General features: G+C 42.8%; 2 protein-coding genes across 2 annotated transcripts in view; both read right to left on the reverse strand.

Moving 5' to 3' along the window:
- Positions 1-6,377, reverse strand: part of tmed6 (transmembrane p24 trafficking protein 6) — an 8,695-nt gene extending 2,318 nt beyond the window's left edge. The window contains exons 1-3 of the mRNA XM_055648968.1: positions 6,140-6,377; positions 3,873-3,999; positions 3,307-3,452 (exon numbers count right to left, since the gene is read on the reverse strand). Of these exons, the coding sequence (XP_055504943.1) occupies positions 3,307-3,452; positions 3,873-3,999; positions 6,140-6,343 (477 nt within the window). The 5' untranslated portion in view covers positions 6,344-6,377. The remainder of the gene's footprint in view (positions 1-3,306; positions 3,453-3,872; positions 4,000-6,139) is intronic.
- A 15,977-nt stretch (positions 6,378-22,354) lies between these two features.
- On the reverse strand, positions 22,355-51,841 carry terfa (telomeric repeat binding factor a). The gene is made up of 10 exons (XM_055648969.1): positions 51,561-51,841; positions 47,902-47,979; positions 44,245-44,357; positions 43,471-43,557; positions 35,071-35,208; positions 31,878-32,026; positions 29,777-30,184; positions 26,401-26,495; positions 23,636-23,691; positions 22,355-22,894 (listed from the first exon to the last, which is right to left on the reverse strand). The coding sequence occupies exons 1-10, from the start codon at positions 51,796-51,798 to the stop codon at positions 22,736-22,738; spliced, it is 1,521 nt and encodes a 506-aa protein (XP_055504944.1). The 5' UTR covers positions 51,799-51,841; the 3' UTR covers positions 22,355-22,735.
- Positions 51,842-60,948: the final 9,107 nt, after the last annotated feature.

Genomic DNA, 60,948 nt, shown 5'->3' on the forward strand with positions numbered 1-60,948 from the left:
GAAAGAGGATGGGGTCAGATATGGAAAGTCTGCTTCCATTGAAGTTGTTTTCAGTGAAATATTGATGGTTATAATTTTACACATAGTGAAAAAGAATTAGATTCACTTTTTATGTTACTCATGGGCGTATGATGTCATTGAAGATTTCCTCCAATCCAGTGGCAGCACAGTGGCGCAGCATTAGAATTGCTGCTTTACAGCGCCAGAGAGCCGGGTTCAATCCTGACTACGGGTACTGTCTGTTCGGAGTTTGTTTCTCCCCGTGACCTGCATGGGTTTTCTCCGAGATCTTCGGTTACCTCCCATATTCCAAAGATTAACAGATTTTTAGGTTAATTGGCTTGGTATAAAACATGTAATTTGTCCCTAGTGTGTGTAGGATAGTATTAATGTGTGGGAATCGCTGGTCGGTGCAGACTCGGTGGACCGAAGGGCCTGTTTCCGCGTTGTATCTCTAAACTAAACTAAACAGTAGGTCGCTGATTTATTACAAACGTAAGGGATAAAACAACTGAAAGACTCTGCAATCAGTTGAAAAAACTTGATCTTGAAATGTAGAGTCCAAATCAGGATGTATGAAACAGGAAGTATAAAATAGATTAAAATGGTTTTGAATGAGCAAAATAAAGATCGGAAATACAGATGTTGTGAAGAGAGCATGATCAAAGAAGCAGATAGAAAAACTAAATAAATTGCTTTAATGTATTTAGTTTGTGGGGGAAGTAAAATCGCTGGCGAAATGGGAAAAATGTCGGCGTTTTTGGAGGAGAGCCGGGCGGCAGCAGCCGTTATGGTCGCCGGCCAGCAGGAGGCGAAAAAATGAGGGGGGGGGAGAATTTTATAAAAAATGTGTACTGAAAAAATACTAAAATTTAATGAGGAATGGATGAGCGAATGTAAAAGTGAAATGGCTAGCGAAATAGTAAAAAATCTCTGTGTTTTTGCGTGTGGTATTGGCGGAGTAACGAATCAAAGGGCACGAATATGACATACACCCCCACACACACACACACACACACACACACACACAGTTTTAACACACACACACACACACAGTTTTAATAGTATATAGATAGATAGATATGAAAAAAAAAATGTATGATTCTATTAAAAAATGTCGATTCCCCTACCCTCTCATCAGGGAATTATCCTGCATTCTTTAACTTTACTTTATTGATACAGCATGGAAACAGGCCCTTCGGCCCATGGTCCGCACCGATCAGCGATCACCCCATACACTAATACTATCCTGTACACTTGGGACAATTTACAATTCTTACCAAACCCAATTAACCTACAAATCTGTACGTCTTTGGAGTGTGGGAGGAAACTGGAGCACTCGGAGAAAACCCACACTGTCATAGGGAGAACGTACAAACTCTGTACAGACCGCACCCGTAGTCAGGATCAAACACAGGTCTCTGCTGCTGTACTGCAGCAACTCTACCGCTGCACCACTATGCCACTCCAATTCATTGACTTGCATATGTTTTTTTCCCAATCCAAGTTGTGCATAGAGTCAAAAAGTTCAAGTTCTAAGTGTTTTCGCATGAGAATCATTCTTCAGCAGCAAATTTCATCCCAACGTATGCAAGTTTTACAATTGATGTGTATAACTAAAGATATTGGAGGTTAAGTGTGCATTTTTAACTAACAGTTTGCCTAAAGAGACTCAATGCAACCAATACATTTACATTTTACATTTTTGCTCAAATATCAATATTAAATGATGAATATTCCAAAGCTCTTTTTTGCCATAAATTTGCTGAGGTGTCCATTCATAATGAATATCCTTTTGCCGTTGTTTGTAAATGTTAACCTGCTATATTTTTACTAGTGAGCACTACTTTGCAGCACGAGTCAATTGCACAACTCAAGAATTATACATTCTCAACTGAACAGGGTAGGAAAATATGCTGGCCAAACCACCGACATGAGACACAAAGTGTTAGAGTAACTCAGCAGTTCAGGGAGCATCTTTGGAGAACATGGATAGATGATGTTATGATGTTTCAGGTTGGGAACCCTCTTCAGACTGACTGTTGTGAGATAGGGGGGGACTGGAAGAGAAGTGTGGGCAGGATAAAAACTTGGTGAGTGATGGGTGGATACAAGGCCGCGGGGAGGGGGGGGGGGGGGGGGGGGGGGGGGGGGGGGGGGGGGGGGCAGATAGGCAAATGGTTGGACAAAGGCCTGGGATGAAAAAGACAAAATATATGAGAGAAGAAGAGGTGCTAATTGTGACGCTAGAGGAAGGAATATGTGGAAGGGAACAGAGGAGGGATGGGAGATTGCAACCTTCACATGGTCCACCTGTTTTGACGAATGCAATCAACAATCAAATTGCATGCACAATCAAGTAAGATCAAACAGAACAAGTTGTCCTACAACTTTAGGCTGTGCACGCCATACGCAAGAAGAAGAAGAAACAGAGGAGGGGGAAGGAGTGCAAATCTAGGTGGGGCACAGGGAAGAGAGGGTGAAAAAAAGTCGGGGGGGGGGTGGTTGGGAGGGGGGGGGGGGGGGGGGGGGGGGGGGGGGGTTGGTTGTTTGTAGGTAGGTTACCTAAAATTGGAGCAATCAATGATCATACTGTTAGATTGTAAGCTCCCTAAGCAGAATACGAGGGTGCTGTTCCTCCAGTTTGCATGCAGCCTCTCACTGCAATGGTGAAGGCCAGGACAGAAAGGTGATTATCAGGTTACAATGAGGGTTTTATCTTGAGAACTGCATAACCTCAACTGTTCAATTTTAGAAATGAACACAACAGTGTTTGTGTGTGTATGTGTAAGAAGATGACAGAAACAGCTGTGACGGGAGAGTCAGCAGTGGTGCAATCTGGCCTCTGTGAGCAGAAGCAGCAAATCCAAACGCATCTCCCCCCCCCCCCCCCCCCCAGTCTCCCAAACAACCCAACATATGTACAGGGTGTCCTGTAACTCAAGAATGATCTCTATCCTAGTGCAGGATTCACAAAGGACTAGCAGAAGCAAGTGATTTGTAAACTATACAAGATACTGTTCCTCCAATTTGCTTGAGGCCTCTCTCTGGCACACATCAGAAAGGTGATTATGGGAAAGGGAGTTCCCAGCATAATCAGTCTGAAGAATACCCCGACACAAAACAACACCTATCCATTTTCTCCAGAGATGCTGTCTGACTCACTGAGTTACTCCAACACTTTTTTTGGAAACCAGCATCTGCAGTCTTTATGCTTCCACAGAAAAGACATATTGCTTTGAAGAGGAGTAAATTAACACAAGAACTCGTCAATAACTTAATGATATCTTGATCAATGTCTCTTACCTGAATAGTTGAAATGGTATCATTCTGTTGAACATTTACTGTTTCCTCCTTCTCAGCAAAATCATCAAAGTAAATTCCAAAACTGATAAAGATCTGTTTTGATCCAAAATGTGACAAGAAGTTGCTCAAGCAAAGTTGATAAAAACCTTAAAAAAAAAAATCAAATTATGATGGTTCGTGTAAATGAAATAGTATGATATGCATTATTAACAACTTGCATTTAGATTTATGCAGTATATTTAACATGTTTTAAAAGAGAAGAAAGGAGAAGGAATTTGTGGGAGTAACCAGATTTTTAGATAAAACTTTATGATTTAAGAATGATCTATGAGGCAGTAAAGATAAGTTTAAAGGGAGTGCGAGAAACAGGTCCTTGTCACTTTGAAGAGAGCATTGGAAATAGGGGCCCCAGTAAATTGAATAGGAGGTCAGCCACTGGATCCCCACAAGCCAGAAGAAAGTACAGGAGCCAGGGGCACAGCAAGCTGGAACAGATTGCGGGAGACAGATTAAAATCATAATTTTCTCACTGGTACCATTGTTTGAATTAAAATGATGCCCCATACCTGATTCAGTTGTTTTGAAGTTAATTTGGCCACTTGTTCCACTGGATGTTTCTATCAAATATCCATTGGGTGCATTAATTGTGGCAGTGATAGCTCTGTCGTTCTGTAATCCCATTACCCATTGAACCTAGGAATAATATTTTAAAAGTGCTGTTTCAAGGTTATGAAATGTTTTATTATATATTGTATTATGCAGCTGATGAACTCAGTAATCATTCAAAAGTGCATGTCAAGTCAAGTCACATTTATTTATATAGCACATTTAAAAAACAACTCTTGTTGGCAAAGTGCTTTACATTTGTTATAAGAATAGTATAAACAAACAAACTACATACATATATACATATAGCCCTCGTTCAGTGGACGTCAGCAAAGGCTGGGGGGTATCGATACGTTTTTAGTCTAGACTTAAAGGAGTTGATGGAGGGGGCAGTTCTGATGGGAAGAGGGATGCTGTTCCACAATCTATGAGCTGCAACCGCAAAGACGCGGTCGCCCCTGAGTTTATGCCTAGACCGCGGGATATTCAGCAACCCCAAGTCGGCCGACCTGTGAGAAGACTTTTAATGTAGGTGGGGGCAGGCCCACCCCATTGAGGGTTTTGTAGACATAGAGGAGGATCTTGAAATTTATTCAGAACCGCACAGGGAGCCAGTGGAGAGATTCCAGGATTGGGGTGATGTGGTCCCTTTTTCGGGTGCCCGTCAGGAGTCTCGCTGCGGCGTTTTGGACCAGTTGCAGGGGGGACAGGGAAGATTGGGTGATGCCAGTGTAAAGGGAGTTGCAGTAATCGAGGCGGGAGGAGATAAATGTGTGGATGATCTTTTCGAGGTCATCAAACTGGAGGAAATGTTTTATTTTAGCTATAGTCCGAAGCAGGAAGAAGCTAGCTTTTACCACGGCATTGACTTGTTTGTCAAATTTCAGTGTTGAGTCAAATATCACGCCAAGGTTTTTGACGTGAGGTTTGAGTAATGGGGTAAGGCTTCCAAGGCTGCCTGCTATCATTTTGATCGAGTCCGAGGGGCCGAGAAGGATGACCTCAGACTTACTCTTGTTTAATTGGAGGAAGTTCTGGGCCATCCAACACTTTATATCCTCGAGGCAGCGGGTAAGGTTAAGCAGATTTGACTGGTTTTTGGGCTTCAGGGGGAGATAGAGTTGTGTATCGTCTGCGTAGCAATGGAAGGAAATGCTGTTGTTAATAAATTTCAGACATAGATGTATCTGTTATTCCTCATTTAACTGACTTGCAGGTATGATATGCTTTGTTGCATTACTAATAATCTTAGATAATTATTTTTAACAATATAATGGAGACTGAATAACTGCAGATGCTGGAATCTTGACCAAAGCAACTAAGTTCTGGAGGAACTCAGCGAGTCAGGCAGCATCTGTGGAGGGAATGGACAGACAACATCTCAGGTCGGGATCCTTCTTCAGGCTATTTGGTGTCTTGAGAAAGCTGGAAAAGAGATGTGGAGGCAGGGCAGAGACTGGCAAGTGATAGGTGGAATACATGGTTGAAGAGCAGTAGTGCAGCGGAAATCGGGGGGTGAGGGGGGGGGAGGTTGCTGGAAACTAAATGGCAAAGTACCTTTACCGAATACAGATTCATACAACATGGAAACAGGCCCTGCAGCCCAACTCGTTCATGCCTGTCCCATATCCCCCTGAACTTTTCCTATTCAGCAACCTGCCCAAATATCTTATAAATGTTAAAATTGCAACTTCCTCCACCACTTCCGCTGGTAGCTCATTTCACATATCATCATCTTCTGTGTGAAAAACAAGTCCCCTTTAAAAATTTCCCCTCATACCTTAAACTGATGCCCTCTAGACTCCGCTATGAGAAAAAGAGCATGACCTTATCTATGCCCTTCTTGATTTTATAAACTTCCATAAGGTCAGCCCTCAACTGCCTTCATACCAGGGAAACAGTCTATCCAGTCTCTCCTCATAAGTTAGACCAAACAGCGAGGGCAACATCCTTTTGAATCTTTTCTGTACGCGCTCTAACTTAACACATTCTTCCTACAGTATGGCGATCAGAACTTGGAATAATATTCCAAAGGCGATCTCACCAATGTCCTATCCTGCTGATAAGTGACAAACCGATAATTCACTAAACATCCCAATAATTGTAGCATGCTGAAATATTTAATTACAGAATTTTAAACAGTTGAACGAAAGCGTTTTATAATTTCTCAACAATTCTTTTTAAATACACATACCGACATGGTAAACAATTAATTGCAAGATCCTACCTCATGGTTGAAGTAAAAATTGCCTTTTTGATCAGCGTACTGCCAGAAGCATTCCTGTTTACCTCCTTCAACAATGATAGAGAAATCATATTGATTAGCACCATGAAATGTGTCGGATTCACCCATAGATTCAGGTGGTTGACATCTTCCACTTATAAGCAAAACAACACATAGGTACATAAATGTACATCCTTGTATAGACATTTTACTGCAATGACATTTGAAGAAGGCCAACCAGCAGAAAACTTACAATTCAGGAAATGATTAACTTTTTTTATCTAATCTACATTACTATTAATCGTACTCAATGTCTTCCACACCTGTACATTTTTAAACAAATGACTTTCACCAAATTACAACTCCACAATCTACGAAGGTGCATGCATTATTTCTTCAAAATATTGTTCATTGTTTCTTTTGAATGTGAAAATAAATCAACATTTTATGTGTCACTACCAGGCTACATCGACCATGACTAGTGGAAAATAACATCTTCTGAACTCCAAGAGAATACTTTTATAATGATACTTTTAAAAGATATTCTATTTTGTATAGTTAATATATAACATTTATTTGTTTGGGAAGAGAAGTGCAACTTCATATATTTGGCTACCAGTGCTTTCAGTTAATTTGTAGTTAGATTTTAAAATATTAAATAATGGTGGAGAAAGTTTGCAGTGGTGAGGGTAAACTAACAACTATTGTATGAAATTACTGGTGTTGGTTTTTTATTGTCACGTGTACCAAGATACAATGAAAAGCTTTATTAGTATATAGTATAATCTACTATACACACATGATCAGACGGGATAGCATGCAAACCATACAAGTACAATAGGTTCATGCAAAGATAAAAATTCCAGATTGCAAAATATGGTATTACATAAATAAGTAGGTTATTTCTGACACTTTAAAATTACCTGAAATGTTCGGTCTTGTTTTGCTTTACACATTGAGATCAATCATACACTTAAGAGAGAAATATGACATTTGAAAATGAAATAATCTTAAACTCTGCTAAAAAACAAAGTGCTGGAAGAACTCAGCAGGTCAGGCAGCATCTATGAAAGGAAATGGACAGACAACGTTTCATTCACCCTTCCTCAGACTGAAGTTGGGGGGAGAAAGTCACTAAAAAAGACTTTGAGGTGGACCAAAGCCTGGAACAGCGAGGGAGGGTCTCACAGAACACCCGGAGAGAGAAGAACGTCATGCTTAAAGTGAGTGTTGTTCCTACAAAAAGCGAGTCTGGGGAAATTAGTTATCAAAAGTAAAGATATGACAGACAAAGTTAATGGATATTTTTCATTAGACTTCACCAGAGAATAGAAATGCCATTCCAGAAGTAGTCGTAGATGGGTTATTGGAAGGGAAGAAGGAACACAGGTAATTGATACAAACAAATTTTTGGAGACGTGGGCAGGAGATGAATGGACTACATTTCAGTATCTTAAAAAGTTGCTGGTGAGAAATAATGCATTGGATTATTTTTCAAAATGGTCTAGTTTAGAGGAACATTAGATTAGAAAATGGCATTGTGACTATTATTCTACCAAGTAGGTAAAAAGGACACCAGGTCAGTTAGCTTCACATTTGTTATTGAGATAACTTTAACAATTGTAATTGAAAATACTCTACCCAGAGACCTGAGAAAATATCAAGATAATCAAGAAAGGTCAAATTGTTCCAGCGAAAGGAAAATACTGAGTCACCAAATTATTGGTTCAATTATGCATTTATTGTCACATGTGCGACCTGCAAACACACAATTAAATGCTTAACTTACAAATAGCCAAGTTGAGTATTGCCATACCCAAGCACATTCCTAATTAGCAAATTGTCTACTGCTCCCACAGAAATAGTCTACTGATCCCACATAAAAGAAGTCCCATGTTTTGGCACCATTTTCAAAGTCCAGTCCACGCTCCAGGTATTATGAGTGGTGCCTGTTCCAGGCGAGCCCCAGGCTGCTGCGGGCCTCCGGCTGTCGCCTTCCCTTGCACGTGCGGGTTGACCTGCGAACTGACGTCCCTCTCCTTGCCCGTCCACCTTTATTCCCCAAGGGTGTCTCTCGCAGCTGACCTTGAGTGCACGATCAACCAGACCCCGGTTCCGTCTCCTCTTCGACTGACCTCAATCCTCACCGGTTACGTACATCGTCATTGCCGCCTCCATCCTCCCAGACGGGAACAAATTAAGTTCCAACAAAGGTGCAGTAAAACACTATTACTGAAAGGTATCTAGTCAGAAACTGACCGTGGCGAAGATAACCTCCTTAAATCAATGTTAAAATTGTTGATAGTCAAGAGCAGAAACCATTTGAGGTGGGAGATGAAAGATTTCATGTTCAAGAAGCAGAATGAGGCCATTCAGCCCTTCAAGTCTACTACACCACTCAATCATGGCTGATCTATCTTTCTCTCTCAACCCCATTCTCCTACCTTCTCCCCATAACTCCGACCCCGTACTAATTAAGAATCTGGCAATCACCACGTTAAAAATATCCATTGTCTCCACAGCCATCTGTGGCAATGAATTGGCAATGAATCCATCTAACTAAAGAAATTCCTCCTCTCCTTTCTCAAGGTGTGTCCTTTTATTCAGAGGCTATGGCCTCTTGTCCTAAACTCTCCCAATAGTGGAAACATCCTTCTCACATTCACTCTATACAGGCCTTTCACTATTCGGTAAGTTTCAATGAGGTCCCCCCCTCGTATTTATGCACTCCTGTATAGGCCCAGTGCACCCCTGCAGAACACCCCTAGTCACTGGCAGCCAACCAGAAATAGCCCCCTTTATTGCTACTCTTTTACCTGCTGCCATTCAGAAAACCTGCTATCCATGTGCGGCACCTTATCAAAGGCCTTCTAAAAATCTAGGTAAACCACATATACTGACTATCCTTTGTCTATCCTGCTATTTGCTTCCTCAAAGAATTCCAACGGGTTCAACAGGCAAGATCTCCCTTTCACAAAACCATGCTGACTTTGGCCAATTTTATCATTGCTTCTACAGTAAGTACTCATCCTTTGTAACGGACTCTAAAATCTTACCAACCACTGAAGTCAGGCTGAACGGCCTATAGTTTATACTCTTCTGCCTTGCTCCCTTCTTGAAAAGCGGAATAATATTTGCAATTTTCCAAAAGTCTAGAACCACCCTGACTCTAGTGCTCAGTTCAGTCTAGTTTATTGTCACATGCACTGTGGTACAGTGAAAAGATTTTGTTGCATCCTAACCAGTCAGCAGAAAGACAATACATGATTACAATCGATCCATTTATGGTGTATAGAGATACATGATAAGGGAATAACGTTTAGTGCATGGTAAAGCCAACAAAGTCCGATGAAAAATAGTCTGGGGATCATCAAAGAGGTAGATAGTAGTTCAGCACCAATCTCCAGAATTTGTGGTAGGATGATTCAGTTGCCTGATAACAGATGGGGAAAAACTCTCCGAATCTGGTGGTGTGCGTTTTCACAATTCTATATCTTTTGCCTGATGGGAGATGGGGGAAGAGGGAGTGGCCAGGGTGCGACTAGTCCTTGATGGTGATTCTTGAAAGATCACAACTAATGGCTCCACAATCTCTGAAGCCACCTCTTCCAGAATTCTAGGGTGCAGTCCATCCACTCCAGATTACATCCACCTTCAGATCTTTCATCTTTCATCTTCCCAAGCACCTTCTCAATAGTCCTAGCCACTCCACTAACTTCCATCCCTTGACTGTCTTGAATTTCCAGCATCGAATTACGAATTACGAATTATGTAAATTACCAGCATCTTCAGTGATTTATTTCAGCTCCCACCCCTAGTAGGAATAAGCAACATTGTGAGTTCCAAGCGAATGTAGTGGCTGCATTTAACATTTAGATTACAATGGAAAGGTTTAAAAATGTGCTTTTGGTGTTAAAATTGGCTTTGAGATGTTTTCTCCAAGGAATGCTGAAGAATTAATGTAAATTCATTGTTCACTTAAATATTCTTTTTGACACTGAACTCCAAATAAAAACATGAAATACACTCTTTAAAATGACATTTACTGCCATCATAACTTTGACTAACACCTATTCAAGCAATATATCACCATAAAAAAGACATTTTTTAAATATTTCCATTTATAACCTATTTTTATAAAACAGAAAAGGCTAAGATTTTAATATTTGAAGACAACTATATGGTCAAGTATACAAATTGTGGCGTTTTCTCTATGTTTAAATCTTTGTTAATTTATTTAAAAGTTGTCACAATTATTCACTGCAATCGATTACGAAATGAAAAGCATTTACATTCTCCAAGTGCAGTGGTCACCGCTGTGCTAGGCCAAGCACCAAGCTGTCAGCATTCTCACCAGATCAGAAGATTCAGTCATATTCCAATTACCTTTTTTGGAAACATGGACTCATTCTGATCTAATAAAATGGTACAGTTGGGAAGATTTCCATCTTTCTTTGAAATAACCTTTGAAATTACTGGGAAAGACAATATTTACCAGATGTGCCATCTTTCACTTTTAGATACACATAAAAACGACTGTCAGAGTGCATCTTAAAACACAGACGGAGAATGAAAAACAGGAAAACTGAAGTTTAGTTCATTTATACTGTAGCTTGATTGTTATCCAATACAAGAACATGGAAAAGTACACAGCTTGCACGGTGGAAAATTTATTTTTGCAATATAAAAATAAGCCGATGAAAAGTCACTAGTCCTATATTGTGGGATTATAATATCTGAAAGTACATTAGCTTACACTTCACCAAATGTAGCAGTCCATTCACATTCACAGAAGATCTAGACAACATTCAAAATAGATATGTTAAATGCCAAGTAATATTCCAGTTGCAAATGTTCATCTAATGTAATGGCCGCCTCTAATGTGTCTAACCACCTCCCCATGATATTTAATGGCATTATAATTGCTGAGTTCACCACCGTTAACATTCCAAAAGTTACCATTAACCAGAAACTCAACTGGACTTGTCATAGATTCATAGAGCTGTGCAACACAGAAATAGGCCCTTCGTCCCACTCTATCCATGCTGACCAAGTTGCATTACACGTCCCATAATGCCCCTTTCCCACTTAGGAAACCTGAACGGAAACCTCTGGAGACTTTGCGCCCCACCCAAAGTTTCCGTGCAGTTCCCGGAGGTTTTTGTCAGTCTCCCTACCTGCTTCCACTACCTGCAACCTCCGGCAACCACCTGCAACCTCCGGGAAACCGCACGGAAACCTTGAGTGGGGCACAAAGTCTCCAGAGGTTTCCGTTCAGGTTTCCTAAGTGGGACAGGGGCATTACTTTGCATCATCTCCAAGACGAAGGTGTGATGGAATGATTTCAATTTACTTGGGTAAATATAACTTCAACAACGTAAGCAGCTCAACAGCACTAAGGACAAAACAACTTGTTTGACAGGCAACCAGCCCATCACTCATGTAATTTGTTCATTCCTCCAAACCCTGCACAATGTGGCTACAGTGCACATCATTTGCAGACTCACCTAGGCTACAGCAACAGTCCACTACACCCACAACTTCTACCAGCAAGAAGGACAGGAGATGGAGATGTGTGAGTCCATCAGCCGCAGCTTCCCCTCAAATCACCCAGCATTCCGAATTGGAAATTCTGGAACTCCTGATTCAGATTCAGATTCAGATTCAATTTAATTGTCATTGTCAGTGTACAGTACAGAGACAACGAAATGCATTAAACCTGTATATCTACACGCCTGCGCGTCCTTGGAGTTCGGGAGGAAACCGAAGATGTCGGAGAAAATCCTCGTGGTCTGGGGGAGAACATGCACACTCCACACAGACAGCACCCTTAGTCGGGATTGAACCCGCGTCTCTGGCGCTATCAGGCAGCAACTCTACCGCTGTGCCACAGGTCCTGACTGACCTGTTCCTTGAAAGCTCCTTCATCAGATGGACTGTAGCTGTTTAAAGCAGTAGCCAACCACCAACCTTCAAGGGCAGATGTTGTCCTTGCCAGCATTGCAATGTTATTCCTACGACTGATGCACAGATCCCAAAGCCCTCCAATTTCCTATTCCTATAACAAATGAAATACAAAATCCCTCCAAAATCTGGAGCAAAACTATTGCCGAGTTACATTGGTGGATTCTCTTAAATTTCCCGGGGAACAAGATTCAAACCTTTTCCATAAAGCTGCAGAAGATATTGGTTTATCATCATTATCACGTGTACTGATGTACAGTGAAAAGTTTTGTTTTGCATGTTATCCAAACATATCAGATATACCATACGTAAATACATTCAAGTCAAACTCACTAGTTAGAGCAAAGGGGAAGACACAGAATGCAGAATATAGATCTCAGCTTTGTGGCGCATCAGTTCCATAGACAAAGTCCAATGTCCTCCATGGAGTTAAGGTGAATTGGATTGTACCATAGCTTATAGAAGAACTGTTCAGAGGCCTGATGCCAGAGGGAAAGATGTTATGAGTCTGGTGGTAAATGTTTTCAAGCTTCTGTACCTTCTCCTGGACAGGAGCAGGGAGAGGAAGGAATGACCTGGGTGAACAAGTCTTTGATTGTATCGCCCACTTTTCTGAGGGAGTGTGGTGTAGATGGACTCAATGGTAGGAAGTCTGGTCTGTGCGATGGACTGGGCTACATCTATAACTCTCTTCAGTTTCTTGCTTACTTGGGTAGAGCTGTTCCCAAACCATGCTGTGATGCAGCCCGATAGTATGCTTTCTATCCTCCGCAACTACCTGGTCAACTCGTCCGTTCCCACCCAAACCACCCCCTCCCCAGGTACTTTCCCCTGCAACCGCAGGAGATGCAACACCTGTCTCTTTACCTACTCCCTCAACTCCATCCAAGGACCCCGACGGTTTTTCCAGGTGAGGCAGAGGTTCACTTGCACCTGCTCCAACCTCATCTACTGCATCCGGTGTTCCAGGTGTCAACTTCTCTACATCGGCGAAACCAAGGGTAGGCTCGGCTATTGTTTTGCTAAACACCTCCGCTCAGTCTGCCTTAACCTACCTGATCTCCCGGTTGCTCAGCACTTTAACTCCCCCTCCTATTCCCAATCTGACCTTTCTTACCTGGGCCTCCTCCATTTTCAGAGTGAGACCCAGCGCAAATTGGAGGAACAGCATCTCATACCAGCGGTATGAACATTGACTTCCCTATCTTCAAATAGCCCTTGCTTTCCCTCTACACTACACTACAAGATGTAAACCACTGATCAGCTGCAGAAAATAGGATGGCCAGGTTACAATTTGTCAAGAAGTACTTAAAAGGGCAACCACAGTCCTGGAGAAAGGCCTTGTGGACAGATGGGATGAAGATTAATTTATGTCAGAGTGATGGCTAGAGCAAAGTATGGATGAGAGAAAGAACTGCCCAAGATCCAAAGCATATCACCTCATCTGTGAAACAAGGTGTTATGGCCTGGGCATATATGGCTGCTGAAGGTACTGGCTCACTTATCTTCATTGATGATAAAACTTATCTTCATTGATGATACAACTGATCTACACATGGATCCCACCCCCATCCCACCCTGGATGGCAGGCATCAAATCACATGTTCACCAGAAGGTCGACAAAGATGCTGGAGAAACCCAGCGGGTGAGGCAGCCTCATGCGATCCTTGCACGTCTCACCCGCTTAGTTTCTCCAGCGTCTGTCTACCTTCGATTTTTCCAGCATCTGCACTTCTTTCTTAAACGTGTTCACAGAAGGTGCGCGGCCGTGCCGGTGGCTTTGCGCAGGATGCGGTACAGCCAGAGCTTGGCCACGCGCGGGGGCACTCGGCGGGCCGGATGATTACGGGGAAAAAACCCACCTGCGGGCCGGATGATTTTGGGTTACGGGCCGCATTCGGCCCGTGGGCCGTAGTTTGCCGACCCCTGTGCTAAAGCTAAAAAGGGTCAATTCTTGTGCGGCCAAGTCAATTACCCAATCTGAACCCAATTGAACATGCCTTTTATATGCGGAAGAGAAAACTGAAGGGGACTAGCCCCCAAAACTAGAATAAGCTAGATGGCTGCAATACAGGCCCAGCAGAGCATCACAATGAAGACACCCAGCAACTGGTGATGTCCATGAATCGCAGACTTCCTCCATGTGGCCGAGATTTTTCATCAAGTTGCAACAACCTCTCAGAAATATTGCATTATTACTCAATGCCTCCCCATCTTCTAGCTTGATATCTTTCCAAGCATGGGCCTTCTCCATGTATGCGCTAGCAATCCTTTGTTCACTACCATTACATATTTTAAGTAACCTTCTAGCCTCTTAATAGCCTTGGCTGTCAAGCTCATTTTGACAACTTTCCACAAGTACCTTCACACTTCCACGTATACTTCACCAGAAATCATAAACGCTCCTTTTCATTCGTAATTCTCATTTCTAATACTTTTAATGCCCTTACAAAAGCTTCATACCGCAAATAATCTCCATCATATGTAGGAATTTCTGCTGGTGGTAGAGTGAGGGTGGTATTTTGTCGAGCTAAGATCTGGTTGAATTCAGCTTGCCTTTTCGCCAATGCAAATAGTCCATTCTGATAATCTTGGGTCGGCTCCAATGGGCGATAAAGACAGGCCGTGGCTGAAACTGACTTGCTCGAGCCTGTGCGCAAGGCCTCAGAAAAGTGTGGTCCGCTATTGGTTTGTCCCGAGCATCTACAGACGCTCCATAAATAGTTTGTTTTGATCTAGCACTTATTTGCTGAAATGAAGTTTTACCCATCTTACTCTGTTCCAATGGGTATTCAAAGCCATGAAATCCTGTGGACCTCGATTGTGGAATTGATCCAACTGCTGACTCGCTTGCAGCAGTTTTTCCTCTTGGTCCAGAGATCATCGTCTTCGATGCTCCAGAGCTGCATCTTGAACCCTTACTTTCCAATATCTCCCTCTTTGATTTAAGCACCGCCATCTTTGTGTCTAGTTCCACTCGTTCTTTAATCTGTTCTTCTTGTCGCTTCTTGTCATGTTTCTTCTTCAAGGCATCCACTTCTATTGAGAGAGAGCAGCTAGATCAGCTTCTACTCCCAATCGAACAGAAACCCTTGATACCGAACTGGCTATAGAACCAGATTTATGTCCTGATCTTCGTGTATAGTCGAAATATTATCTCATGGTGTATCTCATCTTCCATTCCAGCATCTTGTTGTATCGAACCTTCAGCTGTTAAGCGCGTAAGTTGTGGTATAATTTCAGATAACCACTCCTCTGCCTTATCCATGAAATCATTGAATATCTTCACCCTGTCTTCCCACCACTGGACGTGTCTTGTGCGTTCTTCCCGAGGCGGCTGTGAACACAGCAGCACATTTTGTTTCTTTCCAACCTCTTGGCAGAGATACCATAGTTGGCCTAGATTAGATTCTACTTTGATCGCATTCTGCACTGATTCCATTTGTTTCTTCTGTTTTTACAATTGATTTGATAACCTGTTGCCTAACTTGTTTCTCTCCTTCTCGGCTTCTTTCAGGTAGGCAACTTGAGTATTATCTGTTTCTTCTCAATATAATAGCTTTCAATTGACTCGTTATCTTGTTCCCATATCGAGTTTTGCTCCTTCTTAGTTTCTTTCAGGTAGGCAGCTTGTCTTGACTTCGCCACCTTGTGGTTCCTCTGGCGTGGCTTCATCTTCATCTTCTTGCTCCATGATTTTAAACAGGTCTTGGCAGATTTAAATTGAACGAACAAATTCTTCTTCCAGTTGCTTTCATTTTGTTGAAGAAAAACAATAAGATATATCCGACCTTCTTCTCCGACTCGTACACTTTAACCTTCGTCAAACTCCAGCATATCGCTTAAAACGTTAGAAAACTCCTTGTGTCTCGGTTACACTTCACATGATCGAAGAGTTAACCTTCCCCTTGTGAGTGCAAAACTAAACTCAACACTAAGCTTCTGTGCAAGAAACCTAGCACCAAACACACCTTTGAATACGTAATAAATTCCACCCACATAATTAGGGGTAGTCTAACAGTTAAAGGCAAATGCCATAATTAATGACACACAAAACAAGCCAAATGGCCACTACAATGACTATTTTCATTTACATGACATTGCTGTGCCCAAACATTATGGTGCCCTGAAATGGCAGGACTATGTATAATCACTGCTGTAATTTCTACATGGTGAAACCAAAATGTATAAAAATGGCCTTTATTAAAATCTGACAATGTGCACTTAAACCACACATGATTTTTTTCTATTACAAATCTCAAATTGTGTAGTACAGAGGCAAATAAATAAATGATGGGTCTTTGTCCCAAACATTATGGAGGGTACTGTACCTTTGATTTAAACCAGCATCTGCAATTCTTTCCTACACAGAATGCTTTCTGTGGTGCACCTGTAGAGTTAATGAGTCACTGGAGACATGTTGAATTTCCTCAGTCTCCTTAGGAAGTAGAAGCGTTGGTGTGCCTTCTTGGCTGTCACGTCAATGTGGTTGGCCCATGACACATAATATTAACACCAAGGAACCTGAAGTTCTCAAGTATTTCTAATTTCACATCATTGATACCGATTGGATCATGTACACCATTGTGCTTCCTGAAATCAATAACTAGCTTATGTATCTTGCTGACATTGATGGAGAGGTTATTGTCTTGACATCATGTCACTAGGTTCTCTATCTCCTTCTGTACTCAATCCCGTCATGTTTGTGATTCGGCCTACCAGTGGTGTCATCTCAAATTTTGGACCTGTTACGACAGTAAAACATCTGCAGTGGATCAAGGCTGGCTGGGAGGAGGGAGTAATTTGGCACCATCACCAGTCTCTCGAAGAACTTCAATATTACTACCATCCAAAGATTGCCATGGAGTCGTTGGGTGTTTTCACATTTTTATTATCTGATGATTAAGCTTCAAATGTCTGTATGCACTGCACATTTACATTAAGTATTACAAGTCAAAATGGATATAGTTCACAAAATTAAAAATCTTCTGCAGGGTCACTATAGGAATATAACACTTGGAAGGAAAAAAACCTAAATTATTTGATTTCTTCAGAGGTTTTGCAGAGGTTTTCTAGATTACAATATTTGTATCAGTGCACATATTAAGCACACAAAATAGCGTCAACAAATTATTCTCACATGAAACATCGCAACAGTAGATACAAAAGAATAGTCTTCTTCTATAATACAAAATTAACATGTTTTACTTTTTATATCTGGAAAATAGTTAAAATTCTATAAAGAGCAAATTCTTTAAGTCACGCTTTGCTTTTGCATTGTCCTCCATCGATCTTTAATCGTGACACTAGTACGATCACAAAATGGGTAATGCTTCAGGATCTTCAGCCAATTTCCCACTCCAAATTTTTGTACACCCTGTTTAATCCATTCACTTTCTTCAATTGTCCATTTCTGGAAAATAATTTTTATAATATAAATTAGAAACATTCAGATGTTATATGATAATCTCGAGATAACACCAGATGATTTACTCCTCTTTGGGGTCGTAATAGAAACAGGTTTTTTGGACCATGCCGCCCATTGATCACACACTGACTATTTCCATGTTATCCCACTTTCACATCCTACACATTAGGGGCAATTTACAGCAGCCAAATTAACCTACAAACCTGCACGTCTCTTTGGAATGTGGGAGAAACCCGCAGCACCCAGAGAAAATCCACGCGGTCACCGGGAGAACATACAAACTCCCCACACACAGACATACTGTCGAACCCCACGTGCCGAGGGGTTCGACAGTATGATGGCATGACCCTTGGGAGCCGCCACAGGACCCCCCCCCCCCCCCCCCCCAGAACCAGAGGCACGAAACGCACCGGCGGGCGCACGACCCGGCCGGCCCACGGGCGGAAGTCAGCCGATCGTGGGGCTGGCGGAGGCATAGGTGGAGGGACAGGTCGAGGGACCGGCGGGAGGACAGGTGGAGTGACAGGCAGAGGGAGCCGTGAAGGGGGGCGCCCTCGAGGCCAAGGTTGAGCAACCAGCACCGGCTGGTCAATGTCCAGGTGCGCCGGCTTTAAACGGTCAATCGACACGGCCTCCGGCCGGCCCCCCATGTCCAGGACAAAAGTCGACTGCCCGTGTTCCAGCACCCGGAACGGGCCCTCGTACGGCCTCTGGAGTGGCGTCCGGTGGGCATCACGGCGTAGGAAGACGTATGGGCAGTCCCTGAGGGCTGATGGCACGTGTGGGCGAAATGTCCCATGGCGGGACGTCGGGACGGGTGCGAGCCTGCCAACTCGCTTGCGAAGGCGCTTTAAGGTGGATGAGGGCGTTCCCTGCTGCCCTGGCGCCGACGGCATGAACTCCCCGGGCACCGTGAGTGGCGACCCGTACACGAGCTCCGCCGATGATGAGGCCAAGTCCTCTTTGGGAGCGGTCCGGATGCCCAGCATGACCCACGGCAACTCGTCCATCCAGTCCGGGCCGGAGAGTCGTGCCTTCAGTGCTGCCTTTAGCTGCCGGTGGAACCTCTCCACCAGACCGTTAGCTTGCGGGTGGTAAGCCGTGGTGTGGTGTAGCTGCACCCCCAGCAAGCGAGCCATGGCTGACCACAGCTCGGAGGTGAACTGTGGCCCCCGGTCTGAGGAGATGTGCGCCGGCACCCCGAAGCGAGCAATCCAGTGCGCGGACAACGCACGAGCACACTTAGCCGTTGAAGTATCGGCCAGCGGAATGGCCTCCGGCCACCGCGTGAAGCGGTCCACCATTGTAAGAAGGTGGGTGATGCCCCGGGACGGCGGGAGAGGCCCCACAATGTCCACGTGGAGATGGTCGAATCGCCGGTGAGGTAGACCAAACTCCTGGAGAGGCGCACGGACATGGCGCTGGATTTTTGCAGTCTGGCACGGAATGCAAGTGCGAGCCCAATGGGCAACCTGCTTGCGCAGACCGTGCCACATGAAACGAGCGGCCACTAGTGCCGTTGTCGCCTGGATTGATGGGTGAGCCAGTCCGTGGATCACCTCGAACACCCTCCGGCGCCAGGTGGCAGGGACGATGGGGCGCGGCTGACCGGATGACAATCGCACAGGATTGTCACTCCCCCAGGACTGGGAGGGACATCCTCAAGGCGGAGACCCGAGATGGCAGTCCGGTAGGCGGGCACCTCATCGTCCGTGAGCTGTGCCTCTGCCAGAGCAGTCAATTCCGGGCGCCACCTCGAACACGGCGTTGATAGCGGGACGGGAGAAATGCGTCGGCCACCCGGTTCTCTTTCCCCTCGATGTAGCGGATAGATGTCGTATACTCCGATATGTAGGCCAATTGCCGCTGCTGTCGTGCGGACCAGGGGTCGGAAACCTTCGCCAGGGCGAAAGTGAGCGGCTTGTGGTCCGTGTAGGCGGTGAACGGGCGGCCCTCCAGGAAGTAGCGAAAATGGCGCACTGCCAGGTACAGACCCAGGAGCTCGCGATCGAATGCGCTGTATTTTGTCTGCGCACGGTTGAGGTGCCGGCTGAAGACCAGGGGCCGCCAACTTCCGCCCGTCAGTTGCTCCAGCACAGCACCAACGGCCGACTCCGAGACGTCCAGTGTGAGAGCAGTCGGGGCATCTTCCCGCGGGTGCACCAGCAGTACGGCCCGAGCAAGGGCCTCCTCAGCGCCGTCAAAAGCTGCCCCTGCCTTATGGGTCCATTCAACGTTCTTGTTCTGCCCACCCGCCAGAAGTTGATACAGAGGCCACATGATGTGGGCCGCGGATGGCACAAAACAATGGTAAAACGCCACCATGCCGCCAAACTCCTGCAGGCCACGCACCGTGCGTGGGCGGGGAAACCGACGGATGGCGTCGACCCTGTCAGGCAGGGGAACAGCGCCTTGCGCAGTCACGCGGTGGCCGAGGAAGTCAATTTCGGTTACAAAACGGCACTTGTCGAGGTTGATGGCCAAACCATGCTCGCTGAGCCGCTGACAGAGCTGCCAAAGGTGGGCGCAGTGCTCCTGCTGCAAGCGGCTGGCCACCAGGATGTCGGCCAGGTACACAAACACGAAATCGAGGTCGCGACAAACCCCGTCCATTAGGCGTTGATAGGCCAGCGCAGCACTCTTGAGGCTGAACGGCATCCGCGTGAACTCGTAAAGTCCGAATGGCGTGATGATCGCCGTCTTGGATACGTCATCCGGGTGAACCAGGATCTGATTATAACCCCGTACCAGATCCACTTTGGAAAATATTGTGGCCCCAGCCAAATGGGCGGTGAAGTCCTGTATGTGGGGCACGGGGTATCGATCCGCTGTTGTTGCAGCGTTCAGCCGTTGGTAATCCCCGCAAGGTCGCCAGCCCCCGCTCGACTTAGGGACCATGTGGAGTGGGGACGCCCAAGGGCTGCTCAAAGGGCGGCCGATCCCCAAGGTCTCCATTGTGCGGAATTCCCGCCGTGCCAGACGCAGTTTATCCGGCGGCAGTCGGCGTGCTCGTGCATGGAGAGGTGGGCCGGTAGTCTGAATAAAATGTACCACTCCATGGCTGGGGGTCGATGATCGAAACTGTGGGGTCAGAATGTCTGGGAACGCGGCCAAGATCCGTGCGAAGCGGGAGTCCACGGACGCCAGGGGCCGTCCCACCGGTTGATACAAGCGCAACGTGATCGGCTCCATCGTAGCGGCGTTGACCAAATGCTGACGCCTGACGTCCACCATGAGGGAATGCGCCCGGAGGAAATCGGCCCCGAGCAATGGCTGGGAGACGTCGGCAATGGTGAACCGCCACGAGAAATGGCAGGAGCCGAACACGATCGGAACCATGCGCACTCCATATGTGCGGATGGGGCTGCCATTCGCCGCGGTGAGGACGGGCCCCCGCTTACCCCTTACCGGAACGAATGTCGGCCAGCGAAGGGGGCAGGACGCTGAGCTACGCTCCAGTATCCACGAGGAAGCGGGTCCCGGAGTGCCAATCCCAGGCGAAAAGGCGGTGAATTTGGCCGGCCGCCGCGGGGGCTATTGGCAGCCGGCCCAGGTGTTTCCCGGGAACGTGCACGGCTGGCGGCATTGTCGTGCTGCAGCACCCCAGTGCTGATGGAAATAGCACCAGCGCCTCATGTTGGTGTTACTTGGAGCTTGCCTGAAGAGGCTGGTAGTGCCTGCAGCTTGCTGGTGCTGGACTGCAGGTGCAGTACCCTCACTTCCGCTGGGGGGCGATCGTACGGGCCATCGGGCTAGAGCTGTCACTCCTTCCACAGGAAATCGGGAGCTGCCGGGGTGACGTCATCGGCGCGCCTGCCGACGGCCAGCGCGTTGACGTCATCAGGGCTCGCCATCCACAGCGCGTCGGCGCGCCTCCCGAGGGCCCTGAGGTCGGCAAACAAGGCGCTGTGAGCTGCAGACGGATGTAGGCCGGCAGCAGATGCAGGTATGTATATTCGAACAACAGGCACGGCGTGTGCCCATTCAGTAGAGCCACCGTCTCCTTTAGGAGGCTAGATGGCCGTCGGTCGCCTAGGCCCTCCATATGCAGGATCCTAGCAGCACGCTCCATCCTGCTTAGGCCATAAATCTGGAGTAGGAGCTCCATAAGGCCGAGATACTTATCACTGTCCGGGGGGGGCTGCGAGGAAGTCCGTGACCTCTTCAACCGTGTCCTGGTCGAGGGCCCCCACCGGGTAATAGAAGCGGGTGGCATCGACCCTGATGCCCCGCAGGTTGAACTGGGCCTCTGCCTGCTGGAACCAGATGAGCGGCCGAGTGGTCCAGAAGTTGGGCAGTTTCACCGAGACCGTGTCCAGAGACAGGGCCGGGCCGGCCTGTGAGGAGGTAGGGCTTTCTCTTCTCTCCATCATGACGCCAATGGAGCGTCGGGGGTCACCAATGTAGTGCGTGGGTCTCAAAAGGAAGCACGAAGTCCAGTGTTTTGAGAGGCACCTTTAATTATGTTCCTCCCGGTTGTAGGGAAGACCAAACTAGAGAAAGATGGCACCCAAACCCCTGCCTTTAAACACTCTGGCTAAGGGCCGCCTCCGGACTGAACCACTCCCATGCCGAGGGGTTCGATAGTATGATGGCACGACCCTTGGGAGCCGCCACAAGTGCAACATCTGAGTCCTCGTTGTGCAGGTGTTCCAGAGATGAGTTAAGGGCCAGGGAGATGGCACGTGCTGTGGACCTGTTACGACAATAAAAAATCTGCAGTGGATCAAGGCTGGCTGGGAGGAGGGAGTAATTTGGCACCATCACCAGTCTCTCGAAGAACTTCAATATTACTACCATCCAAAGATTGCCATGGAGTCGTTGGGTAGTTTCACATTTTTATTATCTGATGATTAAGCTTCAAATGTCTGTATGCACTGCACATTTACATTAAGTATTACAAGTCAAAATGGATATAGTTCACAAAATTAAAAATCTTCTGCAGGGACACTATAGGAATATAACACTTGGAAGGAAAAAAAGCTTAAATTCTTTGATTTCTTCAGAGGTTTTGCAGAGGTTTTCTAGATTAAAATATTTTGTATCAGTGCACATATTAAGCACACAAAATAGCGTCAACAAATTATTCTCACATGAAACATTGCAACAGTAGATACAAAAGAATAGTCTTCTTCTATAATACAAAATTAACATGTTTTACTTTTTATATCTGGAAAATAGTTAAAATTCTATAAAGAGCAAATTCTTTAAGCCATGTTTAGCTTTTGCATTGTCCTCCATCGATCTTTAATCGTGACACTAGTACGATCACAAAATGGGTAATGCTTCAGGATCTTCAGCCAATTTCCCACTCCAAATTTTTGTACACCCTGTTTAATCCATTCACTTTCTTCAATTGTCCATTTCTGGAAAATAATTTTTATAATATAAATTAGAAACATTCAGATGTCTGAACAAAATACAAGGCCAAGATTGTCAGTGACTTTTGTAAACATCTGATAGTTAACCGCATCTATTATTTATAATTCAATTAATTTAAATCATGCTCAAATGATCATTTTTTCAACGCTCTTGCTGATGTAATATGATAAACAGGTGTATGGAAGCTTCATGCTGTCTTCAGAAGGAATCGGCAGTTTTACAAGTTTTGGGTTATATGATAATCTTGAGATAACACCAGATGATTTACTCCTCCTTGGGGTCGTAATAGAAACAGGTTTTTCAGACCATGCCGACCATTGATCACACACTGACTATTTCCATGTTATCCCACTTTCACATCCTACACATTAGGGGCAAATTACAGCAGCCAAATTAACCTACAAACCTGCACGTCTTTGGAATGTGGGAAAAACCCGCAGCACCCAGAGAAAATCCACGCGGTCACAGGGAGAACATACAAACTCCCCACAGACAGCACCCGTAGTCAGGATTGAACCCGAGTCTCTGATGCTGTGAGGCAGCAGCATACCATGCAAATATTAAATCACATTAATGAATGTAATGTTGTTTATTTCTTGTCATTTCCCAAAGAATCTTTAAAAAACACTTACAACTTTCAGTTTTGTGGGTAAACTGCACACAATACTAACTTCATTTTTTGGGTGTTATTGTAAATTATTAATGTTTCAAGGCATGCAATTTACCTGACGTTTGCTTGAGCATGAAAAAGTACTCTCTGTTGGAGAAGTTCTTCCATTCTCTGTAAGCAATCAAAGGAGTAAATCAATCACCATAGCCAGCGTAGGAATTCACACATTTGGCTGCGGGAATATGTCAACTAGAATTTTCTGTTAGACATAACGTTGCATATTTAGGTTACATTTCTTTGTGTCTGACAGACAAAACGCAAGCCAATAATCGCCCAGAATAAGGAGTATGGGTCAGAGACCAGAGTAAATAAGACAAGTAGCTGTGTCACAGATTGAAGTGCAATGAACATTGCTGGTACCAAGGAGGAGATAAAAAGTAAATTAATTTACAGATACAGAAAATCTGTTCAATGAGTGAAGAGGAAGGAAAGACAAATAATTTAATGCATCTTCAAAATCTTTACCAGGTTAAAACCTGAAGGATTGAGACTGTACAGATAGTAAACTTTCAGTGTTCCAGTCCTTTTTGGCAATGGCAGGGCTAATTTGGACCCGACATGGTCAAGGCTCAAATTTTAGTAAAAAATTGGTTTGTATCCTCCACACAAATCAGAAACATGCTGTTCAAGATTTTTTAACCGGAAGCTAACAGACAAAAGGCCAAGATTTTTCAGCCCATCCTACAAGGAAATTGCAATGCTTAGACAATCGTAGACAAGATTGTTTTAAATAGGGAGACGGCTAGACTTTGCCGGAAGATATTAAATTGGAGTGCTGGCAAATTACTTTATTAGATAGGAGCTTGGTTGGGAACAATGAGAGCAATTGTTATAGGGCGTCTACATCTGACACGTGGGAGGCATTTAAGGTCTAACTGATCAAAATTCAGAATCAGCATGTTCCAGTAAGGAGGAGGGATAAGGACAGCAAAGTAAGGGAACCTTGGATGACCAAAAATGGTGTCAATTTGGTCAAAAAGAAAAAGGAAGTGCATGCAATGTTTAAGTGGATGGAATCAGAACGGGCCTTCGAGAATGTAAAGGAGAAAATAACTCAAGCGGACAATTAGAAGGGCCCAAAGGAGCCACAAAATTGTTTTGGCATGACTGATCAAAGAAAATCCCAAAGATTTTTATACTTACTGTGATAGCTACCTACTGGATACATGGGTTCCTACTGCAGGCTTTGTAAAAGGTGAAAGGGAGCCTTACCAGAATTATGCCTGGATTAGAGGTTATTAGCTACAGGCAGAGGTTGGACAGACTTGGATTGTTTTCTCGGGAACACCCGAGGTTGTGGGGAGACTTTATAAAAGCATCTAACATTATGAGAGGCATGAACAGGGTAGACAGTCAGAACACATTTCCTCAGGATGGAAAATATCAAATACTAGATGGCATAGCTTACAGATAAGAGGGGCAAAATTTAAATGATGTGTCTTTTAGACAGAGGAGGTGATGGAATGCACTGCCGAGTATGGTGGGGAAGGTAAATACGAAAGTGGCAATTTCAAGACTTTTGCATAGGCGTATGGATATGCAAGGAACAGAGATATGGTTGTGTCAGAAAGAACTGCAGATGCTGGTTTAAATCAAAGGTGGACACAAAATGCTGGAGTAACTCAGCTGGTCAGGCAGCATCTCTGGAGAGAAGGAATGGGTGACATTTCGTGTCAAGACCCTTCTTCTGTGACAAACAGATTAATTTTCTCTTTAAAATGTTAATAACCATCTGCCAATTTTTTTTTTTAAATTTTGACAGTCCTTCTGCAATCTCTGATCCCAATGTACTGTAATGCTATATATATCCTGGAGAAAACCCTGTGCAGAAAAGTTGGGCTTGGTGACACGTTAAATACCACTATAGATATCATGATAGATATTGTTACATCTATGACCTTCCTTTCTGGAATCCATGCTGGATCTATTCAATTGAACTGGACAATTTCCTCTCTGCCGTTTTCCAGTCTTAAAAACAATTTTGAAAATCACGATCAAGCATTTTTTTGCCCTTCTGCTCCATGAGAGGCTTATGTTCTCCCTGAGCTCACCTTAGGACAGTGTGACAAGTGTACCGCCACATACTGACTGTCTCCAGGGCGAGTCCACAGCTTTGTGGATATTTGTACGGCAGAGATAGATTCTTGATTAGTACAGGTGTCGGAGGTTATGGGGAGAAGGAAGGATAATTAGGTTAGATATAGATCAACCATGATTGAATGGCGGAGTAGTCTTGATGGGCCGAATGGCCTAATTCTGCTCCTATCACTTATGGCGTTCGGCCAAGTCATCATCTTCCTCCAAATTCCCATTTTAAACATTTTTTGCATTTCAATAATTATTGTTCTAGTAAACATTGAAAATCCCTCTTCCAATCCCATTACCCCGTTGAATCTTTACTCTGGATTCCTATAGAAATACTCAACAATTGAGTAACTGATTTTAATTCCAAGAAACTTGCCATTATTGAAAACAAAACTGATTTGCTTGAATAGATCTGCACCTAATATGACAAAACATTCCTTCTATCTCAGGTTACCTATAAAATGCGCTCCAGAAACACACATATATTTCCAACCTAACAACCAGCCACAGATAACTTACCTCAAGAAAGGCTCTACTAATCAGACCTCTTTGACTTGGAGGTATAATTTAAGTTCCCTTACCATCACATGGTTGAATTTCCTGAATTTCCCTGTATTCCCACAAGGTTTTTAACAGTTCAAAGACCAACTATTCTTACGAGACACGTCAGGTTCTGCATTGAAACTCACTGTTCATAATGAGGCATCAAAATTAACAAATTACTATTTTACTCACGGATTGAATTATTTCGAGGTTCGCCAAAAAGTAATTCTTCATCACTCCAGTCTTCCTTCTTCTCAACTATACCTGGATGATTGAAGAACTTTTGCCTAATTGGCAGTTTGAGAGAAAAGAAAGTACACCAACTGTTACCAATGGCATTGCTGCCTAAACTAAAATCAACTCCCTTTGTAGTAAATATTGTTACCACATTTCTCACTTAACCTGAGATCTGTTATGTCAAATGCCCAAAGGAAAATGTTACAAATATCTTAGTGTGTGGATAAAGCAGACAGAAACACTACCCAATGGTTGGGGTTAGTGACACAAGTGAAATACCACCATAGACAGAGTTGTACAGCCCTTCAGCCCAATTCATCCATGTCAACCAAGTTGCCTAAATGAGTGAGGCCCACTTGCCTGTGCCTGGACTATATTCCTCAAGACCTTTCCTATCCCTGTACTTGACCAAGTGACTATTAAATGCTGTTATTGTACCTGCTTCAACCACTTCCTCTAGCACTATTTGTAGATTCCTCTACCCCGAGGAAAATACTGACCATTTACCTTATCTATGCCCTTCTCGATGTTACACACCTCTATAAGATCACCCTATGCTCCAGGGAAAACCTAGCCTATCCATCCTCCTCTTAGAAATGAAACACGCCAGACCCAGTAACATCCTCATAAATCTTTTTCTGAACTTTTTCCACCTTTAATAACATCCTTCTTGTAGCAGGGCGAACAGAACTGTGCACAGTACTCCAAATGTGGCCTTACCAATGTCTTGTTCAACTCCTAACATGACACCCCAATTTCTGTACTCAATGCACTAACTAATGAAGGCAAACGTGCTAAATGCCTTCTTCACCATCCTGTCTACCTGTATCACCCCTTCCATGAAACTATGTAATTGCAACTCTTATGTGTCTCTGTTCTACAATACTCTCCAGCGCCCTACCTTTACCATGCAACGCTTGCCCTAGATTGTCAATAAAATGCAACACTTTGCATTTATCGGAATTAAACTATCTGCCATTTCCTTGGCCCATTGGCCCAGTTGATCAAGATCCTGTTGTAATCTTAGATGACCTTCTACATATCATCTATACCATATCATCAATTTTGGTGTCACCTGCAAGCTAGCTCACCTTGCCATCTCCATTATCTTCCAAATCGTTAATATGAATAACAAGCAACAGTGGGCCTGGCACTGATCCCTGTGGAACACCATCATTACAGGGCTCTAGTCTGAAAAACAACTGTTTACCACCATCCTCAGGCTTATACCAATTTTGTATCCAATTCGCTAGATTGCCCTAGAATCCATGTGATCTAATCTTCCAGATCAGCCAACAAACCATATCTCATCAAAGACCCTGCTTTTCTCAAACCCCTCCCCATAAATCTTCTTGGGCACCCCTTCAAAACAAAACTCAAATCGAATTTGTGACACAATTTCCCAAGCATAAAGCCATGCAGCCTATCCCTAATCAGTCCTTACCTTTCCAAATGCATGTACATCAACTCTCTCAGAATCTCCTCCAATCACTTACCCACCACTGATGTTAAACTATCGTTCCCAGGCTTTTACTTACAGATTCTCTTAAATAAAGGCACTAAATTAGCCACCCTACAGTCTTCAGGCACCTCATTCATGTCTATCAAATATCTTTGTCAGGAGCCCACAATTTTTTTCCATAATATCCTAGGATACACTTGATCGAGTCCGGGGTATTTACCTGACGCATGTTAAGATCACCAGCACCTCCTCTTCTGAAATGGGAACTCTCTTCAAGACATCATGTTACCTCCCCTACATTATCTAGCAGCCATATTCTTTCCACATGGTAATGCTGACCAGAGATATTCATTTAACACCTCACCAATCTCCTGTGGCGCGACAATAAGATGACTATAGGCTATAGTCTTTTGACTAATACTTAGAATACAAATCTGATATCCCTGACAGTAGGTGAGCTAAGACTATTAAACAAATTCTCATAAAAAACAAGTGACCACCTAAATCTACTGTTCCAAGTTATAACACTCAACAGGACATTTTCACATTCTCAGGAAAAATAGAAGAACTGAGAAGAGGTGACAAACTGGCCTTTAAGTGTCTGTGGTTCCTTTTTCTCGATGTTAGCTTGTGATCTCAAATTATAAACTCCACATGTCGGTACTAAGAGGGAGGCCAGAAAAGAAGAGAAACAAATCTCTGGTATTCCCCATGTCAAATAACCTTAAAAGTAATTTAGTTTGAGTTGTAAATTTGATCCAAGGTATGAGAGGATATTATACATGTGATATTGCAGTGGAAGTCATTGACAGGAAAAGCAATAGAAAATAGATAATATACAATTCAGAATTCAATTTGTCGAGATCTCTTGTAGACATTACATACAGGCATATAGATAAACCTCATTATAATGGAGCATGATGGGGAGGGGGAATGAGAAATAGTTTCCATTATTGCCGATTGTCCGCTATAACTTTCCCTATTGACATCACTGCCCACTCGGCACTGGGTCGAATTCCTGGAACCCCATCACTGAGAGCCCAGTCGGACCTCCCTCACCATGTGGAGCACAGCAGCTCGAGAAGGCTACCTGGCTCCACCTTATCCAGCGCAGCCGGGGAACGGCAAGAACAGCTGCCCTTGCATCCCATTCCCGCATTCAGAGGTTGAGAGCAAAATGGGAGATCCGGGGACACTGAGGTGCTGGTGTGAGGAATCCCTGTCCCCCTGTAAGTAACATTCCCATGACTAGCTGCCTGTACGGAGTTCAGGGTGAAAGGAAGGACATCAATCTTATACGTAACACAGGTTTTGTTTCCAAAGACGCTACCTAACCTGCTGAATGTATAAAGATTTTAACAGCTAAAAATGTATTTTTGTTACAGCCAGTTAACAATACTAAGGCTGAAGATGGACACAAAATGCTAGAGTAGCTCAGCGGGACAGGCAGCATCTCTGGAGAATGAATGGGTGACGTTTCGGGTTGAGACCCTTTTTCTACTTATCCTTGGACCATGATCCCACAGATGAGCACCAGGCCATAATCTCACAGACTATTTTATCACTGCCGGCTGTCTGCTATCCACAGTAAAACCAGCATCTACAGTTCCTCCCTACATAATACTAAAGGAGGTTTGTTACATTGTTTAATAGAATATCATTGCACAACTATTGATCAAAGCAATTGCTTGTCAATTTCAATAGCCTCTCACTGTGTTCAATAACCTCTCACTAGCAGCCCGTGTTCTTAAAGAGACAGTGGTGTCTGATTAATGTATGGTCTCTGTCCGGTATGGTTTATAACTGAAATCTATTGTAAAGACGTCTGTAATAATGGCAGTAGGCTGTTTTTTTTTTAACAATTCTTACCTCTTGACATTCAGGCTGGTTTCTTGATTCATAATTTCTTTAAAAGCACCATTTCCATTGTGCGACTTAGTGGGACTCTCTCTATCATTGTGAATCGTTTTTCTGCCATCAGATACGGTATCAGGACATTCTACCTCATCCTGACTGTCTGGATCTATAACAAACCGAGACACAGCCTGTATGCAATTTGCACTAGGTTTTTTGAATCGTTGAATCTCCTTTGCCTTGGTTTTCTGCTTCTTACTTCGTGCCCTACATTGCATTTCTCTGCTTTCACACACGTTAAAATCGGACACGTCCATCTTTTCAAACAATGCCAATGGATCCAGTGTTGATTTATTCAGGGCACAGAATGCAGTTTGCAGGGCTGTGAAACTGCAAGGGAAGCCAGGCTGTGTTTCCTCCACCCTAGAAATAAAGTAAATTTGACATTATAGCATAAATGTTTCTCTGGATCTTGATATTTTAACATGCACTTCAAGACACCAAAATATGTTGCCCATGTTTACCGTTACCATGCAAATACAACAAATAACAAGTGGTTAACAGAAAAGTTATATATATTTTTTAAACTGAACCAATGCCGACTATTAAATTACATGAAAATACCAAATATTTGACAAACCAACTACCAGAACAGAAAAAAAGGTATTAGTATGTTTAAAAGGAACGTGGCTCACCTGATAAGTTCAAACAAGCCTTTGGTTTAAATTGTCAAAGAATGCAAAGAAGAAATCCATCAGGCCAAGTAGTTTAATAGTAATGACATTTTCAGAATATTCTATTAGTCCAGGTAATTTACTAGGCAGAGGCACAAATGGAAACTTCAGATGTATTGAATTCCATATGGGAACTCCAGGATGCTTTTGTGCAAGTGCAAATTGAGAGACAATTAGCTGACAGAAAACAAAGAATAGGGATAAATGGGACCTTCTCAGGTTGACAGGCCGTTACTTTGTACCCACCGGAATCAACATTTGGGCTCCAACAATTCACAATCTAGGTTAATAATTTGGTTGAGGGGCAAAATGAAACACCTGCTAATTTGCTGCCGAGACAAAAGTAGGAATAAGAGTTGAGATCAGAATGCAAAGAGGCCTCAACATGATTAATAAAATTGGAGTTAATGTGCACAGCGACTACTATGGGAAAAAATGTGAGATTAGCCACAATGGATTAAAAAAAACTGATTTTTAAATGTGGGAGAAGACATGTTGATGTTCAAAGGGATTTGGGTGACTGTGAGCAAGTCACCTGGTGTTATGACGCAAGAACACCTGTAATGATGATAGCAAATGGTAACCTCAGATGTCTCATCACAAATGCAGAAGACTTTATTGGTGTCACGGCTGGAACATTGCTTACAATTTTAATTTCATTACTTTAAAACATGTATCTGCTTGAGGCAGTGCAATGCCCATTATCACACTGATTGTTAGAATGGCAAGTCTGAGACGTGGAGAAATTGCATAGGCAAGGTCTCTTCTTTAGTTGAGGAGAATGGATGGTATCCTCATTGAAACTTGTAAAATTTGTACAATGCTCATCACAATGGAGGCAGGATATTTCCCTGGGCCGAGGCATCCAGAACTAGGAGTCAGTCTCAAAATAAGTTGTAGGTTATTGAGGGGTTACTTGAGAAGAGATTTCTTCAAATTTGTGCAATTTTGTAGCTCAGGGGACTGTAGTGATTTAAAACTGAAATTGATATATTTATGAATATTAAGGATCTCAAGGGATGGAGCGATCGAAAAGGAAAATGGCAGAGGCAGGGAAGCAGCTGTGATCTTGCCGAATGCAGCTTACAGGATTGAACCATCTGTTCATCCAATCCTAGCCTCAAGCTCTCTCCACATAACCATCAACTTCATTTTGATTTAAATGTCTGTCACTTTATCTCGGATGTACTTAAGAGCAGCCCTGCCTTGGATCCAAGGAACTATTCATTGCCTCCAAGTGTCAAGAAAAGAGAATGAGATTGACTCAAGACTCCTGCACTATCTGTTCACTACTCCCAGTCTATAGGATGGTCACCCTTACCTCAGCTTAATTACGTTAAGGTGCAGTGCGATAGTCAAAGTGGTAAAAAGATAAAAATGACCTGCTTGAACAGACGCAACATTCATCCCCTGGACTTGATGGGCATTTATTTCCATCGGAAGTCAGCATGTTCTGATTCTCTACTTGAACACAAGTCAATATTACATCTTTTTGTATCTCTGGAATGGTTGAAGTGGATTTCTCTGCACTCTGAAAATAAAACACAAAAACGTATAAACACAATGATTATTCCTTAGTTTTTTTGTGAAACTAGTTATGGAATTTACTCAACTTATGAGTAGAAATGCACGACATGATTAATAACTATGTAGATGTCACAAAACTAGATATAGTAGACAATGAAAATGGTTATCAAAAATTATGGTAAGGTCTTGATCAGCTGAGCAGTGGGGTGAGGAATGGCAAATTGAGTTTAACTCAGATTAGTGAGAGGTGTTGCATTTTTGGAAGTCAAACCAAGAAGGGCTTCACAATGAGGAGTTAGTGCCTGGGGGAGTATATATTAATGTGCCTGGGACAATATACATCAATAATTTAGATAAAGGGATTCAAATTAAGATTAGCAAATTTGCAGATGACACAAAGCTGGGTGGCAGTGTGAACTGTGAGGAGGATGCTATGAGAATGCAGGGTGACTTGGGACAGTTTGGGTGAGTGGGCAGATACATGGCAGATGCAGTTTAATGTGGATAAATGTGAGGTTATCCACTTTGGTAGCAAAAATAGGAAGGCAGATTATTATCTAAATTGTGTCAAGTTGGGAAAAAGGGAAGTACAACAGGATCTGGGGGTCCTTGGTCATCAGAATGAAAGTAAGCATGTAGGTACAGCAGGCAGTGAAGAAAGCGAATGGCATGTTGGCCTTCATAAGAAGAGGAGTTGAGTATAGGAGCAAAGAGGTCCTTCTGCAGTTGTATAGGGCTCTAGTGAGACCACAACTGGAGTATTGTGTGCAGTTTTGGTCCCCTCATTTGAGGAAGGATATTCTTGCTATTGAGGGAGTACAGCGTAGGTTTACAAGGTTAATTCCCGGGATGGCGGGACTGTCATATGCTGAGAGAATGGAGCGGCTGAGCTTGCATACTCTGGAGTTTAGAAGGATGAGAGGGTTCTTATTGAAACATATGAGATTATTAAGGGCTTGGACACACTAGAGGCAGGAAACATGTTCTTGATGTTGGGGTAGTCCTAAACCAGGGGCCACTGTTCAAGAATAAGGGGTAAGCCATTTAGAACAGAAATGAGAAAACACTTTTTCACACAGAGAGTTGTGAGTCTGTGGAATCCTATGCCTCAGAGGGCGATGGAGGCCGGTTCTCTGGATACTTTCAAGAGCTCTCTAGATAGGGCTCTTAAAGATAGTGGAGTCAGGGGATATGGGGAGAAGGCAGGAACGGGGTACTGATTGGGGTTTGATCAGCCATGATCACATTGAATGGCGGCGCTGGCTCGAAGGGCCGAATGGCCTACTCCTGCACCTGTCTATTGAGTGTTGTAGAACAGAGGGATCCAGGAGTACAAATACATAGGCCCCTGAAAGTGACATTCCAGGTAACTAGGGTGGTGAAGGCAACTTTTGGCACATTGGCCTTCACCAGTCAGAAATTGGGAGATATAGAAGACATTGGTCAGACCACATTTGGACTGTTGTGTTCACTTATGGTCACCCTACTTTAGAACAGATGCCATTAAACATTTACGAGGATGTTTCCAGGACTCAATGATCTGTGCTATCTGAAGATGTTGGGCCAGCAAGAACTATATTCATTGGAGCACAGGAGGCTGAAAAGTAATGTATGGAGATGTATAAAACCATGAGGGGGACAAATTCTGTTCTACAATAATTGTGTTTACTGCCTTGTTAAAATGCCATGTTTTTCTCCATCAAAAAAAAGCTGATGACAGGACTAAGATTGTTTTTTTGCATTTTACTGCAATACCATTCGCCACAACAAATATTTTCACTGTATTCCTTGCAAAATGAAAATTGATTTGCATTGCAAATTCTGAGAACTTGGAGCATATTGATCTTTAATATGTATAGCATTGAGATGTATAGCTTTGATCTTTAAATATTAATCCAGCCTGATCCTTAGCTGAGCCTGGTTTCTACCACTTCAGCAATGCCCAGTGGTGTAGATGGGTTGTCACAGTGCTGAGCTGTTTGCTGGACTATCAAGATATTTTTACAGTGGAGATTGACAGATTCTTATTAGTAACAGTGTTGGGGGTTATGGCGAGAAGGCAGGAGAATGGGTTTGAGATGGAAAAATAGATCAGCCATGATTGAAAGATGGAGTAGACTTGATGATCCGGATGGCCTAATTCTACTCCATACTCAATGACCATTCTGGCATACACAAACATTTAATAACAGTTGGAATAAATATACAAATACATTAACAAATATTTAAAGTATTTTTAAAACTTGATCATTTAGAGAAATACATTCAACATTGATAAAATACATTATAACTCATTGTCTCTTTTTAATTGTTCATTAGCAACTTGGCCCATTGACCTGGGAAAGGATTATGGTGCTTGTGCAAAGTTTATCCCTGTGCAGGCTCAATGAGCAGGCTTCCTAAATGGAGACCTGGCAAAATTAGCACCCAGTTAGATTTGATGAGAAGTTTACTGTAGCAGCAGGGGCAGCCACAATCAGCGTCAGAAGCAGGGCAAAATATGCTGCCCTCAGCTTAAGCCTGCATCAGCAATGGAAACTCACTTATTTTGTAAAGTCGTACTCCACCCCCCTTCCTTACTCAGTAATACTGAGAAAGCATTTCTGCAAAAAAGTATATAAAATTATAAAATGCTAGAAACACTCAGCACCCAAGAGAAATAAATTTAATCTTTGATCTGAAATGTTCTTTATCAGTGTCTTTTGTAAATATATTTTATATTTCACACCGGTTTTACTGGATTATACTTAGTTTTTTGAAATGTTATAAATTTAAATGCAATTTGAAAGCCAACCCAATAGAGAGGTGATTTCCACTATTATTTTGTTTGTTAATTTAAAACCTTAAAAAAACCCAATGAGAAACCTCTTCAATTAAAAGATGAATGGCACAAAGAGACATCAAACTAGATGTGAAGGTAAGATGTTTAACTGAAACAAACTATAAGATTGAACAGATACATTTCTAGAACATGTAGACTTGATTGATTTTGTCAATTTCTAAAGTATATTACACCACAAAAATAAAGAGATAAATCACAACACGTACGAGAAGAAGAAATGGCACGGCATTGCCTATTAGGCTTTCTGCAAAACACAACATCATCTTTTTCAAGTTGCTGTATGGAAAGAGGTCCAGATCTGGATGAGATGAATTCTTCTCCTTAATAATTGCTGAAAGCAATTTCTGAAACAACCAAATACAAAACAAATCTGAAATCAAATAACAGCAAATGTCCAATCTACAGTTTAGACTTTGTCCCAATCATAATGAACTCAATCACAGCGAGTACTTTCCTACTAGTTTATCATGTACTTAAACCCTGCAATTACATGATCGGTCAGGGTGTTTCACATGGTTTCTATTTCAGTCCCTCTTGTTTACTGGGATGCATCTTGTGTTTGTTGCAAGTTTTCAAATCAAATATCTATAAATAGGGAGGTCTCTTTTAAAACTGCATCAATGTGGCAGTTTCTAATTTAATTAGAAAGTAATTTGTGGCGGAATTGGTAGAACTGCTGGCTCACAGCCCCAGTGACCCGGGTTAGGTCCTGACCTCGGGTGATGTCAGTGTGGAATGCACACATTCTCCTTGTGACCGCATGGTGCTCCAGATTCCTCCCACAACCCAAAGATGTGCAGGTTTGTAGGTTAATTGACCTTTGTAAATTGCCCCAACTGTGCAAGGAAAGTATGTGAAAGTGGAGTAATGTAGAACTACATTACAGAACTACACCTGTCAGCACGGTGGCAGTGGCAGAGATGTTGTTTTATAATGCCAGAGACCGGGTCTGATCCTGACTTCGGGGGCTGTCTGTATGAAGTCTGTACAGGCTCTCCTTCACCATGTGGGTTTCCCCCAAGTGCTCTTGTTTCCTCCGACACTCCAAAGGCGTACAAGTTTGTTGGTTAATTGGCTTCGGTAAAAAAAGTAAAATTATCCCCAATGTGTAGGATAGTACTAGCTTACAGGGATCGCTAGTCGGAGCAGACTCGGTGGGCCGAAGAGCCTGTTTCCATGCTGTATCTCTAATTCAGTGGGAATGGTTGATCAATGGGTCGGCATGGATTCAGTGGGCTGAAGGGCCTGTTTCCACGTACCTTTCAATTCAATACAATACACAGTGCATATATGTCACAATTGTTCCCTATATCAACCCAAGTCACTGACTATCACTTCAACGATGACTAGCTTTATCTCAGTTATTATGCTCCGTAAAATTTAATGATATCTGTACTTCCAGGCTTATTCGTTTTCCAAAGGCTGGTGAGATGCTTATATGAAGCAGAGACCTTAAAACAAGCATTGAACAGACTAAGATTTGGTGGAGGGAAAGCAATGGAGCAGCTTTACTTGGTGAAATCCTAGGTACATAGCCGCAGATTTACAGACAAGCAGCAAACCAGAACACCCTGTCTGGTCTCCTTTTACCTTGGAAAATAAAATCTTAACTTGTTAAATTTCAATAGTTATTCTGTTGATCAGGAAATCTTTCTTTCATGATCAGTTTTGAGTCACTAAGTCACTAAGGCCGTTCAACTCAAGTCACCCATGCTTTCTAAGATGTCCATCAAATCTAGCCCCATTTGCCTATGTTTCTCTAAATCTTTCCTATCCATGTACCTATCCAAATGTATTTTAAACATTGTTATTGTACCTGCCTCAACTACTTCCTCTGGTAGCTTATTTCAATATACCCACCACTCTCGCTGTGAAAGAAATTGCCCCTCAGGTTCCTAATTAATGTTTGGCCTCTCACCTAAAACTTTTGCTCCCTATTTCTCTATTGTGGAAGCCTGAGAAAAGACCTTGCCATTTTTAGTTTAGTTTAATGAATGTACAAACTCCGGACATACAGCACCCGTAGTCGGGATTGAACCCGGGTCTCTGGTGCTGAACGCGCTGCAAGGCATCAACGCTACTGCTACGCCACCGTGCTGCCCATATTCCCCAAATGGGGATTTCACCCTCATAAAACCATATTCCCCTCATGATTTTATCCACCTAAACAAGATTATCCCACAGTTTCCTACATTCCACACCAAAAAATTGACCTTGCCTGGTCCAACCTCAGTCCATCAAGTCCTGATAATATCCTCGTAAACAGTTTGGCCTATGTGCCAAAAGCTTTCTTCACTACCCTGTATACACGTGACATCAGGAAACAATGTACTTGTACTCTTAAATTCCTCAGCTCTACAGTAGTGGATGGCTTTATGTTTATAGTGTGGTTGTGATTTATCAATCAAATGGGCAGGTTATTGAAGTTGCACTCGTCCAGCCAAGTGGATACTTTTCCATAACACTGCTGACATTTCTTCTGGAAAGACATTAGGTGGCAAGGATGCAAGCGACTTGCCACAGGATACAGAGTTTCTTGAAGTCACAGTTTTAATATGGTTGGCTGAGTGGAGCTTCTGGTCAGTGGTGACAATCACCATGCCATTTACGATGAAATGATATTAACACTACTGATGTCAAATCATTAACATCATGTTGCTGATGATTGACTGTGGACTAAACAAGCAATATAAATGGATTGTATTTTTTCCTCGTTTTAGTGAGCAGCTTAACTTCTCGGACCGTCATGGAGATGCCAGTGTTTTATTTGTACTGGAACGGTTTACTGGAGGCACAAGTCTTCACCATTACAGCTGGGCTGATTTGGCCCTTTATCCTTTGCTGCAACCAATGCTCCCAGCTATGTATTGATATTACATACAGGAATCAAATTGGTCAAAAACCACCTCTGCGAGTTCAGAAATATCATGAGGAAGCACTTCAGGCAGAAGCTAATGATGAATGTTGGAGTTCGACTTTAAAGTTCATCTACAGGGCCCTGCCATTTTTGAGTATAAAATATTCTTTGGTATCACCTCTGCCCATACTTTTTTGTTTAAATTGTCAACCATTCAAAATTAGGTTTTACAGGATTCCAATGTTTTGTTCTGAACCTGCTCAGTTGTATACTGCATTCTGTTTTCACTGTACACCTGTACAACCATGCACACCATGCTGCAGCTTTCTTAACTGGAACCTCAGCACATTTAGGTGAGCCTGGGGCTGTGCTCAGTATTAAAATGAGCGATTTGCTGGGCTATGAAATTACAGATCGTGGTGTACATTTCTGCCACTGCCAGTGATAGTCTACAGTTTCACGGATGCCTGGTTGACCTACCAGATCAGTTCTGCATCTATGTATTTAATACAAATAGAATGTCACACAACAAGGTGGAGGGTATTCTTAGTGCAAGAATAGGACGTTTATGCAATGGTCACTTCTACACTCATGGGCAGATGAGTCTGCCAGTCAGACTGATGATGGCAAATTCAGGGATGTTTAACCTCTTGTGGATATATAAAGTGTTACAGCTGGAAACAGGCCCTTGGGCCCCACAAATGCTGACTATCAATCACCCGCCAACCCGTTTCTTCTCCCTTCATTCCCTCCAATTCAGCTCCCCACAAAATAATTTTATTGTTTATATACATACAGCGATTAATTAATCCACCAACTCACAAACGTCTTTAGGATGTGGGAGGAAACCAGAACACCTGGTAAAACCCCCCACACGGTCTCACAAGGCGAGTGTGCAAACTCTGCACAGCACCAGATATGTTACGGATGAATTGGTTGCAGGGACTGTGAAGCAGCAATTCTACCAGCTGAGCCATTGAGCCACAGATCCATCTGGATATTAATTCCTTCAGGACATAGCTTTCCTGAAGTAGTGTGACATATGAATTAAATTGATGGTGGGGGTGGGGAAGTAAAGAGGTGTGTGTAACTGCATTCATAATTGGCTGCAATTTTGTGTGGTCTTCAGCAGAGCTGCTGCATTATCCTCTGATATGCAAAAAAAAATACGCAGCTGGGTGGAGGGGAGGGGAAAGTATAGACGGAAGCCAAAATTTAAGTGGAAGCAGATAAGGGTGATGTAGAAATAGAATACAGGTGCAGGAGTAGGCCATACGGCCTATCGAGCCCACACCACCATTCAATGTGATCATCCACAATCAGTACCCAGTTCCTGCCATCTCCCTATATCCCTCGATTCCTCTGGCCCCAAGAGCTCTATCTGATGGCCCTGTCTCACGGTGCAAGTCCACCCACGAGTGATCCCAAGTGAAAGAAACAAATCAAACTCGTGGTTGTCTACGAGATTCCAAGTTTATGTCCACGAGTTTAAACGAGTTCCCACGTGTATGTCTAAGTTTGCCGTTTACTTCTCATTTCTGCGATGTACCAAGTTCCTCTCCCGAGTTACTCTTGAGCCAACAACGACTACCGATGTGTGGAAACATCATCACATGGATAAAAATGTCATGAAGGTTTTTTTTACTATAAAAAGCCTCCCATGACCAGAACTGCCCCGATGATCAGCTTCTCTGTGTCTCTTATGTGGCATGCTTCCATCAAACATCCATCACAGTGGACCCACTGTGATGGAAGGCAAAGTCTTTTCTCTCTCCCGTTCTCCACGTCTCTCCCGATGTCCAAGCCCCAGGCGGGCGATGATAAGTCCCACGGCCATTTTAGGCCGCGCGGGGCGATGTACGACCCTGCTCCCGGTCTAAAAGTCTCGAAGTTGGAGCCCCCGGCGGGCGCTGGAATGTCCCACAGCCATGAAGCCGCGCCGGGCGATGTACGACCCCGCTCCGGGTCGTTCCAACCCCGCGACACGGGCTGGAGAAGTCGCGTTGCGGGAGCTCCGGGAAGCGGTCTCTCCCCCCGGACCCGCGAGCTCCCGATGTCCCAGTCCACCGGACCTGCGGCTGCGTTGCTGGAGCCTCCGAGCCCCAGGAGTCGAGTCGCAGCAGCGAGTCACCACCGCTCCCCACGCTCCGAGGCCGGCCAGCCCCACGATGGTGAGTAGTCCGCAGCTCCGCAGTCTCCCGAGCCCCCGGGTCGTTCAGGTTGGAGGCCGCTCCACGGTGCCAGGCCCCAACGACAACGGAGACCCGACAGGGAAAAGGTCGGGTCTCCCGGACAGGGAAGAGATTTTAAATGGTTCCCCCCTCCACCTCCCCCCCGCCCCCCACGTATACACATTTAAAACCAGTATTAAAAAACACCAACACTACATTTAACAAGACAAAAAAATTTAAAAAAAGACAGACTGGCTGTAGGGGCCGCTGCAACTGGTGAGTCGCGCCGCCAAAAGTTCACCAGCGATCACCGCACACTAACACCATCCTACACCCACTATGGACATTTTTACATTCACCAAGCCAATTAACCTACAAACCTGTACGTCTTTGGAGTGGGGGGGATCTCGGAGAAAACCCACGCAGGCCACGGGAAGAACTTACAAACTCAGTACAGACAGCACCCGCAGTCGGGATCGAACCTGGGTCTCCAACGCTGCATTCGCTGTCAGGCAGCTGCACCACCGTGAATGTTTTAAGTATCAAATGGAAGAGCAAGACGGTGATCAAGGCGGAGAAAGTGTAGAGGCCAATGCCCAGGTAGTCCAAGTCGCAGGAGTGCATGTCCACCATGACGACGCCGTGGCCGCCCGCGGTGGGCTTTGGGGGAGGTGCAGGTGACTTCGGTGACCAGGCGAGGGATGTAGACCGTGGTCTGATTGATCCACCACACGAACCACCTGGCGTCGCAGGTGCAGAGAAAGTGGTTGCCACTTAGCCGCAGCTCCCGAAGGCGTTTGATGGCGCTGTCCGGGAAACTGGAGGCCTGGATGGTCTTCAGGTTGTTGTAGCTGAGATCCAGGTACTGCAGGGAGGTCACGTCCCGCAGGAAGTCCTTGGTCAGCTTGGAGATCTGGTTGCGGGTGAGGTTGAAGACGCGCAGGGTCTGGGTGCAGTTGGACAACATGCGAGGCTCCGTGGTCAACAGGTTGCTACCGAGGTCCAGCAGCTCCAACCAGCCTAGCAGGTAAAGCCGGCCCCAGTTGAATCTCCGCAGCTGGTTACCGCTCAGCACAAGCTCCTTGAGTAGCGGGGGCAGGTGGTCAAACACGTCGTGTGGCATGAACGCGATTTTCTTACCCTAATAACCCACTGCTATCTATGTTCGAGAGTGAAAACATGCAAAGGGCGGGCACGGTTCCTCGCCAGCGAAGATGGACACAGATTGCTGGAGTAACCCAGCGGGACAGGCAGCATCTCTGGAGAGAAGAAATGGGTGACACATTACTTCTCTCCAGAGATACGGCAACAGCACAGCACAAAACCAGTCTGAAGAAGGATCTCGACCCGAAATGTCACCAATTCCTTTTCTCCAGAGATGCTGTCTGCCCCGCTGAGTTACTCCAGCATTTTGTGTCTATCTCCCATGTCTTATAATGTCACCTCACATTGTAAAATCATTATCTGAAGAAATGTCTATTTGTTGGCTCAAACGTACTCTATGTAGAACTCGCGTTTCTCTCTGCTTCATATATGTGGGAATTCCCTCAGCATGATGACTTTTCACGCGTCCCGCCCGGTGTTAACCCTTCCCATCAATGCTTGAGCCCCCATCTTCGCTCAGTACCTTCAGCTTCATCGGCAGCTCACTCCCATCAAAAGTATCCAAGTTAATTTCAGACTCCTATATCCATCCATCCATTCATTCATTTTCCATTAAGATCTGACTAATCTTAAACATTTCACTTCTGGCACTCAGGCCAAACATACGAGTTACTCACGAGCCACTACGGTAAACTCACGGGCTACTAGGATATTACAACAAGTTTAAAAGTTTCAAATTTTTCCTTCAAGAGTAAATTTGACTTGTGGAAATCTTTCAACATGAAACATTTTCACGAGTTAACAAGTTTCCCTGAGTATCTGCCGTTAGCGTTACGAGTCGCTAAGTTCAGTCCACGAGTTCTGACGTTCCCGCTACGTTAATTCTACGTGATTACCATGAGTTTGATTTGTTTTTAACTCGGGTTCACTCGTGGGTGGACTCGCACCGTGAGACAGGGGTTTAACTCTCTTTTGAATGCATCGTGTGAATTGGCCTACATTGCCTTCGGAGGCAGAGAATTTCACAAATTCACAACTCTCTGGGTGAAAAAGTTTTTATCATCTCAGTTCTAAACGGCCTACCCCTTATTCTTAAACTGTGGCCCCTGGTTCTGGACTCCACCAACATCTGGAACATGTTTTCTGCATCTAGCTTGTCCAATCTCTTAATAATTTTATATGTTTTATATTTTCTATGTGGTGGGCAGATGGGGAAAAGATTGGGAGGTAGGCCAGGGAAGCAGAAACCCAATTGGACAGGTGTCTGGGTGATGGGCAGTTGGAAATGGGAAAGGTGAATAAAGGGAGAGATCTTAGGTGGGTTACTTAAAACTAAAAAAAAAAAGTGTTCATACCATTGGGCTGTCGGCTTCCCGAGTGAGAAGGCAGTGGAGACGTCCAAGGACATGAAGAGGATAGGGGCATTGAAGTGAAATGCAACAAGCTCAAGGTAAGAGAGCCATTGCCAACATGCTTTGCAAAATGGTTGTCTGGACATGGCAATATAGAGGAGGCCATATCAGGACCAGATACAATAGACACAGAGCCTACAACCCAAAGGCATGAGCATTGATTGTTCCAATTTTAGTAAGTAACTCCCAGTAGAAACCCATCTGGTGTCTCCTGCACCTTCCTCCTTTTCCTCTCCCACATCTGGTTCCATCTGTCCATTCCTCATTTCCCATTCCTACCAATTGACCATTCTTTGTTCACTATTCCAATTTTTGTCTGCCCATCACCCGCTTATCAATCCATATGGTTTTCTATTCTCCTTACCCATCCTCACTTTCCTCTCCTCCATCTGGTTCCATCTGCCTATCATCCATTCCTTATTGGGTTCCACATGTCACCTTCTGCCTATGTCTATTATTTTATGCACAATTTAAACAAGACCATGGCGGCTCTAGTTATTTATTTCTAGGTACTGACTTGGGTGGAAAAACATTGATAACAAAAAATCAATAATATAAAAAATGACTGTCATAGCATTTAATCATCTTATTTTGGTACCCCAAATTAAGTAATTGCCTCACACCTAATTTCCTGTTGGAGATCTATCAGAAGCGAAGCATCAGCAGAGCCATCTCCATTATCAAGGACCCCTATCATCCATCATCTGCCCACCACATCTTCTCCATTCTGCCAGCTTCTTTCCACAGGCAATAAGACTGGTTAACGGACTGTGTCCCCTCCCCATATATCATACACCAACACATCTAACCTCGCCCATACTTTGACAGCTAGGCACCTGTCAAAGCAAAGCCACTGTTCGGTCTGAATGTCTGTTTTTATTTCAATTTTTAGGCATATTTTAGATATGGTAATTTTAATTTTTAAAGCCATATGCATTTATTCTGTTTTTATTAACCGCACTGATGGGAACTGATTGATAAACAATTTTTTCATTTCATCTGTGTATGTAAGTACTCAGTTAAAATGACATTAAAGTAAATACTGAATACTGATACACATACCTGGTGAGCACTATCCTTATTCAGATGCCGTTCCAATATCGTAGATGCTTCTCGAAAACGTCTATTCTTAATAGATTCAACCACAGCCTTGAGGGAGGACCAACATGTTGTTAGGTATAAAAATAACAGAATAATTTTGCAAAATCTTTGACTACCAATAAACTCATCACAGCTGGTAATTTTAGATGAATGTTTTAGAAGTACAATTTACAGAGAAATTCAATGGCTATTCTTGGATGCTCACTTGTAAAGGAGAGAAATAGAACAACAGCTGAGAATTTATTGGAGCCAATGCCACTATTTTCTTTGTGGATCTTCCATATTTGGCAGCACAAGGATTAACTAAGAAGCTGAACTTTTCTCTACCAGTTACCCTAGCTTCTTTTGGACACATTTCTTTTTTTAGGATAATGCTTGAAATGTTAGGAACAACAATCCTCATTTTACCTGTTCATTTTGGGGATCATTAATTTGATGAGGTTGAACTGACTGACTGCAAGACCTAGCTGCCAAATACACAGTTGCTTTCTTCCATGTGGATGTGTTAAAATACAGAGGAAGCCACGTATAAACACAAATTTTAACCTGGACAATTCTCTACTATTAATGCAACAATAGTAGTTGCTAAATATTTATGCAACATTTTATCATTTCAGTGCCACAAACATTTTATAACAAGCAATTTTGTAATAACGTTATTGGAAAACATTGCTGTCACACCAAAGACTCCCAAAAAATGTATTGATTTCACAAAAAAAATAAGGGTAAAATAACCTGCTTCACCACAGCCTCTCTGACTTCTTCGAACAAATACTCATCCAGCGTCAATTCTGTCTTCATCTGGCCCAAAATTGTTAAAATAGATCCCAGTGGAAAGGTATCCCTTTCTGAAAATTAGATTTGTACAATCACAACAGCACAGCAGTTGAACATTTTGGCTTTTCAAAATATTGCTACTTTCAGCAAAAGGAACATGGCCATCCATTTCCCCCATAACCTCATAATTCCTTTAAGCTCCCTTATGCAATGAATTCCACGCTAAACATATATTTAATAAAGTAAACGTTTCTGTCCTTGTCATTTTAGCCCCTTTGCTGTGGCTGTAGCATGTACCATCTACTAAATGTATTTGCTAATACTACTTGAAATGCATCTCCCAAACTTCTGGCAAATTCCCCTCCAAATCACATAACATCTTGAATGTATACATCAATTTTGCCATTCTTCTATATTACTGGATTTAAATCCCAGAATTTACAAGAATATTGTGGAGGTATATTAATTTGGAGTTTAACATCTTCTCATAGAAACATAGAAATTAGGTGCAGAAGTAGGCCATTCGGCCCTTCGAGCCTGCACCACCATTCAATATGATCATGGCTGATCATCCAACTCAGTATCCCGTACCTGCCTTCTCTCCATACCCTCTGATCCCCTTAGCCACAAGGGCCACATCTAACTCCCTCTTAAATGTAGCCAATGAACTGGCCTCGACTACCCTCTGCGGCAGAGAGTTCCAGAGATTCACCACTCACTGTGTGAAAAAAGTTCTTCTCATCTCAGTTTTAAAGGATTTCCCCCTTATCCTTAAGCTGTGACCCCTTGTCCTGGACTTCCCCAACATCGGGAGCAATCTTCCTGCATCTAGCCTGTCCAACCCCTTAAGAATTTTGTAAGTTTCTATAAGATCCCCTCTCAATCTCCTAAATTCTAGAGTATAAACCAAGTCTATCCAGTCTTTCTTCATAAGACAGTCCTGACATCCCAGGAATCAGTCTGGTGAACCTTCTCTGCACTCCCTCTATGGCAAGAATCTTCTTCCTCAGATTTGGAAACCAAAACTGTACGCAATACAGTGTGGTGTGGTCTCACCAAGACCCTGTACAACTGCAGTAGAACCTCCCTGCTCCTATACTCAAATCGTTTTGCTATGAAAGCTAACATACCATTTGCTTTCTTCACTGCCTGCTGCACCTGCATGCCTACTTTCAATGACTGGTGTACCATGACACCCAGGTCTCGCTGCATCTCCCCTTTTCCTAGTCGGCCACCATTTAGATAATAGTCTGCTTTCCTGCTTTTGCCACCAAAATGGATAACCTCACAGTTATCCACATTATACTGCATCTGCCAAACATTTGCCCACTCACCCAGCCTATCCAAGTCACCTTGCAGTCTCCTAGCATCCTCCTCACAGCTAACACTGCCCCCCAGCTTAGCGTCATCCGCAAACTTGGAGATATTGCCTTCAATTCCCTCATCCAGATCATTAATATATATTGTAAATAGCTGGGGTCCCAACACTGAGCCTTGCGGTACCCCACTAGTCACTGCCTGCCATTGTGAAAAGGACCCGTTTTCTCCTACTCTTTGCTTCCTGTTTGCCAGCCAGTTCTCTATTCACATCAATACTGAACCCCCAATGCCGTGTACTTTAAGTTAAGTTCTCAATGGATAATAACAGATAAGCTTGCTATATAAAACAAAGATCTAAAATCTGTGGCGTCTCATTCTATTAGGGGAACGCTTCTATTAGTGGAATAACTTTGTACTGCTGTTTTGATCCTAAATTGTTTCGAGCTCTATTGTGTTTTTATGCTCTCAACCTTTTCTGCTCTCCAAAGAAAAGTTCCACATTCTTCAATGCTATAAATCCCTCAACCCCGAAAGAGGTATATTTTCTGCAATTTTTCTTAAGGTCTGACACACTTCATAAAATGTAGTGATCAGAATTGGGCACAAAATTCCATTTGTGACCAAACCAGTCATAAAAGAGAATTCAAAGCAATGTAGGATTTTCACAATGAACGGTGGTGATCTGTGAGGTGTTTAGAACAACAGATCAAGGAGTACAATTGCATAGTTCCCTGAAAGCGGTGTCACAGTTGGGCAGGGTGGTGAAGAATGCTTTTCGTGACCTAGTCTTCATCAGCCAGGGCCCTGAGGATAGAAGTTGGGACGTTATGTTGCAGTGTACAAGACATTGGTGAAGCTGCTACAGGAGTTTTGTGTTCAGTTTTGGCCATCCTGCTGGGGGAAAGGTGCCATTGAGCTGGAAAGAGCGCAGAAAAAATGTACAAGTGTGTTTACAGAATTTGAGGAATTGCGTTATAGGGAGAAATTGGGTAGGGTAGAACATTATTCATCAGTGCACAGGATGTTGATGGGTGATGCAATCGATGTATAAAACCACAAGGGGCATAGATAAGGTAAATGCAGAGGCTTTTCCCCTGGGGTTTGAGAAATCAAGAGTTAGAGGGCGTAAGTTTAAGGTGAGAGCAGAAAGATTTAATTGGAACCCTGAGAGGGAACATTTTCCACAGAGAGTGGTACTTATATTGAATGAGCCACCAGAGGAAGTGGTAGGGACAGGTACAGATATTAGTCAAAAGCACCCAATTGGAACCCACAAAAGCACCTTGGTTGGCACAGGCAGGTTTGGCCAAAGGGACTGTTTCTGTGCTGTATGACTTTCTGACTATAAAAGTTAAGTGTAACTTTTTGCTGTAGTTCATCTGTTCTGTATTTATTTATGTTGAAGCAAAGCAAGAATTTAATTGTCCTATCTGGGACACATGACAATAAACTCTTGGATCTTGAATCCCTCTATTTATGATCTCCACAATCCTTAGTTTAAAAAAAAAAATCATATAACATCTGTCCTGCTGCCCTTTAGAATGGCATTAACATATAGCACCTCTTAATTTTTCCTATAAAAATGTACCAATTTTAATTTCATTCCTGGGATGTGGATGTCAACAGTTTGACCAACATCTGCTGCTCGTTTATATCTGCCCCCTGTACCAAATGTCTACCTTGTTCATGTCAGATGATAAGAATCAATCGCCGAGCTGTGGGTGTAGATACTTTCAGAGTTAACAGGATGAAGATGGCAGATTTCCTTTTCTTTGGATGTTTTTGAAAAACTGAATTCTCACAGCCACTTCTACAAATACTATTTTTTGATCCCGACTTCCTGAAGTAATTAAATTGAAGTTTACTGGCATCTTTGGATGGATTAGAATGAATGGTTGCGCATCCATGGACTCAATGGACAACTCAATGAAATGCAATTATGTGCATTGGCAATATTTTTTTTTAATATTATGATACAGTAAAGGTCAGAACAGTGTTTGTAATGTATGGCTGCAGAAACGGCATTTCGTTTGGACCTCAAGGGGTCCAAATGACAATTAAATTGAATCTTGAATCTTGAATCTTGAACAGAGAAGTGCCATAGAGAGCCAAGATAATAAGTGCATTGTTCAAGAAGGAACTGCAGATGCTGGAAAATCGAAGGTAGACAAAATTGTTGGAGAAACTCAGCGGGAGCGGCAGCATATATGGAGCAAAGGAAATAGGCAATGTTTCTGGCCTAAACCCTTCTTCAGACCCTTAAGTGCCTTGTCGACAGAAACAACATTTACTTACCAAATTTGGAGAGAAATTGTATTGTTAGCAGTTTTGTTCCAATCTCCTCCGTATCAATGTATGGTCGATTTAGGACAGCTGTCATTTGAGAGGGAGAAAAAAAAGATAAGATGCATAATGAAATCAAATAAAAATCTGATTGCAAGAAGTGTGATATAAGTTGCACAACTGATATCAGTTTTGCACTGTTATGGTTATCTGGTATTAAGAGTCAAGAGTGTCAATATGTGCCGAAACAGTTCAAAATTCGTACTTGCATCAGCACACGTTTTGTAAACATAGTATTCAATAGATAACATAATAACAAACAAAAAAGTTCAATAAATTGAAAAAAACAAAACAATATAGTGCAAAACAAAAGCTGTTCCTCAACCTGGAAGTCATGGTTTCCAAACTCCTACAGCTTCTTCCTGATGGGAGGAGTAAACTGGGAACGTGGCACAAGTGGTATGGGTCGTTGATGATGCTGGCTACTTTTTTGTGTCCGCAGCCCCCATAGATCTCTTTGATGAGGAGGTTAGGACCAGTGAAGGACTATGCTATGTTCACCTCTTTTTGTAATGTCCTTTGTTCCCGGGCAGTCGAGTTGCCGAACTAGGCCATGATGCAACCAGTCAATATGCTTCCTACCGTATATATCGTGTTTCTGTCCTGCACCTCCTCCATTGTCAGAGTGAGGCGCAGCGCAAATTGGAGGAAAAGCACCTCATATTTCGCTTGGGCAGCTTACACCACAGCGGTATGAATAATGACTTCTCTAACTTCAAGTAATCCTTGCTTTCCCTCTCTCTCCAGTGGTGGGATCCCATTGGAGGTGGTGAAAATGTTGGAAGATTATATGTTGTATACGACAGCTGGTGGGGTGGAAGATGAGGACAAGGAGGACTCTGTCTTTGTTACGAATAGGGGGATGGGGAGTGAGAGCAGAGCTACGGGATATAGAGGAGATCCTGGTGAGAGCCTTGTCTATAGTCGAAGAGGGGAACCCCCATTCCTTAAAGAATGTGGACATCTCCGATGCCCTGGATTGGAACACCTCATCCTGGGTGCAGATGCGGTGTAGATGGAGGAATTGGGAGTAGGAAATAGAGTCCTTACAGGAAGCAAGGAGGAAAGAAGTGTAATCCAGATGGCCATGAGAGTCAGTGGGTTTGCAGTAGAAAGTAGAAGTTATTTGCCTCTGTACTCCACAATTTGACATTTGTAATAGAAACAAAATCACATGTGGTTAAAGTGCACATTGTCAGATTTTATTTAAGCCCATTTTTATACATTTTGGTTTCACCATGTAGAAATTACAGCAGTGTTTATACATGGTCTCCCCCATTTCAGGGCGTCATCATGTTTGAGACATGGCTTCGCAGGTGTTTGTAATTGCTCAGGTGTGTTTACTTGCCTCCTTAATGCAGGTATCAGAGAGCTCTTAGCACCTAGTCTTTCCATCACCTTTGGAAACTTTTATTGCTGCTTATCAACATGAGGACCAAAGTTGTGCCAATGAAAGTCAAAGAAGCCATTATGAGACTGAGAAACAAGAATAAAATTGTTAGAGACACCAGCCAAACCTTAGGCTTACCAAAATCAACTGTGTGGAACATCATTAAGAAGAAAGAAAGCACTGGTGAGCTTACTAATCGCAAAGGTACTGGCAGGCCAGGGACGACTTCCACAACTGATGACAGGAGAATTCTCTCTATAATAAAGAAAAATCCCCAAACACAGAACAAAGAGCAAACATAGTTCTGGAAAAAGGTCTTGTGGACAGAGGAGACGAAGATTAACTTATATCAGAGTGATGGCAAGAGCAAAGTATGGAGGAGAGAAGGAACTGCCCAAGATCCAAAGCATACCACATCATCCGTGAAACAGGGTGGTGGGGGTGTTACAAATGCCTCAAAACTCATTGGTCGGCATAGTTCATTCTGCAGCAAGACAATGATCCCAAACATACTGCTAAAGCAACAAAGGAGTTTTTCAAAGCTAAAAAATGGTCAATTTTTGAGTGGCCAAGTCAATCACCCAATCTGAACGCAATTGAGCATGCCTTTTATATGCTGAAGAGAAAACTGAAGGGCACTAGCCCCCAAAACAAGCATAAGCTAAAGATGGCGACAATTTTCAGGCCTGGCAGAGCATCACCAGAAAAGACACCCAGCAACTGGTGATGTCCATGAATCGTAGACTTCAAGCAGTCATTGCATGCAAAGGATTTGCAACAAAATACTAAACATGACCACTTTCATTTACATGACATTGCTGTGTCCCAAACATTATGGTGCCCTGAAATGGAGGGACTATGTATAAACACTGCTGTAATTTCTACATGGTGAAACTAAAATGTATAAAAATAGCCTATGTTAAAATCTGACAATGTGCACTTTAACCACATGTGATTTTTTTTCCCCATTACAAATCTCTAATTGTGGAGCAGAAGCAAATAAATAAAGGATGGGTCTTTGTCCCAAACATTATGGAGGGCACTGTAGTCACGAAGTGCTAATTTCTTCAGGCAACATCTCTGGGGGAGGGGGAGGAAGGATGATGTTTCGGGCCAGGGCCCTGGTTGTGTACTTTTCTGTGCCTCTTGACCCAAATGGGCCTTATTTGAAGAGCCTTTTAGGATATTCTCCTGCATTACTACAGTAATGGATACTTTAAGCAAAATTGCAATCATGAATTAAGTTTATAAAGGTAATTGTTTTTTTTATAACCTGCAGATGCTGAAAATCTGAAATATAAACAGAAAATGTAAAACTTCAGCAGGTTAGATGCGATCTGTTGAAAGCAAAACAATTAACATATCAGGTTAGGGACACCTTATCAGAACCGAGAAAGAGAAAAGACTTTGCCTAGAGAGCAGAATGATCAACTGAATGTGGAGGCTGGTGGGGTGAAAGAGAAATATCATAAAATATTGGCAGAGAAAGCAGCTTTGACAAAGGGTCACAGACCAAAATACCAACTATTTCACTTTCCACAGATGATGCCTTATTTGCTGAGATTGTCTAGTATTTTATATTTTCATCAGACAGATCTGCTGCCATTATTTTACCACATCAGCAAACGTTTCTTTGTTCCACGTCATCTGTAACAAAAGGCCACCTTGTTTTTTTCTCTCAAGGGTCTCCTGAATTATTTTCTCTCTCCAGATACTGTCTGACCTGCTAAGTATTCTCAGCAGTTTGTGAAGATTGTCACGGGTTCATTCATATATTATTTAATACCTTCCCTAAAACACGATTTAAAGTTCTTACTCGTACTGATGAGATAATTCACATTTCAGCTTGATGATCCGTTAGACTCTTCACTAATGTTAATTAACCTGCAACGTTTTCTCCTTCTATTTCATCTGCGAACCTTTGCTTTTCTGTCACTTCGCAGTTTTCAGCTAACTCCCTGTAGATTTGATGCAGTTCAATGAAAAAAACTTAACTCGAATGTCTCCTTTCCTCTCTATACCGAGCAGGTTATATATTCTTTATCAATCTTCAAAAACGGCAAATATGAACGAAGGGTTTGTGTCTCGGACTTGAAACGTTCGCTCTCTCCTTGTATCCTTGAGGTTGCCTGGCCTGCTGAGTTTTACCAACATTTATTACTTTGGGGCATTTTTTAACTGACGGTGTCCCTGATCACCAAAACGTAATCTCCCTTCTCACCTGTTATCACGTCCAGGATGGCGTAGAAATCCTCATACTCGCCATCTCGAAAAGCCTGAAGTGCACAGTGGAAGTTAAACTCCAAAATCCAGTGGTTCGCTGTTCGTTCGAGATTCCGGAGATCGGTTTTGGCTCCACCAGACGTTTGACTCGCTCTTACACCCATTTCACTTTGCACCGAATCTCCATTCACCTTCCTGAGCTGCGACTCCAAGCCTGTAAACAACTGGTCCGCCATTTCAAACCTAACATTAACCCGGATCTAAAACTAAAATTACCCGGAAGACATCCGTTGCCTCGCCATCCGCTGCAGCGGCGCAGCCACTGGTGGGACAACAAGCCTCCATTTTGGGAAGCAAGCGCAGATGCTGGTTGACGCCAAACTCCGCTCTATGATCTTTGGTTTACCGAAGATAAACACAAAATGCTGGAGTAACTCAGCGGGACAGGCAGCATCTCTGGAGAGAAGGAATAGGTCTGAAGAAGGGTTTCGACCCGAAACGTCACAATTCCTTCTCTCCAGAGATGCTGTCTTGTCCCGCTGAGTTATTCCAGCATTTTGTGTCTGTCATCGGTAACAAACTTCCATGTTGTGATGGAATCGACTGGGATCTGCTGCTGGTGGAGACTTCCAGACAATAAAATGCACTTTTTCTAACCGTCCGTTCATTTCTAAATATACATTACTAGCTGGTTTACTGACAAAGTACATAGCAAAATAAATTAACAGTAAGATAAAGAAGAAAATGCTGAAAGCCCCATAGTTGCCCTCGATTAAACTCATGAGATTCTCAAAAGAAAGTATTGATACATTAAAGTTTTATTTTGATGTCAAGAGCAAGAATTGTTTGCATATCTTCGATTCAGTAATTGTAAGATATAGAGAGGTTGCATTAAAGGTCATAAGGTCAAAGGGCGTGATGCACGGAGTAGCTCAATCCTTCTGGAGTACAAGGCAGCTTCCAGCACACACTAGTAACAAATGAAACACGTACGTTCTTACCTGTTAAAAACCAAAATGGTCAATTTATTGTGCTGTAAAAAATTGTGGAAACGTGAGAGATATTTATTATACTTCAGAATTCCAAAAGTGAGGAGAAATGATGGTAGAGAGAAGCGAGAGCTGAAGGGACAACAACAGCTAACGTGGTTGGCGAACATTGGTCGTGCAGATATCAAGATTGAAAATATTGAGAATTATCTAATTATGCTAATTAAAGCATTCAATCTACATTACTAGTAATTAAATCGTAGGTTCAATAATTGTATAATAGAAAATGATGCACACACATACTCGGAGCTCTGGTGTGTTACAACATAAATTAATGAAATAGTCTCCGGTAAATGCTTGAATTTGTGCTTGCTCTGTCCTTTCTTCCTAAACAATGTTTGTCATTGCTCGAGAATCAAATTGTGTTTTCAAATGGTGCTCAAAATGGTTTCACTAGACGGTTTATTAGACATTTGCAATGTCCGTGAATCAGAGATGACAGCTTGCATAATTGTGGCAGCCGTTTGGCTGAAGGTTCTTTTCTCTTTGCAAAATTACTGATGAATATTTTATTAAGTTGCAGTGCCTCCTGGAATAGGTTTAAAGTTAAATCACGAACAATGCTTTTAAGTCAGTCTGAAAGTGCTTTTACACTGCAAGCATGAGGATATTTTAGATGCCATTTTGGTTCTAACCTGACAGCACCGTGGTCACATTGCTTCTACCTGCTTGGAAAGTTAATCTTGGCAACAGTACGGGTTAGGTGTCCTGACCTTGCTTGCCGTGCAAGGGCTCTCAGCATGTAGATAGAAACAAGCACAGGTTTTCAGTAGACGTTGTTGCCAGTATGGGTCTTCTTTATTTTACAGAAGTACATTGCGCATACTCACACATATTCACGAGACTGATAAGATATTGAATATATCACATGTCAAAAATCATACCATTCTAGTAGTCAGTTCTTACAGTTACCATTATATACATTACACTGCTCTCCCCTGAGAAAGTAAAATAAATTCGACAAACAAGAATAATTTTATACATTTAATCTGACAATTGGTTTACGTACTCTTTCTGATCTCCTCAGTGGTTTTGGGGGAGTGTCAGGCTGTGGTTCTAAAGGAGAGTCAAGTTCAGGATCATTTATCTTTGTCTCTATTTTCTTTGGAAATTCTGATTTTTCATCTGAACTTGGAATAATACCAAAGTCTGACAGAAATGCTACTTCGTCTATGCTTTGCTCTTGTTCATCTCTTGCTGGGGTCATATGGTTTATGTGCACACTTCAACATGTCCTCCAATTTCTACCAAGTACCGACTGGTACCACACACTTCAACTACTGTTACCACCTCCCATTTGTTTGCTATGTAAGGGGGGCTGAGAACACAAACCTGATCATGTGTATTGAACCTACATTCTTTTTGACTTCCACCATAATGACGTTTCTGATCAGATAGTTTGCGTTCAACCTTAGGAGATAGGTTAGGTAGAACCAAACTCAGTCTAGTTCTGAGCCTTTTTTTCCCCTTGAGAAGTTCAGCTGGCATATACCCTGTGGTAGATTGTGGCATGGCACGATATTTCAGTAAGAAACTAGCTAGCCGCTGTAACAAACTGAATTTTGAATTCCCTTCAAGAACTTACTCTTGAGAGCTCCCTTGACTATTGAAACATAGAAACATAAAAAAATAGGTGCAGGAGTAGGCCATCCGGCCCTTCGAGCCTGCACCGCCATTCAATATGATCATGACTGATCATCCAACTCAGTATCCTGTACCTGCCTTCTCTCCATACCCCCTGATTCCTTTAGCCACAAGGGCCACATCTAACTCGCTCTTAAATATAGCCAATGAACTGGCCTCAACTACCTTCTGTGGCAGAGAATTCCACAGATTCACCACTCTCTGTGTAAAAAATGATTTTCTCATCTCGGTCCTAAAAGACTTCCCTCTTATCGTTAAACTGTGACCCCTAGTTCTGGACTAACCCCAACATCGGGAATAATCTTCCTGCATCTAGCCTGTCTAACCCCTTAAGAACTTTGTACGTTTTTATAAGATCCCCCCTCAATCTTCTAAATTCTAGCGTGTACAAGCCGAGTCTATCCAGCCTTTCTTCATATGAAAATCCTGCCATCCCAGGAATCAGTCTGGTGAACCTTCTCTGTACTCCCTCTATGGCAAGAATGTCTTTCCTTAGATTAGGAGACCAAAACTGCACGCAATACTCCAGATGTGGTCTCACCAAGACCCTGTACAACTGCAGTAGAACCTCCGTGCTCCTATACTCAAATCCTTTTGCTATGAATGCTAACATACCATTTGCTTTCTTCACTGCCTGCTGCATCTGCATGCCTACTTTCAATGACTAGTGTACCATGACACACAGGACTTGTTGCATCTCCCCTTTTCCTAATCGGCCACCATTCAGATAAGTCTACTTTCCTGTTTTTGCCACCAAAGTGGATAACCTCACATTTATCCACATTATACTGCATCTGCCATGCATTTGCCCACTCACCCAACCTATCCAGGTCACCTTGCAGCCACCTAGCATCCTCCTCACAGCTAACTCTGCCCCCCAGCTTCGTGTCATCCGCAAACTTGGAGATGTTGCATTCAATTCCCTCATCCAGATCATTAATATATATTGTAAATAGCTGGGATCCCAGCATTGAGCCTTGCGGTACCCCCTAGTCACTGCCTGCCATTCACAAAAAGGACTTGTTTACTCCTACTCTTTGCTTCCTGCCTGCCAACCAGTTCTCCATCCACATCAATACTGAACCCCCAATACCATGTGCTTTAAGTTTGCATACTAATCTCTTATGTGGGACCTTGTCGAAAGCCTTCTGAAAGTCCAGATATAACACATCCACTGGTTCTCCCTTATCCACTCTACTAGTTACATCCTCGAAAAATTCTATAAGATTCGTCAGACATGATTTACCTTTCATAAATCCATGCTAACTTTGTCCAATGAATTCACCACTTTCCAAATGTGCTGCTATCCCATCTTTAATAACTGACTCCAGAATTTTCCCCACCACCGATGTTAGACTAACTGGTCTGTAATTCCCCGTTTTCTCTCTCCCTCCCTTTTTAAAAAGTGGGGTTACATTAGCTACCCTCCAGTCCTCAGGAACTATTCCAGAATCTAAAGAGTTTTGAAAAATTATCACTAATGCATCCACTATTTCTGCGGCTACTTTGTTAAGTACTCTGGGATGCAACTTATCTGGCCCTGGGGATTTATCGGCCTTTAATCCATTCAATTTACCTAACACCAGTTCCCGGCTAACCTGGCTTTCACTCAGTTCCTCCATCTCATTTAACCCCCGGTTTTCCGGCAGATTATTTGTGTCTTCCTTAGTGAAGACAGAACCTAAGTAGTTATTCAATTGGTCTGCCATGTCCTTGTTCCTCATGATCAATTCGCCTGTTTCTGACTGCAAGGGACCTACAATTGTTTTAACTAATCTTTTCCTTTTCACATATCTATAAAAACTTTTGCAATCAGTTTTTATGTTCCCTGCCAGTTTTCTTTCATAATCTATTTTCCCTTTCCTAATTAAGCCTTTTGTCCTCCTCTGCTGCACTCTGAATTTCTCCCAGTCCTCTGGTAGGCTGCTTTTTCTGGCTAATTTGTACGCTTCATCTTTTGTTTTGATACTATCCCTGATTTCCCTTGTTATCCACGGATGCACTACCTTCCCTGATTTATTCTTTTGCCAAACTGGGATGAACAATTGTTGTAGTTCATCCATGCAGTTTTTAAATGCCTTCTATTGTATATCCACCGTCAACCCTTTAAGAATCAATTGCCAGTCTATCTTGGCTAATTCACGTCTCATACCCTCAAAGTCACCTTTCTTTAAGTTCAGGACCCTTGTTTCTGAATTAACAATCTCACTCTCCATCTTAATGAAGAACTCAACCCTATTATGGTCACTCTTGCCCAAGGGGCCACGCACAACTAGACTGCTAACTAACCCTTCCTCATTATTCAATACCCAGTCTAGAATAGCCTGCTCTCTCATTGGTTCCTCTACATGTTGGTTTAGAAAACTATCCCGCATACATTCCAAGAAATCCTCTTCCTCAGCACCCCTGCCAATTTGATTCACCCAATTTATACGTAGATTGAAGTCACCCATTATAACTGTTTTATCTTTGATCATCAAATTGATCATCATTTGCTAATCAAAAAACTGGAAAAGTACGGAATCAGAGGGGTTGTACTAGAGTGGATGAGAAGCTACATAAGTAAAATACATCAGTTTGTACAAATAGGGGACTGCAAATCAACATGCTTATAAATAACTTGTGGTGTCCCAAAGGGGTCGGTTTTGGGCCCCAAATTATTTATTTTGTATATTAATGATATATGTAGGGTGTCAAACCTCTTGAAATTTGTGTTATTTGCAGATGACGCTAATATTTTCTGTGATGGGGACAATTTGCAGCAGCTTTTGGAGGTGGTCACAGCAGAAATTAGTAAACTAAAAACATGGTTTGATTTGAATAAATTATCATTAAATTTAAACAAAACCAAACTTATGCTGTTTGGAAAACGCAAAATAAATACACGTAAAAGTAATGATAAATAATGTTGAAATAGAAAGAGTGTATGAAAATAAATTTCTGGGTGTGATTCTTGATCACAAAAGCTGCTGGAAACCCCATATAAAACATGTGAGAGCAAAAGTAGCACGAGTATTGGAGTGATGGGGAAAGCAAGGTATGGTTTGAATGAGAATGCACTGTATATTCTGTACAGCTCACTTGTGTTACCTTATTTAAATTACTGTGTGGAAGTATGGGGCAACACCTACAAAACCACCTTACAATCACTAAGCACACTACAAAAAAAAGCTATTCGTATAGTAAACAATGTAGGATATCATGAACACACCAATATACTGTATTTAAAATTACACACCTTAAAGATTAAGGATCTGGTAGAATTTAAGACTGCACAAATAATTTATAAAGCAAAAAATAAACTGCTACCTGTAAACATACAAAAACTGTTCAAAGACAGAGAGGGGGGTTATAACTTTAGAGGGAAACTAAACTTGAAACAGCATTATGCTCGGACCAATTTAAAAAGTATGTGTATTTCCATTTGTGGGGTGGTTTTGTGGAATGGTCTTGACGAAACGATTAAACAAAGTATGAATATAATGCAATTTAAAAAAATGTACAAAAGATATATCTTTGAATACAGTAATGAGGAAGGAGAATGTAAATCTCACAGATGTTAATGGTGCTTGTTCTTTTTGTTCTTTTCTTTTTTTGTTCTTTTTTTCTTAATAGCTTGATTGGAGTAGTTTTATTTGAATTGTCTGTTTAGTTTATTTTATTAAATGTTGCATTTGTTAATGGTGAAGAATGGGGATAGGACTTGACAAGCATAGGCTTCTTCCTATCCCTTTTCGAACGAGTCTAATGTGTATTATGTTGAAATTGGCTTTTGATTTTTTAATTTATGTATGTACATATATGTTATGTATATGTGTATGCGTGTATATGTATGTATGTATATATGTACATGTATATGTATGTATGTGTGTATGTATGTATATATATATATGTATATATATAATTTCCTTTTATTTATTCATTTTCATCTTTTCTTTTCTTCTTTTTTTTTAATCATTCGAAATAAAAGATATCATTCATTCATTCATACCTTTGTTGCACGCATTTCTAATTTTCTGTTTGATGCCATCCCCAACTCCACCACTACTGTTAGGTGGCCTGTACACAACCCACTAGCGTTTTCTGCCCCGTAGTGTTTCGCAGCTCTACCCATATCGATTCCACATCGTCCAAGCTAATGTCCTTCCTTTCTATTGCGTTAATCTCCTCTCTAATCAGCAGTGCTACCCCACCTCCTTTTCCTTTCTGTCTATCCCTCCTGAATATTGAATATCCCTGGATGTTCAGCTCCCAGCCTTGGTCACCCTGGAGCCATGTCTCCGTGATCCCAACTATATCATATTCATTAATAACTATCTGCACATTCAACTCATCCACCTTATTACGAATGCTCCTTGCATTAAGATACAAAGCCTTCAGGCTTGTTTTTACAACACTCTTACCCCTTATACAATTATGTTGAAAAGTGGCCTTTTTGATTTTTGCCATGGATTTGTCTGCCAGCCACTTTTACTTTTCACCTTGCTACCTTTTGCTTCTACCCTCATTTTACAGCCCTCTGTCTCTCTGCTCTTGCACCCATCCCCCCGCCACATTAGTTTAAATCCTCCCCGACAGCACTAGCAAACACTCCCCCAAGGACATTGGTTCCATTTCAGCCAAGGTGCAGACGGTCCTGTTTGTACTGGTCCCACCTCCCCCAGAACTGGTTCCAATGCCCTAGAAATTTGAATCCCTCCCCCTTGCACCATTTTTCAAGCCACGTATTCATCTGCAATATCCTCCTATTTCTACTAGCCCGTGGCACTCGTAGTAATCCAGAGATTATTACCTTTGAGGTCCTACTTTTAAGTTTATCTCCTAGTTCCCTAAATTCACCTTGTAGGATCTCATCCCTTTTTTTACCTATATGGTTGGTGCCAATGTGCACCACGACAACTGGCTGTTCACCTTCCCCCTCCAGGATGTTCTGCAGCCGTTCAGTGACATCCCTAACTCTTGCACCAGGGAGGCAACATACCATCCAGGAGTCTCGTTTGCAGCCGCAGAAACGCCTATCTATTCCCCTTACAATTGAATCCCCTATTACTATTGCCCTTCCACTCTTTTTTTCTCCCCTCCTGTGCCGCAGAGCCACCCATGGTGCCATGAACATGGCTGCTGCTGCCTTCCCCTGATGAGCCATCTCCCCCAACAGTATCCAAAATGGTATACCTGTTTAGGAGGGAGATGACCGCAGGGGACTCCTGCACTACCTGCCTACTGCTACGCTGGCTAGTGGCCACCCGTTCCCTTTCTGTCCGCTCAACTTTTACCTGCGGTGTGATCAACTCACTGTATGTGCTATTCACGACTTTCTCAGCATCGTGGATGCTCCAGTGTGAATCCAACCGCAGCTCCAATCCCGACTGGCCTTTCGGCTGTACCGTTAGATGCCAGATGGTAAGTTGGCACTAAGGTATGCTTGATACCATTTAGCTTCATGAAAGTTTGGGACAGTGCAGCACGAAATTGGGGGACGTTGACAGAGCCAAACTCTTCAGGTAATCCATGATATGCAAATATAGACCACAATGCGTCTATTTTTCATTCTGTTGTGTTTGTACCTATATGTACCGCCTCAATACACTTTGAGTGGCCATCTACCAAAACTAAAAAAAAATATTCCCGTGTTCACAAAAATCCACATGAACCCTCTGAAAAGGTTTAGTAGGCCGAGACCATGTTTGCAAAGGGGTTTGGGCAGGCCTACTTCTACAACTCTGTCAGATCCTACATTTGCTTGCCATTGCTTTTATGTCATTGTCCAATCCTGGACAATACATGCAACCTCTAGCTGTATATTTCATTCCCACAATACCTGTGTGTTCACTATGGAGTTCTTTAAGTAATCTTTGTGTTAAACAATTGGGTACTACTAACAAAGATCCTATAGTGGAGCAAGATAGTCCACTCCTGCTAAATCCAATGGGCTGATGTGTAGTGTGCAACGGAGCGTAACGTCGGCCATTTCAGTAAACCCGACCCGACTTTGGTTATCCCTCTCGCAATGTAAGCAGCGTTGTGGGGGAACAGTTTGTGTGTATGATATAGGGTTAGATTCATTATTAATAATTAATATGTTAATAAATTATAATTCTGTTAATTTTCTTTTTTAATGTTTTAAAACAATATATTTTTAAATGGCTCATGTGTTGTGTTTGAGTTGATTTTTCAATTAAACTTGCACTCTGTAATTCATCTAATCACTGTTCATAACTACGGTATTTGGTAAAATAATAGCAATATGAAGATTGCTTCATATGCTAGCAATATGAGGGTAGCAATATGAAGATTATCCAGTTGCTCTACTCTTGGGATGTTCCTTAATGTTTTTTTGTGTCTCTGGAATTGTTTTTCAACAATAAAATGGGTCTGGTCTTCCCAATAGCCAGAGAGTGGAATGAGATTTGTCTGTAATGGTGGAGTTATCTAAATGTAGTATTTAACAAAATAAAATTTGTTTGAGCAAGATTAACAAATGATGTATAACTTAAGGATGATTTTATTCAGCGACCATACAACTGATTAGATTGTGTAGGAAAGAACACACATACACACATATATTACTGTATCTAGGCAAAAAGCTATGACTGAGCTACACTATATAAACATTTCACTACACAGTCTATATGTTCTGACATAGCTCTATGATCTGACCTACAGTGAGAGATTGAACAGGCTAAATAATAT

The sequence above is a fragment of the Leucoraja erinacea genome, chromosome 17 (genome assembly GCF_028641065.1).
Source record: "Leucoraja erinacea ecotype New England chromosome 17, Leri_hhj_1, whole genome shotgun sequence".
Classification (NCBI taxonomy): Eukaryota; Metazoa; Chordata; class Chondrichthyes; order Rajiformes; family Rajidae; genus Leucoraja; species Leucoraja erinaceus.

Coding starts and splice junctions, on each gene's coding strand:
- terfa (XM_055648969.1), bottom strand. CDS start 51,798: ATGGCGGACCAGTTGTTTACAGGCTTGGAGTCGCAGCTCAGGAAGGTG. Junction 44,358..47,901: donor ACAATTTCTCTCCAAATTTG/GTAAGTAAATGT, acceptor TCTAATTTTCAG/AAAGGGATACCTTTCCACTG. Junction 30,185..31,877: donor TGTTGCGTCTGTTCAAGCAG/GTCATTTTTATC, acceptor CTTTATTTCTAG/GGTGGAGGAAACACAGCCTG.